General features: G+C 44.6%; 8 protein-coding genes and 1 pseudogene across 8 annotated transcripts in view; 2 read left to right on the top strand and 7 right to left on the bottom strand.

Annotated features, from left to right (window-relative positions):
- Positions 1-15,138: 15,138 nt before the first annotated feature.
- LOC120701910 lies at positions 15,139-17,512 on the bottom strand (annotated as a pseudogene).
- Positions 17,513-20,503: 2,991 nt separating this feature from the next.
- LOC120705071 (fucosyltransferase 2-like) lies at positions 20,504-22,499 on the bottom strand. The gene is made up of 2 exons (XM_039989606.1): positions 22,165-22,499; positions 20,504-21,990 (listed from the first exon to the last, which is right to left on the bottom strand). The coding sequence occupies exons 1-2, from the start codon at positions 22,497-22,499 to the stop codon at positions 20,517-20,519; spliced, it is 1,809 nt and encodes a 602-aa protein (XP_039845540.1). The 3' UTR covers positions 20,504-20,516.
- A 4,106-nt stretch (positions 22,500-26,605) lies between these two features.
- LOC120701909 (galactoside 2-alpha-L-fucosyltransferase-like) lies at positions 26,606-28,505 on the top strand. Its single transcript, XM_039985711.1, has 2 exons — positions 26,606-26,875; positions 27,051-28,505. Exons 1-2 carry the CDS (start codon positions 26,606-26,608, stop codon positions 28,503-28,505), a joined length of 1,725 nt encoding a protein of 574 aa, XP_039841645.1.
- A 112-nt stretch (positions 28,506-28,617) lies between these two features.
- On the bottom strand, positions 28,618-36,055 carry LOC120703193 (probable fucosyltransferase 7). Its single transcript, XM_039987204.1, has 7 exons — positions 35,567-36,055; positions 35,407-35,469; positions 33,626-34,970; positions 32,637-32,696; positions 32,375-32,561; positions 30,229-32,298; positions 28,618-30,136 (listed from the first exon to the last, which is right to left on the bottom strand). The coding sequence occupies exons 6-7, from the start codon at positions 30,428-30,430 to the stop codon at positions 28,665-28,667; spliced, it is 1,674 nt and encodes a 557-aa protein (XP_039843138.1). The 5' UTR covers positions 30,431-32,298; positions 32,375-32,561; positions 32,637-32,696; positions 33,626-34,970; positions 35,407-35,469; positions 35,567-36,055; the 3' UTR covers positions 28,618-28,664.
- LOC120701908 (protein TIC 22, chloroplastic-like) lies at positions 31,981-35,977 on the bottom strand. The gene is made up of 7 exons (XM_039985710.1): positions 35,567-35,977; positions 34,896-34,970; positions 33,626-33,670; positions 32,637-32,696; positions 32,375-32,410; positions 32,221-32,298; positions 31,981-31,989 (listed from the first exon to the last, which is right to left on the bottom strand). Exons 1-7 carry the CDS (start codon positions 35,975-35,977, stop codon positions 31,981-31,983), a joined length of 714 nt encoding a protein of 237 aa, XP_039841644.1.
- Positions 36,056-40,469: 4,414 nt separating the features above from the next.
- LOC120703192 (trafficking protein particle complex II-specific subunit 130 homolog) lies at positions 40,470-52,734 on the top strand. The gene is made up of 21 exons (XM_039987203.1): positions 40,470-40,735; positions 41,398-41,627; positions 41,758-41,939; positions 42,173-42,356; positions 42,485-42,575; positions 43,121-43,281; positions 43,687-43,776; positions 43,899-44,060; positions 44,569-44,630; positions 44,802-44,892; positions 45,522-45,673; positions 45,784-46,000; positions 46,138-46,683; positions 47,108-47,320; positions 47,520-47,886; positions 47,967-48,057; positions 48,131-48,215; positions 51,368-51,551; positions 51,639-51,919; positions 52,097-52,187; positions 52,311-52,734. Exons 1-21 carry the CDS (start codon positions 40,672-40,674, stop codon positions 52,487-52,489), a joined length of 3,723 nt encoding a protein of 1,240 aa, XP_039843137.1. The 5' UTR covers positions 40,470-40,671; the 3' UTR covers positions 52,490-52,734.
- A 6,150-nt stretch (positions 52,735-58,884) lies between these two features.
- Positions 58,885-59,461, bottom strand: LOC120705070 (calcium-binding protein CML38-like). The gene has a single exon (XM_039989605.1). It carries the CDS (start codon positions 59,356-59,358, stop codon positions 59,050-59,052), a length of 309 nt encoding a protein of 102 aa, XP_039845539.1. The 5' UTR covers positions 59,359-59,461; the 3' UTR covers positions 58,885-59,049.
- Positions 59,462-62,905: 3,444 nt separating this feature from the next.
- Positions 62,906-63,807, bottom strand: LOC120703191 (calcium-binding protein CML38-like). Its single transcript, XM_039987202.1, has one exon. It carries the CDS (start codon positions 63,514-63,516, stop codon positions 63,220-63,222), a length of 297 nt encoding a protein of 98 aa, XP_039843136.1. The 5' UTR covers positions 63,517-63,807; the 3' UTR covers positions 62,906-63,219.
- A 6,094-nt stretch (positions 63,808-69,901) lies between these two features.
- The window catches only part of LOC120703190, a 4,616-nt gene continuing 4,545 nt past the window's right edge, over positions 69,902-69,972 (bottom strand). The window contains exon 7 of the mRNA XM_039987201.1: positions 69,902-69,972. This exon is cut by the window's right edge and continues 763 nt beyond it. The gene's annotated coding sequence lies outside the window, so the exon portion shown is untranslated.

Here is a 69,972-nt window from a genome sequence, read left to right as displayed (position 1 = left end):
CCACTATTGATCCAGAGAAAGCTAAAACCGATGATGTTGTGCAAATCGGCAATATCAAAGTGGTTGTCAATGATGCGGGTACAAGGCCGATGTTTTTTGGTAAATCGGTCAATCCTTCTATCCAAAGGCCGAATATGGCTAATGATCATGAGGCTAACAGCAGTAACTCGACATCAAAGTACTTTCAACCAAGATGGTGTCCTTCGGGGTTGACTCGTACTCAAAGAAGGAAGTTGCATCGTCTACGTGCTCGGGAGAAGAAGGAAAAAGAGTTCAAGAGGCTGAGGGACAAACAATCCGACCACTACAGACCAATGGTCCCTCAAGGCAAGGTATGGAGGGTCAAAGCAGTTGACCAGCCAGCACGACCGATCAAACCACCTCAGGAGACCGGTCTGACCGGTACAAGCGACCGGTCTGACCGCCCAGAGCAACCGGTCAGACCGGTTGAGGTTGTAGCAGAACAGAAAGCCGAATCGACAATGTCTGTTTCGGTTCCTTGCGATGGAGAAACACTGCTAACATTCTCGGTACAAGGCAATGAGGAGCTAGTGGATCATGAGGCTACACCAAAAGAGCAGCAATATGGAGCTCGACGACATTTAAGTGCTCGGGGGGCAAAATATTGGCAAATAATAATTTACCTCATGAAGTTTCTATGCAACAGATCAGTTTGCAAGTGGCTCTCGAGACTTTGATCATGTATTTGAGGTCTTGAGTTGATTGAAAATTGCAACATCAGCGGATAAAAGCCGAATTAGAAGTTTTTCGATTCGAGCTAGAAAATTGGCAAACTATTTGTAATAAGGCATATTGATGCTCTTACTTCTATTCTTCGGTTAAAGAATGAAACCGAATTTATTTGGGGGCAGAATAGCAAGAGGTCTTTGAAAAGATCAAGGTTTATTTGTCTTCACTACCTATGCTCAAGGCGCCTAGGAGAGGGATTCCTTTCAGGCTTTATGTGGCTGCTGAAGACAAGATCATTGTGGCTGTTTTGACTCAAGGAACCGAAGACAAGGAGTATGTCATCACTTATATAAGCCGACGACTTATTGATGCAGAGACAAGGTATACTCTTACTGAGAAGTTATGTTTGTCTCAATATTATGCTTATACCAAATTGAAGTATTATCTACTATCTAGTACTTGCATAGTAGTATGTCAAACCGATGTGCTCAAGCGCATGTTACAAAAGCCGATTTTAAGTGATAGAATCGGCGAGTGGGCTTATGCTTTAGTTGAATATGATTTGGCTTGTAAATCCTTGGAACCTATGAGAGGCCAAATCATAGCGGATTTCATTGTTGAGCATCGGATTAATGATAAGCATGCTTTGGGAATCGGTTATGTTACTTGCACACCACGGAATTATATTTCGATGGATCGGTTTGTGGTGATGGTCAAAGAATTGGTGCTGTCTTGATTTCTCCAAGTGGTGGTATTCTGAGTTCTCAAACCGATCAAAGGAGGATTGCATAAATAATCAAGTTGAGTATGAAGCCCTCTTATTTGGCTTGGAATTTTTGCAATCTATGAGCGTGAAACATGTTTAAGCCTTTGGTGATTCACTTCTGACGGTGCAGCAAGTATTCAAGGGAAGAGAATGAACAGGCTATTGCTCTGGCTAAGCAAGCATCTAGCTAAGCGATTGTGAAGAAATATTTTCATATTTGAAAGCCGATGCAAGCAAAAGTCGAGTTGCAGGTTCTGGACGAACTGGTTTGACCGGTCAATGCAACCGGTCTGACCGCCCAGACCGGTCTGACTGCCCAGACTATTGGAGACACTCAATTCCGCTATGAAAGGTGATTCATCACTAAAGTCGAAGATCAGGACTGGAGGGTTCCTGTAATCTTTTTTTCTTGTCAGACCGGTTGGAAACCGAGCGGTCAGACCAGTCAGACGAAGGCGCAAAAACACTCGGGGGACAAGACAAGAAGAAAAAGGCCGACAACAAGTCGACCGGTCTGATCGCCCACAGCGGTGGTCTGACCTGTTCGACCGGTCTGACCGGTCGTGGGACCGGTCTGACCGGTGCACCCAGTAAATCTGGGAACTCCTCCAAAATCAAGACAAGGCCGAGTTTTAAGGAACTCTTGGCCAAATATGAGCAGGAAGGGAGTGCTCGGAGACAGAAGGGGCGACCAAGCAAAGTCAAGGATATGGGATCATCGTCAAGACATCAAGAGCAATCGAGTCAAGGTAATTATACTTCATCTAGTGGACTGATTGCTCCATGGTATTGCTGGTATTCTTACTTTTATACGCCTATGGATTATAGAAGGATGCATATGCAATCATATTATATTCAATATCCTCCTATGTATCCAAATCATGCATTACTACAAAGACCGATTGTTGCTAGCAATAATCCGGTCAAACAAGATGTTGATTGCAGCAAAGAGAATGAGAAGAGCAAGGAGCAAGATTCAAAGTATTTACAGTCGAGGTGGTGTCCCTCAGGCTTGTCTCATACTCAGAAGCGAAGGCTGCAATATATGCGCAAGAAGGAGGCAATGGAACAACAAGTGGAGGCCGTGCCAAAGACGTCAGCCACAATGAAGAAGGTGTGGCGGCCCAAACAAGTTGTTTCAACATCGACTTGAGAAAAACATGGCCGATAATTGTTTATCGCTTTAGTAAAAAAACGGCCGATGTAGTGTTAATTATCGCCCTTAGACAATTTTGGCTCAGAAGAATATTTTTTGGCAAGCAAGCTTTACCAAAAAACAGGGGGCATATGTTGACAGCCAAAATTGGCACCAACCGGTCTGACCGGTCTGACCGAGCGGTCTGACCGGTCGAGGCACTGTGGCCTGTCCGGTAGGGACCGACCGGTCTGACCGGTCCAGGTAGAGTCCGAGTACAACTAGGGTTTTTCATAGATTTAGATCTGTAAACAGGATTTCTTGCGGGATAAGTCCACCCCACCCTATAAATATAAAGGGTCACGGCCGATTGAGGGTAATCCCAATCGATTCACACATTTATCCTTTACTTTTTCCTCCAAACCCTAACTTTTCCAATCTCATCTGCTGTTCTTCGCTCGTCTCTATGGCGTTCGAGGATGTTCTGAGTGGCCTGCCGACCTCAGAGCAACCCTAGATCCACGAGCTCCGACGGGGTCCCTCCCGAGCTCGAGGTTTTAGGTCTTCGCGGCGTTCTCTGTAGTACCGGTCTGACCGGTCGCTACAACCGGTCTGACCGGTCTGTGCACAGGGAGCCCGTTGGTGAAGATCGTGTCGACGATCACCGCGCGTTCTAGCGCATTCGAGTGTCTTGGCGCAAATTAGTGTCAACAGGTGGCATGGAGGTATTAGTAGTAGGATAAATATGATAGGTTTTCATAGGAGCCACAAGAACAAATATAGAGGTAATTACTTTGGATGAGCCTGTAGGGAAGAATCAGTGTCACCACCTGAGGGCTGCTGGGGGAGGGGAGGCCCCTTTAATCTCTTTTCGTCTCCCCTGTTTTCCTAGAGACCATATTGTTCCTCTTCTCATTGGCAGGGCTTGGTCTCTCTACTATAATGGGTAATTACCATAGGGCATAGGCCAAATATACCTAAAACAGTAAAACACTAAATGAACAATGCAGAAACGGTAAAGTGCTTTACAAGATCATTCAACCCTTTAGGGAGCTAGTAATTATTATTATTGTAGCGAAAATGGCCTCTCATGCCATATTTCAATATAATGTTTTGGCGATTGATGACACACACAACACTTTGGACTAATGTGATTGTTAAGATGACTATTCTCAGCCTTTTAGGTTCAAGTGATGACAAAGAGAAGAGAGGCGTAGCAAGGCCCGAAGGGCCACCCCTACGGGGGTTCCGCTCTTCGGTCCAAGGGACAAGATTTGAGGCATTTTGCTATCATCGGTTAAACCGACGTAGGGCAAAATGAACTCACCGGTGCAATCACAGAGAAGATCTGCGGGCTAGGGTTTTACACCGGATGAACCGAAGCTACGGAAATTGTATACGTCGGTGCATTGGCAGATGAAGACCGAGGAAAATGCCTACACCGGTTGAACCGACGATGCATCGGTCAATTGCATCGGTTCAGTTGTCGAGAGGTGGTTTTTGGAGGAACGTGAAGAAGTTACACTCACCGGTTAAACCGACGCTAATATTACATACACCGGTTGATTACATCAGTTAAACCGGCGATACACCGGTTGATTGATAACGGCTAGTTTTTCAAGTAGCAGTTTACATACACCGGTTGAACCGATGATGGCTTTTGGGGTACGTCGGATTAACCGGCGTTACGCAGTTTTCTGGCAGCTTTTCTCCAACGGCTATATTTGCTTGTGCTGCCTATATATACCCCCAAGGCCGGATCATTTGAGTGTGCTGGAGTTCAAGGAAGTATACAAGAGCTAAAGATCATCTCCAACCACCATAGAGCTTCATTGTACATCATATAGGCTTAAGCACACTTGTGAGAGTGCTTAGTGCTTGTTTAGGCTTAGTTCTTGAGAGAACTAGCTTGAGAGAAAGCCTTGCTGCGGCAAGCAACTTGTGTACTCGTCGTGTGACCCTCCGACTTGGTGTGGAGTGGCAACGACACTTTGTGCGGGGAAGGAGGCCCCTACTTGGTGTTAAAGCTCCAAGATAGTGAAGACGGTGCCGTGGTGACACTTCGAGATAGACGGTGGCGGTGACCTCGTCTTTGTGACTTGGCGTCACTTAGCCTTTGCTTGTCGGGAGCCTTGGAGGCGTGGCAAGACGGTGATCAAGCGAAGAGACTCGGCATCACACTTGTTCGTGTTGGACAAGTGGCCGTGGACGTAGGGAGGGACTTTGGTGTCCTAACCGAACCACGTTAAATCGTGTGTCTTGGTGTCTTCACGGGAGTTTGCATATCCTCTCCCTTACCGCATTACGTTTCCGCATTTACTCTTTCTTGCTTACCTTTACTTTCCTAGTTAGTTTGATTAGGATTGGCTATAGGTTGCAAGTCTTTTGGGGTAAGTAGAGGGTAGCATAGATAAACCTTAGTCATAACTAGCATGTGTAGGACGTGTTAGGTTTATCTTATGCAATTAGAATGAGCCCTAGGTTAAAAAGCGATTAGCGACCCTATTCACCCCCTCCCCCTCTAGGGTCGGACACCCCGGTGATCCTTACAATTATGTTACAAATGCTTAGCATAGGCTAAATATACCTAAAAAGCTATTTGAACACTACCCAAATGGGAAGTTATCTCTCTAGGTTTCACTCTGATCATCAAGTTAGGGAGCTACTAAAAAGTTCTAATATTAGTATTTCTCAGAGGCTAAATAAGCCTAAACACACTACGTGAAGAATGCAAAATAAACCAGCCCTCCTAGTCCTAGCAAGCTTTTCTTTGCCCTTGAGCTGAGAGCCATGTCCCAAGTGATATCACCAACACAAATTGAGAATGCTTGGAATAACCAAAAGCTGCAATCGGCATTTTCACGTACACTGATAGAAAGCCGTTGCAGACATGCGGCACAATCTGCACCATCAGCTGCAGCACAACACAACAAATTATCTGTACGATGATTCTGGTGTCTAAAAGCAGGACCATTTTGGGAATCACAGTGCAAATTAGTGCATCTCTAAGGTGGCTAGAAAGCTATGCTCCTAGCTAGTTGTACTGTGGTGACATTCATCCTACCTTCTGAGCCAGTGTATGCATTCTGTATACCGCTGTTGTGGTAGTATTCCCCTGCCTTTACTCGCAGGAGCATAATGTTTGCAGATTCTTTCTACATCACATCGCAGATGGACAAAAGTTATCTTCATCACCTTTCTTTTTTTTCATATTTATTCAAAACGTCCTTATTAGCCTCACCTAACATTTTAATCAGTTCAACTGTAGTGACAAAGGGCAAAAAACCATCCAGCTAAGGAATTAATTAATAGAAAATTAAGCATTATTAGCCATCTCTAATCTAGGATGTAGGGAAAGAAACATTGACTCCTTTTTGTCAGAAGAGATAAGAGACTAGGTTCGCCTCACCTTCAACATATTAATACACAGCTTTCTCAAACCATGAGGGCTTATGAATCCAGTTGATCGACAAGTGATGCACAAAATCCATATCATCCCAGAAGATTTGTCTGTTCCTATTAGAGTGGCAGACAAATTGGAGGCACAGCTGATTTAGTTCCATTTTTAGAAACTATATTTCTAATATATCCAACATGGAACTGTTATGGTGCACAGGTTTTGCTTCAGATGGAATTGCTAATTGGGTGAGATGTGCCCTCAAGCTGGACAACTAGATTTGATCCAAATCTAGAACCAACAAGACCAAAAGTAAAGGGGTTTATATTGCATTGTCACATAGGACAGTTATATATAATTAATACCAATAACAATAACAAAATCTATGCGCTCAGACTGTCCAAATCTGTAAGCATTACCACCAACTTCTTGATTTACTATCAACATACCAGAATATTCTCTTTCAAAAATTAATTATGCAAAAGAGGATCATAATGCAGGCCAGCAACCAGTTTGATCTAACTTTCACATAATGGCCACCATTTATCACTGATATTTTGAAGGAATAAGCTAGAAGCAATTGGGCTAGGGCCTACAGAAACAGTAGTGAGGTGGTTCCTGATTTCTGTCTCCTTAACGACAAGAATATTGAATTTCCAAATCTTTAGATGGGGATTTCCATATGTATTCTCCTAGCCACCATTACAGTACTGCAGTTACCCATCAAGCAAAATAATATTGTAGATCAAATTCAGTACCAGGTATTCAAAACATCAAATCTGCCATTTCTTCTACACTCCTACAAAAGTCTGTTGCAAGATTAAATAAATACTTTAATCGAGAGGACACACATTACCTTACCAAAATTGTTGCTTCTATGCAACCAAGCCACCCCATGCCTTGCATTAATTGAGCTCCCTATGCCCGACATCAAGGAGTGCAAAACATCTGTATAACATGTGCTAATATCAACAAAAATACCTTCTTAGGTTTAACATAATAACAATTATTGCAGGTGGATAGTCATAGACTGGTTCAGATATGGTAATGTTCTCTGGACATATCCAAACATGCTTTAGTCATTTATTTGCTTAGACCATCCTTACATGCAACCATAATTAAGAATTTCATGATCAAGTAGATTTCATGAGAATAATTGCATGATTCGCCACAAAAATGGTGGATCCGATCTGCCTCCTAAATTCTCCTAACAATTCTGTAACCTGAACAAATTAAGTTCTAACACAATGAAATTTTACAACTCAGTACAGATATTTCCTTCAAATGAATACATGGAATAAATGTAAGAGGGGCCAAAAGAAAATTCCAGGGAACAGATAAACACGCAAATACCAAAAATGTCTGATATAATGAAATTATAAGCAAACTTGATACATATCTTGTAATTTCCAACAGCTTATTAAACTAGAGCATTGGCCCGATACAATTCTATAGGTGTCAATATTTTTTGACATAGACTAATATTTTATTATCTTGGTTTATGTTTTTTATACTAGGTTCCCTTAGTAAAATAGAAAGTATGGATTCATATTTCTTTTTTACAAAATTTAACCATCACTTTGAATAACTTAGGGGTAGAAAATATTTCCATTTTTTGCTTTTGTGGGAATTCACGGTATATTTTTATTCCCATAGTAGGTAAAATGCACATAAAAAATATATTTGACAGAGAACTTAATAGTCATGACTATGCTTGAACATGTTCCAACCATTTCTTATTTCAGTCAATAACAAAATCACCACACAAAGATACAATGATGTATATACAATGTTGTACATTAAGAGTCTAACTTTACCTTTGAAGCCTGAGCTGCATTCGATCAGTGTGAACAAGAGAACATCGTGTGTAGCTGGCATCACTGCATCAGTCTAAAAGTTTGATATTCCTTTCAAAAGATGCTTCTTGCTTTCACCACATCTCAAGTGGCTCCAACTTTAGTCTTTCCAAGTATAGAAAGATGCAGGACTGCAATTTCTGAGGTATTATGCAAAAAAAAAAGTTGTGAACATAGCCCACCGACGACCAATATAAATAAAATGTAAGAAAGAAAGAGATGATGGCCATTTAAATTGTAATATAGATTGTACCACATGGATTGGACAGTCTTTCTAACTAAAGAGAAACGACTATAGGAGATAAAACAAAACAGAAGAGCTTCGATAGCTAGAGCAAACTATAAGTCAATCCACTGGTAATTGCGTTCAGAAGTCTTGCCAATATGCTGCTTTGCTTTTCAATCATACTCTTTGTCTACGTGTCCTGTGTTGATCCTCAAACCAATATATGTTCTATAGCTAGCCACACGTTTCTAATCAAGACCATGGAACTTTCTTTAACATGTCATGGTCCCGATCCACACAGTGAACTTTGCAGAATTGGAAGCTTCTGATAATAAAGCTTTCAAACAATTAAGGAATTAGTTATAAATGACAAGTTGATCTCAAAGGTAGACTGTGCCACCTGATGGTATGGAATCCATCAGCGGCTTTATGGCTGACACATCAGAAAAAAGGCCAGATACCATGTTAATGCGAATGTCCCACGTGACACACTACAAAGTGCTTCCCATCTTGAGGTTGGAGGATTTGAATAGGTCAACATTGTTTCACAACTTGCATGGATTTTTCATCCAACTTGGAAGAGATATTTCACCATCACAGAATAAGATCCATTAGCAGGAAACTATATTCAAAATTTAAATCCATTGGCAGAATCCATTTATTTAGGCTCTCACATCCAAATCAAGCAAAGTCATGACTCATGATACTGGATTTTCCAATTTCTTTTTTATGCTGTGAGTTATCTTCTTTCTGTACAAGTTGGGCAAAGTTATAACAAACTTTGAATCTATCTATCAAAAAGGAATTTATTGTTGACCAATGAATAGAAAGATAGACAACACATCAGCCCCTAACAAAAAGATACAGTGAATACTGTTTCCCTTGTTTGAATGGTCCAAACTGAGATTGAAGTGAACCTAATTAGCAATCATACCAATCCAAGCACTAAGATGATACAGTAATTTTGTTAGAAGTTTGAAATGGAATCTATGCCCTTAAACCTGATAGGAAGTTGAAAAGGGGAGGTGTGCTGGAATCCTTTTGGGGGAGAATGGTAGATGCTGATTTTCCTAATATCCTGATGCGCTCACCTCCTCTCGATCCCTGTCCCCCATGCCCTTACCTCTTCCTCTCCCTGCCTCTTGGGTTTTGCTATCCCTTAAGCAATGTATATCATTAATAAGTACAGTGTCCTGGAATCATGATGTCATTGTGGAGAATAAAAAATCTAGCATCAAAATGTTTGGTGCCCTGTGTTGGTTGTGCGCTTGCATAAAAGTAGGGAATCCCACAGGAAAGATGACTGATTGTAAATATGTGGCTTAAGATCAAAAGCATGATGATTGGATAAGATATGATAAAAAACCACCATGACCTCACATCTGCGATGCTCCAGCATACAGAATGTGTTCCAATTTCTGAGGACATAAAATTGGCATGTAGAATGATAACAGTCCTAGTAGTAATAATGCCAGACCATGGAACATCTGTCCAGCAGATTAAATTTGTTGTTTACAAGAAGACCATGGAACATCTGTCCAGCAGATTAAATTTGTTGTTTACAAGAAGAGTACGAACCTGCTTAGATTGATTCTGTGGAATATGAAAGTTTGTGCAATAAGTTGTATGTAATACATATCAATGGAAACTGCAAATCAAGTACATAGAAAATAGAAATAGAAGAAATACTATAGAGAGTGATTATTTTTCAAAATTAATGTACAATTCATGAACATAAAGAACATTTAGAAAGAACGAAAGATATAATTTGTAAACACTGCCGCAGACAAGCTAAATAGTCAGAATATGGAACTACAAAAAAGAAAAACAAAGATGAATAGAATTTAATTCATCCACCATTCAGTCCAAGGGTAGACCCAAGATATAAAATTCTGTTAAACTATGTGTAGTATAAGTGTTGGAACTACCATACCTAATACCAAATGGTTTTTAGACAGTCAATGGGCATGATATCTGAACACCCGATAGTCATTAGTTGAAAAACAATAGTATTGAAACCTTAGCTTATTGAATTTGTTCCCCGGCTAGGCACAAAAAAGAAGATAGACTTACCTGACAATTCCTTGGATGAATCAGGCCGCGTTTAGTTCGCGAAAAGTTGGGTGAAAAGTCACTGTAGCACATTTCGTTGTTACTTGACAAATAATGTCTAATCATGAACTAATTAGGCTTAAAAGATTCATCTCGTGCTAATCAGTTAGACTGTGTAATTAGTTATTTTTTTCAACTGCATTTAACGCTTCATGCATGTGTCGAAAGATTCGATGTGACGGGTACTGTAGGAAAAATTTTGTGAACTAAACGGGGCCTCAATTCTTGATAGAAAATTGTAAGAAAAAAATCGTATTGCATCAGTGTAAGTTGATTATTGAACACATGAAACATTAGAGGGTGTAAATATATCTGGGTCTGCCTCTGGTTTATAATCTCATTTTTCTATCTATGATGCCAAAGCAATGGTATAATCAGACATGTCAAATCAGTAGTACCATGTAGACTATAGACTTGACAAAGCTATGGTAATTTGAGAATATTGATCCACAGTGCCATATATTCTGGGACGTATATCTTATTTGATAACTGAAAATGATTTGCAATATATGACAAGAAAAAGGAGATAACAATGGTTGAGGACTGTCAACCCAGAAAGATTGTCAGTTCATCAGTTGACCACAACTCATTGAGATTTAGAGCAAGGTTATCAAAACAGCAAAATGTAGAACCACAAAATCATAATAATCAGATTGCAGGTGTCTAGAAATATCACAATTGACAGAAGCAAAACTATTAGAATCACAAAATGTAAATTCTACTGACTAAAATCATAATGTTCATAGAATCAATCCAGTTAACTTAGTTCTGAAGTCATTTGAATTACTGATAGAATTGAGATTCTGACAAACATGCTCTAGATAGACTGAAAATTGATTGATAGGTATCAAGCATTCAAGGATGAATTTCACTAATCGATAAAAACTACAAGAAAACCTTCATTACAACCATATTTTTAGATATTAACTTTGATTTATTAAAAAATGCTATGAATCCAGGACTAAACTTACAGAAATACTTCGTCTTGAACTACAAGAGAATAAAACCAACAACATGAGTAGTCAAAAAGATCATACCTGTTAGAATGATTTAATTATTTATTGTAGAACCATTTGAGTCCTATGACTCCTGTTCTTACTGCTGCATAACAAGATATAATTATGAAACGGATTTCAAGATATAATGTGGCCAGCTTGTTGTATAGTTTGCTCACGGCAACAGCAGAGACAACATGGCATCTAGAGTATCCGTGCAAGCTTTGATTATTTGTATATATTTTGAAAGATAATTATCAAGTTTTCGCTATAAAAAATTAAAAAGAGTGTTGGGAACATTGTCACACTACAATTTCAGCCTCCAACTTATTGAGGCAAAAACACATAAGTTGCAATATCACAAAAGTAAGTGTTGAGCAAATTCTGAACAACCTAAACCTACACAAAATTCTCATCACAAATTATAAAGGGGAAAAAAGTTTATTACTTCCACAAATGCACAAACTGAACACACCATCCTATTTTAGTACGGCACTACTAGCGCCCGGACGTCCGATCAGAATTTTTTCATCGGACAGTCCATCGCAACATTGATAAATAATAGTTGCAACATCAGAAATCAACACTTGCAACATTAAAAAAATATGTATACAAATAACTCTGACATCCGATTCGAGAATGGAAAATTCCCACCGCAACATTAACACCATGTTTCTTTCATGCAACATCCCCTGCGCAACATAAAGAAATAATAAGTGCAACATCAGAACTTGACTCTTGATTGCAACGTGGTGGGTCGAGTGTCCGATTTTCTACGCGGCGGACATCCTAATTCTAGCATTACCGATTTGAGTAACACCTGGGGCCTCCGAGCAAGTGGTGGTGACACTAAGACGGTTTATTTAATTCGTACGGCACTAGCAGATTTTGACTGGCCGGAAGTCAATCAGAGGATGCGCGCGCTCCAGGTCGCCAACTGCTCAACTCTTTGCGGCTCAACACGTAAATTTATCCAAGGAGGCAAAAATGTACCTCAGAGCCAAGCACAACGCGGGCGAACTGACCAGCTCGTACAACCTCACCTCTTCCTCCACGACGCACCACAAACAGATGGCCTCGGCCTGGGCGCGCGCGCGAAGCCACGCCGCGCGCAACCTGCGGAGCCCGTAGCGCGCCGAAGGATCCCAGCGGCGGCGCCCCGGTTGCCTCGCCCTCACAGGTCACAGCCGCCCGACCTCCATGCGATCGGGCGTCCCCGCACCGACAAGGCAGAGGAGTCGTGGACAATTGCGTTTGCGGGCCAGACCGGGCTGTAGCCCCGGACCTCACATACTAGGCCGTTAGGTATTTTAGTGCTCAAAGAGAGAAGAGACTATGTATTTAATCAGAAGCAAATGACGAAGCAATTGTTTAGGAAAAAAACATTTGTATTGGAGTTTATTTTTTATGTTGCCAACGTTGATTTTCTATGTTATAGAAGTTTATTTTCTATATGTTGCAGACGTTATTCTTTGATGTTGCGATGCACCAATGGAGCATCAGATGGATCGGACATCCCGACTCTAGCAACGTCGTTAAAAACTTTAAGTGCTAGACTTTCAAAAGTTGTTTTTTTAAGAACGCTTTTAATGTGTTCAAATTATGTTTGTTTGGAATTACTAAAATATAATAAGTTCTATTGCAAATGTATTTTTATTTTGATTTTCAAAAATGTTATTGTTTAATTATGCTAATTGAACATTTGAAAGTCATGCAATTAAAAATTTGAATCACAAATTGTTGAGTGCATCTCACAAATAAATGTCAAATCGGCATAAAAGTAATGCAATTACATGGAATAAAAGAAAGGGAACATATCAGGTGCAAACCAACCTCTCCGTGCAAACTATGAAAACTCCAATTTGTGCCATCGGATCAACATCCAAGGGAAGGGGCGTAGGGGCTGGGAGGGGGAATTTGCAAAAGTGTGATCACCCAATTCAAGGGTGGGTCCAGATTGTAAAATTACACAATCCCCCATGTCTCTTGGATGTTTATCCAATGACCCAAATTGAAGTTTTCATAGTTTGCATAGAGAGATTCGTTTGCATCTGATACGTTCCCTAAAAGAAGGAAACATATCAGGTGCAAACCAACCTCCCCGTGCAAACTATGAAAACTCCAATCTGTGCCATCGGATCAACATCCAAGGGAAGGGGCGCAGGAGGGTGGGAGGGGGGATTTGCAAAAGTGTGAATACCCAATCCAAGGGTGGGTCCAGATTGTAAAATTACCCAATCCCCATGCCTCTTGGATGTTTATCTAATGACCCAAATTGAAGTTTTCATAGTTTGCACGGAGAGATTCGTTTGCATCTGATACGTTCCCTAAAAGAAGGGAACGTATCAGGTGCAAATCAACCTCTCTGTGCAAACTATGAAAACTCCAATCTGTGCCATCGGATCAACATCCAAGGGGAGGGGCGCGGGGGGTGGGAGGGGGCATTTGCAAAAGTGTGATCACCCAATCCAAGGGTGGGTCCAGATTGTAAAATTACACAATCCCCCATGTCTTTTGGATGTTTATCCAATGACCCAAATTGAAGTTTCCATAGTTTGCACGGAGAGGTTCATTTGCATCTGATACGTTCCCTAAAAGAAGGGAACATATCAGGTGCAAACCAACCTCGCCGGACAAACTATGAAAACTCCAATCTGTACCATCAGATTAACATCCAAGGGGAGGGGCGCAGGGGGTGGGAGGGGGATTTGCAAAAGTGTGATTACCCAATCCAAGGGTGGGTCCAGATTGTAAAATTATCCAATCCCCCAAGCCTCTTGGATGTTTATCCAATGACCCAAATCGGAAAACTACTACAATTCTTGGGCCAAACCTCCTAGCACTGCTTTTGTTTAGCCTGATTCTCCAAGTACCGAGCCAACTTAGAGATTGTAAAACACCTCATGCTTCAAACAATTCACAATGTGAGACAATAAAAATAGATTTCTACAACAGGAAGAATCAAGAATATGTTTGTTTAGATCCAATTACAAAAAATATAAATGAATGATAAGAATATTACATAAGAGAGAAATATCTAGAAGTTGATTGAGAAATGAGAGAAAAGGAATAAGGAAAGAAATAGAAACATGAAAAATACATAGAAAAGCAAAATAAAAAAATAAAAACAATAGTATATGGCCACACCCCATTGGCCCACCCATCCACACATGAAGTAATTGGGCCAAAATAGTGTTGCATAATCCACCTGCACATGCCTTGTTAGGCCAAAATCATGTGGCTGCTTGGCAGTTGGCTGCCAAGAATAATTATCTTGACGGTTTTCCTATATTTCTTGATGTTTTTGGCCGCCAACGCAATTCCGTTTTCTGGTAGTGACTGCTTAAATGAGCTTTACACGACATAATGCAAATTTTAATTTAGAATGTGCGTGATGTATAGTTTATGCAAATGCGTGACAAAGTTAAAATATAAATTTGAAGAGAAAAACACCAGAAAGTTGTCTCCTATATGATTCATATTTTAAAAAATCTAAATTTTCAAAATAGGAGGAAAGCTTTTCTATGTATACTATTAGACAATAGACATTAAACATCCCAACCCCCTGGCTCCCACCACTCAATTCAAAATACTTGCTTTTTAATTCTTCTATACAATCTTCAAAGTATTTGTTGTTCTAAAACTTCTAGGCAATTTTGTCATACTTTTTTAAGTCTCACCTCCCTTTAATTGCACCGTTAATTTTTTATGCAGTATCACTTTAGGTTATTAATTAATTGTAAGATTGTCATTTTATCTACATTCTTAATTTTCTATGCTCAACTCTGAACAACAAGTGTTGTGAATAAAATGTGTAGTACACAAGCAAGACGTTCCTTGTGGAAATCTTAATTTTATACTCCCTTCTTTTGATATTACTTGTCATTCAGTTTTGTTCTAAGTCAAATCCTTCTAACTTTGACTACATATATCAACTTCTAGAAGTATGGGTAGTTGTAATCAAACTGTAAGTACATATGTTTAATGTATCAAGTTCTACAGTTACATGATGATGATCCAACATACATCCACACTAAATTTAAGCTGTGGGCGGCTATTCAACAACTTGTACCCATGACCTAGAAACTTAGTCAAAAGTTAACTTTTACCATGTGTCAAGATAAAATACATCTTGGGTCCTTGACATGTGAGGTTCACGTTCCCACCTCGATCCCTGCATCCTATGTGTTCTGACCCACAAGCTTCAGCCCCCAGCTCGCGTCGTCGCAGTGCTGGATGTACGGCACATCCTTGGAGGGGTCGGCCCACTGCGGCTTGATCCGGCAGTCGTGGCCCGGCGGCTTGTGGAAGCACGGCTCCATGGAGACGTCCCGGCCGCACGGCGGGTCCGGCACGGCGGAGCTGTTCGCCGGCTTGTACAGCACCCACGGCCTCACGCCGGCGAGCCCCTGCGCGACGTACCCGAACGTCGACCTCCCGCTGGTCACCAGCACGTCGGTCAGGCTCAGCAGGTAAATCTCCGCCCACGCCCTGCGGTCGTGCGACCTGGCGCCAGACCGCTGGTACTCCTCGTGGCTCGGCTGGTGCACGCTCACCACCTCGCCGCCGGCGGCCGTCGCGTGCTCCCAGTACATGCTCTTGAGCTCCTCATAGTACCAGGACTTGAGGGAGGTGACGAGGACGGCCGTGGACGACCTGGCTCGCGACGCCGGCGAGATCGGCTCGCCGGCGGCGAGCACGGGGGGGAGCAGGCCCTCCCTGCGCGTGCACGCGGTGATCTGCTCCAGGAGCTCCGGCGAGTCCGGCATCCCGCCGAAGACGCGCACCTGGATGCCGACCCGCCGCCGCGCCGCCGCGAGGTAGGCGTCGTAGTAGCGCGTGACGAGGCCCCAGACGTGGTTGTTGGGGTGGAACAGGTAGCGGCCGAGGTGGTGGAACACGGCATCGCGCTCCGGGAACAGAGCGGCGTCCTCATCACCAGCCACTGGATGCGCCGGAGCAGCCGCTGGTCGCCGCCGCAGAAGAAGGAGTTGTCCTCGACGGTGGCGTCGTAGTTGAGATGGACGTACGCGAACGCGGGCAGCGGCTGCGCCGCCGCCGTGGGAGCGTCGCCGTCGCTCCTGACGACGACCTTGTTCCTCACCATGTTCCCGTAGCTCGCGGCGGTGGCGACGCTGAAGTTGGCGTAGTCCGGCAGCGGGAAGCCCGCCGGCGGCAGCAGCCACGTCGTGTTGGGGAACGGCTCGCAGAAGAGGTCGTCCATCTCGTTGCCGGGGTCGACGAGCAGGGCGCGGCCCGTGAGCACGGCGTACAGGAACGCCGACGCGGCGGCGAGGATGCGGTTCCCGATGCCGCGGTACGAGATGGAAACGACGTACGCGCACTCCGGCGGCGACGCGGCGCTCCGGCCGGACCTGAGCTGCTCCAGGGCGGCGCTGTAGGCGGCGGTGCCCGGGCCGCACCGCCGCTGGAGGGCCTCGTGCCGCCGCAGCTTGGAGATGAGGTACGGGGAGGGCCGTCGGCCGGGGTTCCGGCGGTACGTGGCGGATTGGTACCGGCTGTGGCAGGATTCCTCGTCGAAGCCGTCGACCAGCAGGCCGCCGTAGAGCCTGTCGTAGCGCGCCGCCCTCGGGTGCAAGAAGGGGAGGTCATTGGAACCTGCGAAATAATGAGGGATTTCAGAAGAACTCTCATTGTCCTATTTTCTTTCACTAAGAACTAGTACAAACTCAAATCCATTCTTTACAACCTCATTGTCGTCCACTTAATGAAATACGTGCTCAGGCACGGTCGCAAAAAAAAAAACCTTATCGTAATAAGTTCAGAATTCCATCAACCAAGAGCTATGCAACTTTTAGGTGACTAGACTAGAATGTAGGAAGCTGCTAAGAAAAGATGTGCGTGTTCTAAAACCTTGAAGAAAACTCAACCACTAGGAGGAACTTGATCTCAAAAAAAAAAGGAGGAACTAAGTGGCTTTTGGTTAACAAGAAATAGGCATCTACGTTTGTCTCGACAAGAAATTAAACTTCGATGGTCTTGGTCGACCTTCAACCACAGCCACTCCTAAATATTAAACTTAGAAGGTCTCGACGTACAACCACGCGCAAGATTGTATGGTCGTGTCATTACTCAATAGAACCTCTACATAGAACATTGCTGCTACTGACAAAATGAAGTGCAGAAACACTGAACAGAACTTCACCTTGGCGGAAGCTGGCCGCTGCAGTCTGAACCCAGGCCACCGGCGCCCCAGCGTTGCGCCCGCTGAGGACGAGCACGGCCAGCACGACGACGGCGAGCACGCCGATAACCGCCGGCCAGCTCCCTCGCTTGGCGTCGGCGAGCTCCTCTGCTACCTTCTTCGCCTCCATGGACTGCACGAGCAGCTGACGAGCAGAGCCGCCACTATCTTGAGCCTCCAGGCGCCGGTGCCCCCCTGTCGTCGGTGCGCGCCGGAGCTCACCTTTATGCTTCTTGACTGAGCGAAGAAGAAGTTCGATGCAAGTCAACTAGCACAAGCGTGCAGGCGCTGCAATCCCTGTCGGCGCTCCACGATGCACCTAGCTCTGGAGTTGGGAATGGAGACCTTGGTTTCTGAACAACAACTATAGTGCTCGGATTTCGATGTGTGCTTGCCATCGAGTCCCCTGCCATGCATGGGTTTTGTGGGGGGAACTCCCCATGCGAAATGCGGAGTAACTGTGTCTGCTTCTTTTACGAATAGGTGAATCGGTAAGGCCTTGTTTTTTTTTAATTTTTGGATTTTGGTACTGTAACGCTTTCGTTGTTATTTAATAATTAATATTTAATTATGGACTAATTATATTTAAAAGATTCGTCTTGTCATTTATATCTAAACTGTATAATGAGTTATTTTTTTAATTACATTTATTGCTCTGTGCATATGTCTAAAGATTTAATGTGACGGATACTATATTTTTTTTTAAGAACTAAACATGGCCTGCCTTTGTTAAGTGTAAACAATGATCAAAGTAAGCTCTCGTACCAACTGGCATTGTTCTTTTTGTGCTAGTGCGTTGTGCTTCGGCGTTGGTTTGAACGTTACGCAGCAATGAGCTGGAAAATATGCGGAGAAATGTTGCCAGTGAATTGAACAACGTGTCTTGTTTACAAAAGTCTGCCCCCGAAATCCGATGGTCATCGATGCTGTTAACCCATAAATCTCTGGAAAGTGGGCCTTGTTTACCCGCTCTAATTTGACCTGGGGACTAGTAGGTTGATTTATGAACCTTTTTCTTGGTAATCGTGTTTAATTTTATATAAAAAAATACATGTGTACAGTACCTGAGTACGGTCGTTCAGTTTTGTTGGTTATAAAAATAATTGATGTTGATCTTCCTCCAATGGTCAAAGAAGACCTTTGGAATGAAACGAGTGACTCCTGGATATAAAAATGAACAGCACAAGCTAAATAATTTCAATACGATAGTAGACTAGCTACGTCCATGTAGCCATCTACCATGAATCCTGATACACGCACATTATTTCAACCTTGTTTATAGTGCTCCTCCATTTCAACCTCAAGGTCAGATCGCATATAAACGTTTCCATAGCAAGTATCTCGATCCAGAAACTTCAACTCAGATTCAGACTTTCAATTTTGAAATTTTACAAATTTTGATTCAGATTAAGGAAATTTCATGTTAGACTTGAAAGCCACAAAACTTCAACTCAGATTCAGACTTTCAATTTTGAAATTTTACAAATTTTGATTCAGATTAAGGAAATTTCTTGTTAGACTTGAAAGCCACAAAATATTTATATTTTTGACTGAAGGTGTAATAGATGCAAAATATTTCCAGCGAAACTTGATCTATTGTTTAACTTAATTTGATGCTTGATCTTTTTGGTTGGATCTAGTGATTACCATTTGGTTTCTTTTGTTTCATTTTCATTGGATGGGGTTTATTTAATCGGATTTTAAAGGTGTGGCTCTCGATTGGTTCAAGAGGCTTTAGATTGCAACACATTGGAGGAGTTAACTCAAGTCCAACAATGGTCCCTAAACTTGTTCTGGTATGTCATCTAGGTCTCTAAACTCTTAAAATGCATTTTTATATCCCTGAACTTGTTTCAAAGTGTCACATAGGTCGTTAATCTCTCAAAATACTTTTCTGTATCCATAAACTTGTCCCACGGTGTCATGCATGTCCCTAAATTCTCAAGATGCTATTTTAATTTAATATAAATGTTGTTTTGCTACTTTAAGTTAATATAAAATTCTTTTTCTACTTCAAATTTAATAAAATTGCTATTTTGATTTTTATTGAGAATGGGAACAAATTATCTTAATAAATTTATACAAAGCACATTCAAAATATAAATAGTTAGTAGAAAATATTGAGGATTAGCAATGATATCTCCATGTTAAACGAGAAAGCTATAATATCCATCGTTGAAATCAAATGATCTAGATTAACCCATGATGTATGATTAATAAGCAGCTAATTCAAAACTAAAATGGTATTAGTGATAAGATTTCTAAATTAAGTGGCTAAAAATAGTTTAATAAACTATCCATTTTGAATATAATTGATTAATGGAAATTTTCTGGGATACAAAAATTCACCTTGAGAGTTTAGAGACTGAAATGACACACTGAGACAAATTTGGGGACCTGAAGATGCATCTTGAGAGTGTAGAGACCCGAATGACACCTGCGGACAAGTTTAGGGATCTAAAAATACATTTTGAGAATTTAGGGACCTAAATGATACATCGAGACAAGTTTAAGGACCGCCCATGTATTTTACTCAGTCACTAGCAAGATAGGCCAAGAAGTTTATTTGTGTTTGTGCAGTGTCCCCATAATCAAACTATTGTATGTTACAAATAATCATGAGCTTACACTATGAGAAGCTGAATATTCTGTTGTCTTCAAAATTTCAACTAGCCGCAAGCTAGGGTTTATGGTTAGACGGCCAAGTATTTATGATGACAACACCATGTTTTTATGCGGCCAAGTACTTATGATCACACCACCAAGTTAGTTTTTATGGTATACCGTTAAGGGTGTTAAAGCTTATTGTGTCCAATTTATTATTATTTCTCAATTCTCATGCATTCGTTCTTTTTTTTGTGTGTGTTTTGTTTTTAAGAGAGTTTCAAAGCGGTGTTTTTTTTCTTTTTAAGAGTTTCAAAGCATAATCATGCATAACATACGTAGATATGGTCATGCAATCCCAAACCTCGCATGCATTTCAGCTCAAAACCAACACCTGCTGTCATTTACTATCATCGAACAAGTGAACACAACATACTTTGCATTGGCTTAACAAGAAATCAGTGTTCCGAGACCTAATAATAACAAACATTCTCTGTATTTGCACTAACGCCATCACCAACGCACAAGCATCAGCCTTGATGAACAATCTTCAAGCCCCAGCTCATGTCGATGCAGTGCTGCACCTGCGGCACGATCTCGCCGGTGTCCGCCCCCCGCTTGAGCCTGCAGTCGTAGAAGGGCGGCGCGTGGAAGCAGGGCTCCATGGACACGTCCCTGCCGCACGGCGGGTCCGGCACGTGCGTCTCGTTGTCCGGCCGGTACATCACCCACGGCCTCTCGCCGGCGAGCCCCTGCGCCACGTACCCGAACGTCGACCACGCCGTCGTCACCAGCGCGTCCGTCAGGCTCAGCAGGTACACCTCCGCCCACGCCTTGGCGTCGTGCGACCTCGCCCCGGACCGCTGGAACTCCTCGTGGCTCGGCTGCTGCACGCTCACCGCCTCGCCGCCGGCCGCCGCGCGCTCCCAGTACATGCCCTTGAGCTGCTCGGAGTACCACGACTTGAGCGAGGTGACGAGCACGGCCGTGGTGGTCTTCCGCCGCCGGCTCTTCGGCGGCGCGACGGGGTCGCCGTCGTCGTCGTCCCCCGCCGCGGCGAGCAGCTCCGGGAGCAGCCGCTCCCTCTGCGCGCACCGGGTGATCTGCTCGAGGAGCGCCGGCGAATCGGGCTGGGAGCCAAAGACGCGCACCTGGATGCCCACCCGGCGCGCCGCCGCGGCGAGGTAGGCGTCGTGGTAGCGCGCGACGAGGCCCCAGACGTGGTTGCTCGGGTGGAACAGGTACCGGGCGGCATGGTGGAACGCGGTGTCGGGCTCCGGGAACATCCGGCCGAGCTCCGCCCGGAAGCCGGCCACCAGGAACAGCCCCGGCACGATGTAGTTGTCCGTCCTCATCACCAGCCACGGGATGCGCCGGAGCGCCCGCTGGTCCTCGTCGCAGAAGAAGAGCTTGTCCTGCTCGGTGGCGTCGTGGTCGAGGTGGACGTACGAGAACGCCGGCGGAGGCACGTCGCCGGCGGCGGCGGCGGCGTCGGTCCGGATAACGTTGTTCCGCAGCATGTTGCCGTAGCTCTCGGCGGTGGCGACGCTGAAGTTGGTGTAGCTCGCCAGCGGGAAGCCCGACGGCGGCAGAAGCCACGTCGTGCCGGGGAAGGGCTCGCAGAAGAGCTCGCCCATCTCGTTGCTGGGGTCGACGAGGAGCGCGCGGCCGGTGAGCACCGCGTAGAGGAACGCCGACGCGGTGGCGAGGATCCGGTTGCCGAGGCCCCGGTACGAGATGGAGACCAGGTACTTGCATTCCTGCGAGCCGGCCATGTCGCCGCCGCTCTTGCCCGACCGGAGCTGCTCCAGCGCGTGGGCGTAGGCCGCGGTGCCCGGGCCGCACTGTCGTTGCAGGGCTTCCTGCTGCCGGAGCTTGGAGACGAGGTACGCCGCCGGCCGTCTGCCGGGCCTGCGACGGTACAGGACGGACTGGTACCGGCTCCGGCAGGATCGCTCGTCGAACCCGTCTGCCAAGAGGCCGCCGAGGAGCCTGTCGTAAGATCTTTCTTCACCTGAAACTGACACAACAAAATGGAACCGTCAGCAAGTTGAAGATGATCCCGTGGTGATCCACATTTGGTACATTTTCATTGCAGGTCACGATGCAATGTGCAGCGATGATATGCGGCAGGCACAGGCGCACAGCATTGATCAGCACGGCACGACCAAGTTAAACGTGGCATGAACACCAACTATAGCTGTAGGCTTTAGCCTGCTACCTCCACGGCGGACGACGTCGTCGGCAGAGCTGATGGTCCGGACGGGCGGCGCGCTGGCGCGCGCGCCGAGGAGGATGACCATCGTCGGCACGGTAAGCACGAAGGCCGCGAGCACGACGTTGAGCACCGAGCAGTACGGCGCCCTCTTGGTCCGCGTTGCCAACCCCAGCGCCGCCGCCGCCTCGGCGTCCAGCCATCGGCCTGCAGCCGAGCGCTGCGGCGGCGGCGGCGGCGGTTCTTTCCACGGTGCCGCCGCGGCGTCGACGCCCAACTTGGCCTCACGCTGCCGCATTTGCTACGCCGGTGGCTGGTGCCAACCTAGCTACCTCTGCTGTGTCGTGCCAAGGTACGGTGCGTGTGGCGTGCCAACGCAGCAGCTAGCTCCGGTGAGTGACCGGTGTCGGTGGGCCGGAGCTCGAGAGTGAGGGGTGGGATTTTACATGATGCGGCTGCTGAATGCTAATCTTGGGAACCGGCGTTGAATCCGCATCTGAGATTCGTCATTCCCGGGAAGAACTACTATTGTTAAGTGAGCTGACGAGATCTAGTCTGCAGACAATTTTAACCTAGTGATTGACTACCTCCATTTCTCACCGCGCGCGCACGTGGCAACGTTCGGCGGTGAGCAACTACGAGAAATTCTCTGTCGGCGAAAGCACAACTAGTACTAGGAAATGGACTGAAAAATGGAAACCCAGTGTTATTACTTATTAGGGGAAAAAATGAAAGGAAAGCAATTTACCTTTCCTGTTTATGAGGCCGAGAAATTCAGAGTCCGACGCCATCAGCAGCCGCCGGTCGCCGGAGAGGAGGAGCAGCAGAAGTAGGGGGACGGAGAGCAGCAAGGCGATCCTGACAACTCCGGCGGCTCGCGCCCCGCGCTTCGGCGTCGCCATGACCGCGAGATCCTGGCGTGCTCTCTCTCCCTCCCTCCCTGACCGTAACAGCAACAGATTCATAGGGAACAGGTCAACCGCGTAGGAAGGGAAGCTCTGCTTGGATCGTGGTGCCTTCGTGCCCAGCACTCCGGAACGGCGCTCCGAGAAGCGTCCGTGCATGCCGCGACGTGCGCTGAACAATGCGCTCTACTACGTTGGTCTGAAGATGGCACGCGTACAGATCGTCAATGGGTCACTAATTAAGATTTGGGACATGTGAGCAGCCAATCAGCAATCTAGCTGCCGTCGTCAGAGGCCAGCAACAGTGCAGCACAAATCTTTGTGCGAGCCATGTGAAACTGAAAAATTTAGTTGGCTGCAACTATCAAACTAGCAGTGAGAGGGGAAGCATCAGTAAAAGTCACGCATGAGGCCATTCTCAAAGGAGATACTATGCTAGAAAAAAGAGATATCCTAGAAAAAGCATCAAACATTTGCCAAGTTTGAAGATCTAACATGTTTCTAAATTAGCGGTGTTATGATTTTGTGAAAATATTAGCCGAATTGCAATCAATACTTGTTCATCTCTCTTATTTGTTAAAAAAAAGCCTAACCCTAAATACCTTACCCACCTTTATAGCGTCACAAAAGAACTATCAAACTAGCAGTGAGAGGGACCTCAAATGCCTGCTAATAACTTGCTGGCACCAACCACTGTGCATAAGGAAATCAATCATAAGCATCCAATACATTACATGGTATTTATAAACTTGACAAATTTTAGCAAAAATAATAAGTGTTGATGTCAGTCAAATCTATTATCTTATTATTTGGCTAACAAACGGAGCCTCCACGTTCGCTCTCAAGGCCTAGAAATTCCCACGTTAATCGGAGAAAAATAGAGAAATAAAAATTACCCACCACTGCCATTAAGATAAAAATTAGCCTAAAATACTCTTGTGCCTAATTAAAAATCACCCACCAATGTCATTATAAAAAATTAAATATAAAATACCATTTAGCTATGTATCAGTTACAAATATTTACTATTAATAAAAACTAAAGCTAACAACAATCAATCAAAATGAAATAAAAATAAGAATAATTATCTGCATAATGTTATTAATGCTCAACAAATCAAATTGTTATTATAGGTAGATCATAGTTGAATTGTTTTAATCAACAATAAGACATAATTTACGATAATGAACAGGATGATGTATGGTAAAAAAAAATAGTATAATCTTTAAATAAAAATACAACGACATGCAAATTTTTGAATTTTCAATACTAGCCGCGCAAATGCGCGGGCTATACGCCTAGTTCCTTATAAAATTTCAAATTTAACGGCTACTAAATATTTGATTATAGGTGATAGCTGGACCAAAGACATTTCGCATACAACTTGTTCATATAACCAATCACATTGATTTACAAGTACAATTGTGTTTCCGAGACAAGACTCCTTTTGAAGATAACGGGAATACAATGTACATCACCAACACAGAAAGAGTAATGAAAGAAACAACTTGGGGGAATCTATCTAGAGAACAAAGAAACCTAAGACTCCACCACTACAAGTCTCACAACGGCGAGCTGATCATACTCTCTCTCTCTCTCTCTCTCTCTCTCTCTCTCTCTCTCTCTCTCTCTCTCTCTCTCTCTCTCTCTCTCTCTCTCTCTCTCTCTCCTCTCTCTCTCTCTCTCTCTCTCCTCTCTCTCTCTCTCTCTCTCTCTCTCTCTGAATGAATCTGTCTACCTGGATCAAGTGCTAGACTGAAACGAGTGGGAATGATACTATTCATTCAATGGTAGGTAACGTGCTCGTCCGCAGCGAGATGTTTTTAGTGATTTCATCAATCCCAACATACGCTGGTAGTCTCTAGTACAAATTTATAGGTGTAAGTGTGTACATGTATGTGAGCACTTGGTACTCTGTTTTTCAAAAGAAAAGTGCGTCTAAGTGCTTAAAACATGAATAAATAGGAGGACACACAATGACACAAATCACATTCTGGTTCCTCACTTCTCATCTTCACCTTTTTTTTCACTTTCCAGGCTCCTCTTCTGGCCCAGAAAGAAGTGATGAGTGAGATGCTATACTGTAGCAACTTATAAATTAATTAGGCTCGTTAAATTCGTCTTGCAAATTAGCACTCATACGTGCAAAAAGTTTATAAACAAATTTTATTTAATATTTCTAAATGGTAAGATTCTCGTTTAATGTGACAGGGCTAAACTTTAGCCGTCCGGAACCAAACGGGGCCTCGTCCGAACCACTCGATCATGCAAACAAGTTCTACATTATTGGGTCTACGACGCAGTACTAGCGATGACGTGTTTGTATCACTGAGAGCAACTCCAACAGCCTAGATAAATTGATTTGGCTAGACAAAATTGAAAGAAACTAATGTGAAACCTCGTCCAACACTCTCCTTTTTCCTCTGCTCGCCATCCAGCTCACCATCTCCTCCCCTACACTAGCCTTTTTTGCGGAGCGCCCTCCCCTCGCCATCTTCCTCCTCCCCCCTCCCCCCGGCGCACCTATTCCTACGCCCCCTCTCTTTCCCTGCTGCACTCACTCCTCGCCGCTCCTGCCCGCTCATGCCAGCGATGCTCCCGCCCACGTGCCCGCGCCGCTCCCGTATGCTAGGCTGCGGCAGACACCCACCTCGGTCCCGTTCTCACCGTCCCTCTCCACCCTCGCTATCAGGCTCACCCTCGTTGCCGACCTTACTGCGTTTCGTGCCACCAGCAATGTCGCGAGTAAGCTCCACCGAGGCCGTGCCTGGGGAGCTCTGTTGCAGGCCACGTTCCCAGGCAAGCATTGAGGCCGCGCCGGGGGAAAACACCGCCGTGCGCGAGGGAGCTGAGCCGTAGCGGTACACCGCGCGAGCGAGAGTCGCCGCCGACCACGCGCCGCAGCGAGCCACACTGCGGCGCTCCCCGCCCGCGTGAGGGAGTTCTGACGCCGCAGCCGGCCGTCGCCGCTGCACGTGGGGAGCTCCGCCGCCGGCCGCACGCCGCCACTGCCGGCGGCCTCGGTGCCTTGGAGGTGATCTGGTTATGGTCTTATGGATACTACAAAATAGCGCGCTATAGCGGCATATAGCGTTTTTCAACAACTACAGCTATAACACCGTTATACTAAATAGCGCGCTATAGCAGTCGAGAAGAACTCTCCGCTAATTATCATAGCTTGCTATTTCATACAATGGATAGTCAAGATTTGAAGAGTACCAGTTATGAAGGTTTTTATTTTTTTACCGCCCTCTAAAACTCTAAATTTAGCCAGGATTATAGTACAGACTGTTAGACTATTGGAGTTGCTCTCGTGGTGACGTGATCGAGAGTGTATCAGTCCATGAGAAAATCCGCGTGATACATTTCCTTTGTTCAGCTTATCCTTTTTTAGTTCCCTTCCAATTAAAAGAAAGAAGCCACGCCTGGAAATCTTATTTTAGAATGGGATTTCCGCCGGGCGCCGAGAAGAACGCATCGCCCGCCAGGCCAGATAACAATGTCCCTGGAGGGCGTGGTCGGCGCTGGCATAACCAAGCGGCCGCCGCAGCAATGCCCGGACGCCCGGCGCGCGGAGGCACACGAGGGTACGGTGGAGCCGGACGCAGGGCCATGGATCGCCAGGAAAAAGGTCACCGCGCTCGCCGTCTGCCTCGTCGCGCTGCCCGTCCTGATGACCACGGTTAGCCGCCGCCGCGACGCGCCGTGGACGGCCGCCTCCTTCTGGCCACTTGCGCCCACATCCACGCAAGGTACACCGCAATATTCCGCCGCCTCCGCCATGGCGTGATGTGGTGCTGAAGAAATCTTCCGAGCATCGCATGTTTAATTCGATCGCAAGGAGATCTGGAGGAGGAAGCGAATTGTTCGCCATGATCGTCGAGGAGAGTTTCTGTTCACGGGTAGGCACTGATTTTCCGCGTGCAAATGCCAATGCAGAGAAGCTTCTCGGCGGCCTGCTCGTGCCGGGGTTCGACGAGGGCTCGTGCCTCAGCCGCTACCACTCGGCGTTCTACCGCAAGGCCATGGCGCGCTCCCCGTCGCCGCACCTCGTCAAGCGGCTGCGGGAGCACGAGGCGCTGCAGCGGCGGTGCGGCCCGGGCACCGAGGCGTACAGGGCCGCGGCGGCGCGGCTCGGGTCCTCCTGGCACGGCGACGGCGACGGCTCGGACGGCGCCGCCTGCAGGTACCTCGTGCTGGTGCCGTACCGGGGCCTCGGGAACAACATCCTGGCCATGGCGTCGGCGTTCCTCTACGCCGTGCTCACGGGCCGGGCCCTGCTCCTCGACCGGACGACGTCGCCGGGCGACATTTTCTGCGAGCCGTTCCCGGGCGCGTCGTGGCTGCTGCCGCGGAGCTTCCCGGTCCGGGACCTCCAGAACCTGACCGGCGAGGTGCCGGAGAGCTACCGGTACCTGGTGCAGGGCGACGGCGACGGCGCCCCGGCCCCGGCCGCGGCGGCGTCGTCCGCCGTGCCCCGGCGCCGCCGCCGCCAATACGTCTTCGTCGACCTCGACCACTCGTGCACCTACCACGACAAGCTCTTCTTCTGCGACGACGAGCAGCGGTTCCTCCGCCGCGCGCCGTGGCTGCTGATGCGCACGGACGGCTACTTCGTGCCGGCGCTCTTCCTGAACCCGGCGTACCAGGAGGAGCTCGACGCGCTGTTCCCGCGGAAGGACGCCGTCTTCTACCTCCTGGCGCACTACCTCCTCCACCCGACCAACAAGGTGTGGGGGCTCATCACGAGGTTCCACGACGCCTACCTGCGGAATGCCGACGAGCGGCTGGGCATCCAGATCAGGGTGTTCGACGGGGACGCCCCGTTCCAGCACATCCTGGACCAGATCCTCGCCTGCACGTCGCAGGAGCGCCTGCTCCCCGACGTGGTGATGCAGGAGCCGCGCCATCCGCCGGCGGCCGGCGGTGCGCGGTCGAAGGCCGTCCTGATGACCGGGCTGAGCTCGTGGTACTACGAGAACGTCCGGTGGAAGTACTGGCAGTCGGCGACGGCCACCGGCGAGGCCGTGAGCGTGCACCAGCCGAGCCACGAGGAGCACCAGCTCTCGGGGTACACGACGCACGACATGAAGGCGCTGGCCGAGATGTACCTCCTGGGCATGACCGACAAGATCGTCACCAGCGGCTGGTCGACGTTCGGGTACGTCGGCAGCGGGCTCGGCGGGCTCACGCCGTGGGTCATGTTCAGGCCCGAGAACCACACCGCGCCCACACCGCCGTGCCGGCGAGCCCGGTCCATGGAGCCCTGCATGCACGGGCCGCCCTTCTACGACTGCCGGGCGAAGCAGGGCGCCGACACGGGGAAGCTGGTGCCCCATGTCCAGCACTGCGAGGACATGAGCTGGGGGCTCAAACTTGTTCACCCTGACCCTGAGTGAAACGGCAATGACAAAGAATAAAATTCTGTGGATTCGATTCGAATTCCTTTGGTGTGTTTCTGACTTTCTGGGGATTTTTTTCACTAGTTTTTTAACAGGTATTCTTGTTTTGCACACTAGTAATATATGGACACCATCTCCAATTCAGGGAATGACTAATTAAATCAGCTTGAGACCAGAGTACACATCTTCGCAGTGGCGCAAGAATGGAACGTGCGCCACCGGATCAAGGTCCTGCTCCGCCCGGCAGACGAGCGACGGCGGCGAGTGCAGGCACGGCTCCACCGACGCCGACCTCACGCAGGCAACTTCGGCCCTCATCGTGTTCCGGTCCGGTGGCAGCAGCAGCCATGGCCGGAGCCCAGCCAGGGCGTGCGCGGCGTAGCCGAACGTCGAGAACCCCGTGGTCACCAGCGTGTCGGAGTAGCTGAGCAGGAAGATCTCGGCCAGGGCGCGCTCGTTGTGCGCCAGCGCCTCCGTGTGCTGGTCCTGGTCGTGGCTCGGCTGGAACACCGTCACCACCTCGCCGGTCGCCGTCGCGTTGGTGTAGTACACGCCGTGCAGCTTGTCGTAGTACTCCGGCTTCAAGGAGACCACCAGCACGGCCTTCACCTTCGCCGCGCCGCCGCTCGCCGGCGGCCGGGCACCCGGATCGCCCGTCACTTGCGGCAGAAGGCCGTGCTCCCGACCGCACCGGGCGATCTGCTCGTACATGACCTCGGGAGTGATCGGGAGGAACGGCGCGGGGCGCACCTGGATGCCGAGGCGCTCGTCGGCGCTGGCGAGGTACCCGTCGTAGAACCGCTCCACGATCCCCCACGCCCGGTTCCCGGGGTGGAGGAGGTACCTGCCGAGGTGGTGGAACACCGACGCCTTCGCCGGGAACATCCGGCCCAGCTCGCCGCGGTACGCCGGCATGAGGAACAGCGCCACGGCGAAGTAGCTGTCCGACCGGAGCACCATCCAGCCGAACCTGCCGAGCGCGCGGTGGTCCTCCTCGCAGAACGTGTGGTTCTGGAGCCGGAGCGAGATCTGCTCCAGGTGGAAGTAGACGTACGCCGGCAGAGCGCCGTCGTCGCCGCCACCGCCGCCGCCGTCAGAGCGGACGATGCTGTTCTCGAGCATGTTGACGTAGCTCTCCTTTGCGTCGGCCGAGAAGCCGTCCGTGTAGGGGAAGTCCGGCGGCAGAACCCACGAGGTGCCCGGGAACGGCTCGCAGAAGAGCCCCGCCATCTCGGGGGGCTCGTGGACGAGGAGGACGCGGCCGGCGAGCAGCGCGTAGAGGAAGGTGGAGACGACGCTGAGCATCCGGTTGCCGAGGCCCTGGAGGGGCAGCCACACCACGTACTTGCACTCGGCGCGGTCCGCGTTGCGGCCGGACATGAGCTGCGCCATGGCGGCGCGGTAGTTGGCGGTGCCCGGGCCGCACCGCCGGTGGTTCGCCTCGTACTGCCTCAGCTTCTGGATGAGGTACGGGGAGACCGGGAACGGCGACGGCCTCCAGCGCTTGGACGCCTGGTACCTGCTGAGGCACGTCGCCGCGTCGAAGTCCGGCGAGAGGAGACCGCCGAGGAGCCGGTCGTGGGCGCCGCGCTCCGCTCTCCTGGACGACGACGGCACATTGCCGGAGCCTGCGATTTGGAAAAAGGGATGGACGGATGAAACAGAGGCCATTACCGTGAAAACCGAGGTGGCAAAGCTTCAAGGAGCAGAGCAAGTATACTTTGTACTTTGAAGCGCTGCCAAGCCGGGTAATCGGCGGCGATGGAGACGACAGCTCGGTCGCCGAAGGGGAAGAACAGGAGCAGCAGCGGCGACGCGAGCAACAAGACGACAGTGACGGTCCCCAGGCGGGACGGCCGGCGTTTCTCTGCATCCGGCGGCGGGAGATCTCGCTCTCCCGGGATCGCTCTGACGGAACCCATGGCACGCCGACGCCACGCGTTCGTCGAAATCTAGTACCGGTTTGTTTCGTTGTGGGTAGGTGTCGAGAGGTCAACCATGGCAAATTTGGCAACAGATCCATCTGCTAGCTGCGATTCTTGCGACCTTGCATTTAGAAATCAGAAATGGTGGTATCATCATCATGCATGCGACTCCGGCTGCTTAGTGGCGCTCCAAATGTCGGGACGGCCTAGTATAATTTGGCTGCTATTCATTCGTAAACAATTTGGCTGCTATTCGTTCCTAAACAGGTATACTTTGTCGTTTTAGCAAATTTATATACATAAATTTTATTGTGCATCTGTGCAAAAAGCACGGGCTAGTTAGTTCTCCCACCATTCGAGAAAAAAGTTAGTCCTCCCTCCACCCCAAATTAGACAATATATATGTATCGATATAAAAATTTATGTATCTAGAAAAACTCACCCTCCACCCCAAATTAGACATAATATATATGTATCAATATATCGATATAAAAAATTATGTATCTAGAAAAGGTAAAACGAGTAATAATTTGAGACAGAGGGAATACTTCCCATTTTATTTTAAAATGGAAGGAAGGAAACGGCAAATTGGATGCCGAGCTTAACCATGGATGTTTCTTCTTCGTCCACAGCGTTGAAACAAACCAGTGAGTTCCTTGCAATCTGACACTAATGCAAGCAGGAGGCGGGCCCAGCACTTGAACAATGGGTATTAAAAATTGACTACCTACCATTATACACCTGTTTTTTTAGCATTTATAGTTAATTATATATTTGAATACCATTAATTAGCAAAAATAATGGGTATTCAATGAATACCCATGAATACTCTTTGGGTCGACAAGTGTACCCAGAGCAAAATTTGACAAAGTTGATTGACGGAACTGGAAAGCTGGAATGATGGTGGAGAGATGCAAGTCTCACATTTTTTGGGTCATTGGGTCGACTCAAAACTTAATGAAATGAACTAGAATGGCATACTACGTAATTAATTTGAGAGAGAAAATGAATTAAAATGAGAAATCCAAAAACACCAATAGGTACCCACTTGCATCCCTAGTAGAGATTATAAAATTCTTGGAAGGGAACTACGTCCCCTGCAAGTATAAACTAGTAGGTATTATACACATCAGTAGTGGCCCAAGATATTCTCTTTGTTGACCATCTCTTTGATCGAAAAGTGTGGAAACAATATAGCTTTAACACCCGTCAATGGGTCATGAAATCCGTGTTCGAGTGAATTCCACGGCAATTATCCTAATTTAACCCTTCCGTAATTGTAATTTATACGTTCATAGCAACCACAGAAACAAGCATTTCACTCAACGCAGAATGAGTAACAAAATCAAGAGACGAGTTTTGTTTCAGTTTTAGATCAAGATGCCATAAGTAGCAGAGTTCAACTTCTCAGCAACTAAACAGCTAGAGGCTGTACCATGAGTACCAAGTGTCAATGTCAAATGTTTTAGTGATCGAGAACAGAAAGTTTATTTTCATAAAACAAGATATTTCAAGGTAATCTAGCCATTTACGATCCAAACCTTTTATCAGTCTTCCTGGGGAACACACATCAGTGTTTACGAATAGAAACTATTTCACAACCATATTTTTATTAGTTGATGAAAAATTTCCTCGACAAGGCTAACCAAAATAATAAATATTAAAAAAAAGAAAGCTCAGGCAGCTATTTGACTTTTTTTTTATTGGCTGGCCATCACAGCATCTCAAGTGAATGGTGTCGTGTTCAAACCCTGAGCCATCACCGTGGAACAAAATCACGCTGATACCTCATTGATATGTTGGTTGAGGCTCTTCCCTGGGGGAATGAAGATCAAATCATCCCACCCTGAATTTCTCTCATTTATCTGCAGAATCAAAAGCCAGGTGGTAAGAACAACAAAGTCAGTACAAGTGCATAAGCATTTTCTATCTCCATCCTACCTCCATTTTCTTCAGGACATCCTCCAAACTCCCAACCTGGAAAGGTATAGAAGCATTGAGTAGTTTTCATGAAACCAAAAGGAAAGTACAATTAATCAATTATACAACTACATGCCATAATTTGCTTAGACAAGGCTGATCCTCTTGAAGATTTAGACGCCTTTGTAAGCTCCCTTTCTATGTCTTCCTGAACAAGAGGAAAGTGGTGAAGACCTAAACTAGGACTGTACACTACTCAGATATGAAATGCAGCCTTGCAAACCTTTTGAAAATATATTGGACAGTAGCGCTTCTTCTGCTTTTTCACAACCAGCAGATCTGACTGTACGAAATGGAAGTTTTCAATGTTAAGGACGTTTGGACTATGACAGTCAAGATCAGCAAACACAATCTAAAGTCTAGCTGTGCAAACAGCAGAACGGTAAAAAAAACTGTAAGGAATTGCAAAAATATCTCAAAAGAAAAATGTTGAGCATCTTCAGAAAAGAGAGATTATTCTGATGAAGTGATGCTAGACCAAACCCCAATCATCTTGGGAGTTATTTATCTACAATGCTGCAAAACACCCTGCTGTAAGAAATTTTACTTTTCTGTTGGTAGTGTTCGCGTGCCATGTGGTGGTCCCTCTTTCATACCAGAAACCATTTATTTATAGAATTCCACTTAAAGAAAAAACAGGGTTATGGTCACACTTTTGGATAAAACACAAAAGTTGAGAAATATAATAAACTTCTAAAGAAAAAATAGGAAGTTTGATTGCAGACAGCACAGTATGACTACACTGCTTCACAAGATGAGACTGGAATGGGTGTGCTATTGATTTTCATAATAAATAGGGATGGGCAAGTAAATCATAGAAAAAGGTAAACAATTTCAGTATCTAACCGTTTTTTCTCCCAGAGCTTACCAAATTAGTCATTAACTCTTTTTTTTCAGAGCTGAATTATTCATTAACTTTACCAACAGTTAAATGCATTAGTAGTTTCTAAAGTCAAGGCACATATCAAAATTTTGATTAGTACATAATCTAACCCAGCAGTCACTAGAATTTAATTTTATAGTGTGACATTAATGTCATTTACTGAATCATAAATATTTTTTTACTACATACAAGAATATGTTCCCGCTCAACATGCATAACAAGGAAAACTCATCACATCCAATTAACATGACTCATGACAAACTAAATTTTAATACTGTCCAATATTACAAAGTAAACTTCTAGTAGAACAATAGAGCCAGAAATATTACCTGAAAAACAGGAACACCATCAAAACCAGTTAAGCCTGATTTCAACTGAAAAAAAAATAAAAGGGCAATATATGTCACAAGGATAAATGATTGACCATTTCATTGTATTCAGGAAGTCTTGGAGGCCATGATAATTCACATGCTTCGTATTCAAGGTTTCAAATTAGCTAGAGTCATCAACAAAAGTAAGTGTTACCTAAAATTACAGGAAGAATTGTAGAAACTATAAATGTGCACTATGGGGAATCATTGTAGGTGAACTAATCCATCAAGGAGAACCAGAAAGATTCAACGCCTTCTACTATGATACTTCACATGTTCTATGTGCATTTCTAGTAGCGAGGCATATGGTAAAGGGATACTATGCATCACAAATGTAGGCTGTCTGACAGCCTATAGGTGAGTCACTTGGCATTGCTCAAAGTTTTAAAATTTCTTCGAGTGAAAATTTGCCAGAAGCCCCTAAACTTGTCATGGAGTGTCATCCAGGTCCATGAACTTGAAACTGCAGATAGGGGTCGAAAAACTGCAGATGAAGTTTCAAAATACCCTATGATTTTTTAATAAAAAAATACCCTATGATTTTGACTTGTCAATACAAGATCTCCATATTGACATGCCACATCAACAACCGTAGAGACATTTTGGGAACTTTGGACCTAATGACACTTGACACATCTAACAATTTTAGGGACCCGAATCTTTTTTCGAAGTTCGAGGACCTGTTGACACTCCATTGCAAGTTTAAGGGCTGCTCATGCATTTCACTCTTTCTTCAAAGAAAAAGTTTATTTTTGAACTGTAGAAACATAATGAACTAATAAATATAGATGTGCCTTTTTGGGAATTCAGATCAATTATGCACAGATTCTACGTAAGCGTATGACAATTGCTAATGCACTAGTGATTTTACAATTGGTCATGGTCAATCCATTGTGTGCCAGTAATATTCAAGGAAATTGATATTAAAATCCGTTAGTTATACGTAATGCAAAGACAGGCATACATGCTCCATTCCTTTTCTACAATTTATAACAGAGAAAATAATAATAAGGGAGCAACATAAATACAAAATACTTTGTTCTAACTGTGGAGGACATAGTGGCATAATTGATGCTTTCAAGAGCTGAGGTCTATCAGATGAACTGAGTTCTACTTTCGTCATGATGGGACTACAGGGGAGAGGGGAGGATACTATAGATAGGTACGATAGTCCAAGTTCAGATAACAAAATAGAGCAATGAGCCTCAAAGTTCATAAAAAAGCAGACCTCCAGTGCATTCTTTATTTGAAGTGGGTCAGGTAAGAACCGAAATGCGATACCTTCGGCCTTCAACATATAAACCTGCATACAGAAGCAACAGTGTAAGATATATGTTTACACTGTGAAACATAGAAATGCATCAGTCTGGTTCACAATTAACATAATGCCGATGCAGACACACAAATGACTGAAAGCTTGAGTAGGATGCCCTGTAAGGCAGCTCTAAGCTAGATAAATAGGAAACAGGCAAGCAATTCCTAGACACTACTAGAATTTGTGAGAGAAGATTTTCTTCCTTGGTGTACATTTTCCAAAAAAAAAAGGATCCAGTTCTCACGTTGCTAATTACTAGGATGCCTTCCAATAATTAGGAAGTTTCTCATGCTTCAGGCAAAACCCAAGCTCCCTATAAAAATTATTGAATAAACCCTAATAACCATAGACTATAGATACATATGTGAAATTGTTCATGAAGTCTCGACATGATTGATGACAGGACAAAACGAGTGAAACACACCTGATCAAGTGTAATAGGCACGACTTTCGCTCCCCTCCCTAGCACCGGTTGCCTCGTCCTCACCTAAACCACACAAGCTCCCAAACCATTAGTGGACGGGGGGGGGGGGGATCCAAAACGAAACCGCAACGCGAACTGGGGCGAGAGAGTGGGGGAATACATGTGTGAGGAGGGCGTCGGCATCCTCGGAACGGAAGCAAAGCAGGCCGAGGGAGCGGAGGCCGGTGCCGGGGTCGGAAACGAGCACGAACTCGTTGTTGGAGTTGCAGACCGTGAAGACGGGCGTGCCGGTTAGCGCGCGCGCGACCTCGTCGGGCGCGAGCGCAAGGGAGAGCGACGCGCCCTGGGGCCCCGGCGCGCGGGTCGCCGCCGCGGCGAGGGCCGGGCGCGGGGCGGTGAGGTGGGAGGCCAGGCGGGAGAGGTGGTGGCGGAGGAAGGAGGAGGCCGCGGCGAGGGGGTTGGGAGGCGGCGTGGCGGGGGTTGGGGAGGGGGTCGGGTCCGTCATCAGGTTGGCGGCGAGCGGGAGGGAGCTCAGGGAGGAGCGCGTGGAGGCGGAGTCCGGCGGCGGCATCGGGAGGGTTAAGCGTTGAGTCGGCGAGAGGGAATTCGGTGGTGGCGTGGGGTGATACCAGACGTCGTGTTGGTCGGCGGCGTCGACGAGGAGCGGCCGGGCGCGGGGAGGATTCGGTTGAGCCGAAACCCCTTCGACGCGGGCTTCGCGGCCCGGTTGGGTGAAGCCGTGAAGGGGCTGGGAAGGTTTTCTGCCTAGGTCCAGATCAGTCGGTTCTTTTTGGAAACCAAAACATTGCAAGAAAACTAGTTGAATACTCAGCGCGCCGCGGGACTTCTAGATAAAAATGTTGAAGTTGAAATAATAGAGTTCAGAATGTGTGCAACGTTTTGATGGTTTCAATCGGGCAAAATATATAAAGTGTTGGGGCTGTATAAATCAGGAGAAGTGGAAGGGGTGGTGGTGGCATTGGTAGACAGAGAGACTTTAAAAAATAGTAATTTGGATGATTAAATTACAAACACGAGAGAAATAGTGAAGGTGGCTGAAGGAGTGCTCCTTTCATCGTTTGGTGGCAATGAGGTTTGAGAGAAATATAAATTAACGTTTCCTAGTGAGATGCATCAATATTAGAAGACAGAAAGATCATATGAGACTAATTGTTTTGTATTTTTTTAAACAAATGTGAATTTATTTATTTATTAATATTAGATAGACTAATATTTAATGGATACATGAAAATAACGTTCATGAGGTAATAATAGAAGGAAATAAAGAGAGGAGATTTTAATACGTGTATGTTACATAAAGTAATATTTAACTGATAAATAAAAAGTTTGGCTGTTGGGACCGTAGCATAGTGAAAATATATGGAAAACATGATTGAGAGAAATAGAAATTATGACACTTAGTGGATTGATGATGTGGCAACATGACACTTAGTGGGTTGATGACGTGGCAGCATGAGGATTGAGAGAAATACAATTATGACACTCTTAAACAAATGTGAATTTATTTATTTATTAATATTAAATAGACTAATATTTAATGGATACATGATAATAACGTTCATGAGGTAATAATAGAAGGAAATAAAGAGAGGAGATTTTAACACCTATATGTTACATAAAGTAATATTTAACTGATAAATAAAAAGTTTGGCTGTTGGAACCGTAGCATAGTGAAAATATATGAAAAACATGATTGAGAGAAATAGAAATTATGACACTGAGTGGATTGATGATGTGACAACATGACACTTAGTGGGTTGATGACGTGGCAGCATGAGGATTGAGAGAAATACAATTATGACACTCAATGGGGTGCATCTATATAGATTATATAGATTAGTATATTACCACTTTTTAGTTTTTTTGTTAAAAATAATATTTTTTCTAGAATGCGCAGAAGAGTTGTGGATCAATATATATTAATAATAAGAAAATGAAAGAAGAACCCCAGGATGTTACAGAGTTATATATATTAATAAGAAGAGCCTGCAACACGCCCTTTTACATATGAAAGTTTTTTTTAAGAATAATATTAGCATGTAGTACTATTAAATATACACAACTACTAAGTACTAGTCTTTTATTGGTTAGTCACAAACTTAATACTATATTACCACCTCCGATAAGATTGTAGTTAGCCATGCTTCTTTAACTCCATGCTTATATATAAGCATGAATTGTGCGTGTATGGGTTATATTATTCGATTCACCCTGAAAATAGCATGCATTATTGAAGTGTATATTAATTGAAGTTTTATTTTTTAGGCTACCAGGAAAGTCAATATGCATCTATTCTACCCTCACAAATCATCATTTCTGAAGATGTGTCTCACTTTATTCCATAACTAGTGTAATGCATGCACTAACGTGATATTGACATTTAATGATACAAATTAACCTTATAAAATTTTTGAAGATGTACAACCCACCCTAACCCAAACATATAGAGTCCTTCCAAACCAACCACATGCATGCATCAATAAACCATAGCCCTTGCATAATCTTAGTTAGTTGAAGTGTTCATTTGAATAGTAAGCATTTCTTGCAATTTGGAGATGTTGGACAAAAAAAAAGAGGCAATTTTCTAAAATCAAATCATTTTGAGGTCACATTAACATTTTTTGTGGAACAAATTATGCATATTTTATCTTAACAGTGGATTATCTCTAACATAATCTCTCTACAATTATTTTAAGACCAACCCAATAGGTTTCCGCCTTATTATCTCATAGCAACTTTTAAATGAAATGTTCCAACCAGAAGCATGCATCTATGCAAAAGTTCGTCACTTCACATGTTTTAGACAAATTAGATAGATAGTTGCACCAAATCAATCCTGACCTCTAACTAAATTAAGCTTCATTATTTTTTCACATATGTTGAACACTTTCTTAGCTAATGAAGCCATCTTTTAATCATTATATATAAATTCTGTGTGCATTTCAAACCAAAAGGAACCTTGCAAACCAGCCCTGAAATCCACCATGTGACATCTAAATCTTAACCTTGCCATTTGCAAATAAATCCTGAATGCAAAAAAACAATATATCAAATTATGTAAGTAATAAGTTAGAAAAGAACTAAACTATCATAAACAATAATGCTAAGTATATGAATGGTGAGTAATATATCTACCAAAGAAAAATGAGGGAGGACGGGAGGCGTCACAGTCCCATAGAATGCCCCCCCGGGGGGGCTCCGCCCCCACTAACCACATGCCCCCCCTTCACACACACACTTAGCCCCCGCTAAATTCACATCCTAGATCCACCACTGACTGCAAGTAATTTCAAGAATCCAAGAGGATAATGAGGACCATTGCGCATGATAGTGCAAGATTCATATTTCTCACTTAACCTCTATCAATTGAGTTGCCTGATAAGATCATCTCACCATCAACTAAATAGCCTAAAAACATACAAAATTCCTATTAGATGACCTAAGAGTATACAAAAGCAAAAACCTATGTAGTTTGTGAAGAGTTAATGCAAAAAAATATATACTTAAAAATTGAAACGTAGAGTCATAATATGACATATTCTGAAACTCAGAACATCCTCCGCATATTTAGTGCCACTAAACCATCATGTACAGAATTGTTTGGTTGGTTTTAAAGAAAAATGCATAGGCATAGTAACATATATTATACTGATAGGACTCTTTTATCCTTCTAAAAATTTTATAAAATAAACATTCATTTTGCCACATTCATGTGGAATCAAAAGGTTATTTTAACTGGTCTTAATGTTAAAACTTCTTACAAGTTATCTGAATTTTCTATTCTCGATAGATGGATGAATTCATGATGCTATCAGATTTTTTAGTGTTTGTCAATTGCCCTATCTAAAACAAGCATCAAATTAAAATAGCTTTTAACAAATAGCTTGTAAATCTAATCCATTCTTACCATAAGTTATGTAAAATTTGAAAACATTACCATCAATATAGAAAGCCATGAACAAATAGCCTATAAGTCTAATTGGTACATGTGATCATTTATGTATGCATTGTACATACATGCATTGCAGAACAACTTCAATCCTGATAACAGCGGACTAAGGGGTTGGCAATCCTAGACGCTATTTTGAGTTCCAGCGTAACAGTTGCAAGAATACGACTGTTCGATTGCAATCTTATGTTGCTGTAAATGAAAGAATTTCGCTCAAGACTCCGGTCAAGGTCTGTCGCTACTCTGACCTGGTAACATGTAAACAAGATAGCCTTCCAAAAACACTAGCTTCTACAGATATGCAGCGCAACCACTAAAGTTCGATAGCTAAATTCAGATTGCCTTGTTACATCATGGATTTATTTATTTTTTTCAAAATAATTCTGCAGGTCCTGGACATGGAACCACAATGATATTGCGTCGTGCCCTGCCGCAGTGCCACTTGCAAAGTCTTTAAGTGGCTTCGTTGATCTCAAGAAGAATGTATGATGTGTGTATAAGTTTTATGTTCATCAGGTGTATAAAGTTGTGCATCTATGTAGTACTATCTCCGTTCCCGAATTGCAGTTCATTTGACTCTTTTGATTCTAAGTTTGACCACCCGTCTTATTCAAAAATTTATGCAAACATTGTCAAATTTAAGTCATTCTTGAAGATCTTCTATTGATAAAAGCAACCCATAACAAAAAAAATGATATTTTGCGCAAATTTTTGAATAAAATGAATGGAGTGAGTACAAATGGAACATAAGTATATGTTCTTATTAGGAACGTGTTTAGTTCCAAAAAAGTTTGCACAGAACCCGTCACATCGAATATTCAGACACATGCATGGAGCATTAAATGTAGTTGAAAAAATAACTAATTACACAGTATGAATTATTCATATGAGATGATTTTTTTTATCAGAACATATCTGTATTAAAGTTAAGGATACCGTACATAGACCCGTACAAATACAAATACATTTAGAAAGGATTAATGATGGTAATTAATCTATAATTGGATTATAGCTATATCTGTAATAAAGAGTCCCGTTAAAAAAAAATGCGAGCCTCTCCTGATAGAACCATGTTACAGAATTCCGATTAAACACCCGCTTAGCCCTTTCGTTTGTCCTAAGTCCTAACTGCTTACCCCCGCCCCGCGCCCCTCTGAATCTCGCGAACCCGCGCCTCGCCGGACCCTCGTCTCCGGCGGCCTCCCCGGCGGCGGAGAGCGCTTAATGGAGCAGTAGGGACTGCGTGGAAGCTGTCTTCCCCCGAGATCTCATACTCCCCTACTCCGGCGGCGGCCATGGCGAACTACCTCGCGCAGTTCCAGACCATCAAGTCCTCCTGCGACCGCATCGTCATCGCCGGTACCGTCCCTCTCGCGTCCCCTCTGTATTCTTCTAACCCTTAATTCTAGCCCCCTCAGATCCGGACTGCGCACTGCCGCGACCTCACGAGTTGCGGCGGGGCGCGATCTGGGCAGCTCGGAACCGCGCCCTCGGGCGGCGACTCGAGCTGGATTGAGGTTTTGCGTCTGCTGTAGCTATATGATTTAGTAGGAGTCGTGGTTGGGTTTTGCTTGCTGCTGGTTGCATCTGACTGTCTAGTGAGATTTAGTGTGTTTAAGCTCGAGAACAATGTGGAGAGATCTCAAATCTTCTGTAATTTCCCATAACCTTAATTTTCCTAGACTCCAGATCATGACTCGGAATATTGCTACGAGCCAACTCATGTAACTTCATCCAAACAATGCTGTTGTTCCTGATCCTACTCAATGTAAATTCATTCAGGGGCATAGGTTCTATGGTAGGTAGGAGCATGCATAAGTCACCCTTGCTACACTGCAACCCACGCACACCTGTGTAGTGAAGGATGGCAAACACTCTGTAGGTGTAACCGTTTGTAGGATCACAATTGAAGTAGCTTACAATCACTTCAATTTTTTTGCTGTGCATCTAATGAAAAGTGAATTCAAGTTTATATATGTATATAGATTCCTTCTCATACGGCAGACTACCTTTTCTGGCAGTTGAGGATGTGAGCGACTTGTGGCTCAATGTCAAGGAGAGTTTTGAGCGTCGTGTGCCAGTGAAAAAGGCCTGTCTAAACAACAAGGCCAGGAATCCTGTTTTTGTTGATAATCTACCAGCTGAGTTTATACAAACAACTGATTCAAGGTTGCGTAGTCGATTTCCGCAAGAACAATACTTGTTCTGGTTCCGGGAACCATATGCTACTGTTGTTCTTGTCACTTGTGAGGTACTTTCCTATGGAAATTCCCCCTCCCTATTGCATGCTGCTCATTTCGATTCTTCGCTTAAAAAACAATACTTATCAAATGTACCATGTGGATGACTTTTGCTATTCCTCCATTTATAAAAATGTGCAGGATCTTGATGAATTCAAGACCATTCTTAAGCCTCGCCTCAAATTAATTGTGCAAAATGATGAACGCGAATGGTTTATTGTGTTTGTGTCCAAGGCCCATCCTAGCAATGATCAAGCAACTAAGATGGCAAATAAAGTATATGCTAGGCTTGAGGCTGAATTCAACACCAAAAAGAGAGAAAGGTATTATTAACACTTGTCCATGATAGTTCTTGGTATCATTTGTACAGAGATTGCACATGCTTTCTGTTCTCAAGTTGTTTCAAATCAAGCTTTTATTCTGTTATGTATTGCATTAAAGTTGTTTTTACGAGGATGTTTCCACTTTTGAACTCTCTAGGACTAGTGGGTTATTTATCTATATTACAAACAATGTTGAGTTATTGACAGTGTAAAAATGCTTGTTTATGATATAGGTGCTGCAAATTTGATCTCCATGGACCCGATGCGGAATTCTGGGATGATTTCGACTCTAAAATGATGGACTGCGTAAGAAACACTTTAGACAGGCGGATCCAATTTTATGAAGAGGAAATCCGGAGGTTAAGTGAGCAGCGGTTTACTCCGATATGGAACTTCTGCAACTTCTTCATTCTGAAGGTAAACCAATGCAGCCATAGTGATGTTTGCTAACTGTTACCACATTTTTCAGTGACTCTGGGTTTTATCTACCATTTTGCTCTTTGTCAGTGTGGCTTTGTTTACACTTGAATTGCTTATATGTTCAGGAAAGCTTGGCGTTCATGTTTGAGATGAGTAATCTCCATGAAGATTCACTCCGTGAATATGATGAACTTGAACTATGCTACTCAGAATCAGGTTTGTCTCTATTTTTATCTGACAATAACCCTGCATTCTGTTTTGAGTTTTATAACTAGTTGTATTTGCATCGAATTCACAAAAGACTTAGTTGGTTTAGAACTACCACTCGGGTTTGAGTATAGAATTATTTCAAGAGTGATGAAAGTTGAAGTTGGCATGACATGCATGCTTACCTGCAGCATAGAGTCCTCATTTATAGTCCATATTTGAGACTTGGCAAATTTTATGTTAACAATAGAGAAATTGAATATAGCTTCTGATCATTGATCAGTGTACTGCTTGCAACCTATGAACCTGTGTATCTATCTGTGAAATTTTTCATGTTCTTTCTGCAGATATGTTATTGGTTATTTATTATCTGTTACTTCTCTCACTTCAAAGCTTTTATGGCACGAGAGCTTAACACATTCCTGCCAAAATAACTATATATATGGAATGATACTTTAGAATTTCTAATGCAATATCACTTATATTGATTGGCATTTTCATTTTGCTTATTTAGTATAGATATAACCTTCTTTGAGTTCTTTCCATGAATGCAGTGACCTCTCCAGGGAAACATCGAGAATTTGGAGGATTAGATACTGGTGATGATCAGGCTGCACTGCTAAATCCAGGATTCAAAGCACTGACCCAAATTGTTCAGGATGATGTATTCAGAGAGTTTGAGTTTAGACAGTACATATTTGCTTGCCAGGCTAAGGTTTGTACAATGTACATAGTGGATTATTCAATTGCTATTCTTTGCAATCTAGATATAGTGGCAAACATCTTATAGCAGTGTGTTTACAAGCATTCTTTTGATTTTGTTGCTAGTTTTAGCCTATCATGTTTCTTCCTTTTCTTTTCTGTTACAAGTGGGCAAAATCTTTACAATCAGGGATTGATTACGGAATGACTGATATAATTTTTTTTTCAAATGGTCCATTACAAGCTGTCAAATTTTCATGTCAAATAGTGTCATTATGTTTAGATGTATCATGCTGTTTAGAAGTATGAATTTCATGCTAGAGTCACTTTTGCTTTAGTTTCTTATTAGTGATTGTTAGGCCAGAAGAAAATCATACATCGCCTTTACCATTTATTTTGATTTCACCTTTTTGTGCAGCTATTGTTTAAATTGTCTCGTCCAATTGAGGTTGCTGCCAGAGGACATGCTTTTGTTGTTGGCTTTTCCAAGACACTTGCCTTGCATGAAGTATGTAACTGTGGTTTACTGTTTTCCTCATGTACAAACTGTGATATGTGTTGGAAGGACTATTACCTTTGTGAAGTGCCTGTTTATATAAACCCTGATTATGCTTTCCCTTTCCCCTTCAGAATTCCCTCCCATTTTGCTTCCGTGAAGTATGGGTGATAACTGCATGTTTGGGTTTGATAAAGTCTACAACTTCACATTATGATGGTGGGGCTGTTTCTGTTGATTCAGAGAAAGAATTCTATCGTCTTCAGGGTGACCTTTATTCTCTCTGCCGTATTAAGGCAAGCTGTTCTACTTCTTATATCCGACTATTGATTTGTCTGGCATATTGCTATTCTGTCTTGACTTTGAGTGTTCTGTTTTCATGTCTGTAATTGAGGAATTCTAAATTTGTAAGTATTGTTTGATAGATTGTTTTTGGGCTTTATGCTCGGTTTAGGCATTTACAATACTCCTGTACTTAATACGGCTTATTCTTTGCCATCTTTATGTAGTAGTTTATTAGCTTGTTTGTACAATGCGTTCAAGTGTGCTACCAAATTCTTTTTGCATACCTTTTTTATTTTGTTCCCCAAATCTGTTTGTGACATACAGCACTGTTTGCTTACATGTCACTCTTCAGTCGTGCATTGGGGACATGTAAATCCCAACTGTTATTAGATTCTTTGTACAATGGAATTCTAGTGTGCGGTTGAGTTTTTCTTTCTTACCTTTTAGATCATGTTGCCCTAATTTGTTTACAACATACAAAACTTTCTGCTTATATGTCACTCTTCATGGATGTCACAGTTTATGAGGCTTGCTTACTTGATTGGTTATGGGGTTGAGATAGAAAAGAGTCCAGTCAACAGGTATAAGATCAATACCTATATTTCATTTACTGAATCCACCTTTCCATTGGACAGTTAAATTACTAGACTGCAATCCTCTTCTTTTAAAGTCTTAGGAGAGCTTGCAGATGCGGCATTTTAGTTATTCAATACAATCTTGCATTCAAACTGTCATTTTTAAAATGTTCACAGCGCATCTTTAAGCATGCTACCATGGCCAAAGCCAGCTATATGGCCTTCAATTCCACCTGACTCATCGGCAGAAGTAATGGAGAAGGAGAAGGTAATTATTTTTCAGCTTTGCTTTGCTTTGCTTTGGTTTCTAATTATGTTTCATGTTGCACGAAAAGTCAAATATGCCTCCTGTTCTATCTAGTTGCCCCATATCCTTCCCAACTGATAACATCAGCATGTTGGAAGTAGGTTACTAAACTTTGTTTTCCTCTCTGTATACAAATTATTCTCATTTGACTGTGCTATTCCATGTTAGTCATTGCCTTATCGGCACCGTTCCAGCATGTATGGCTTGGACCCCTTGTATTCATCAGTGTGTATTTTCACGCACATGGAAACTCTGTTACATCACAGCGCACAAATGAAAGAAAATATAACTGTATGTTTGATAAAGAAGGAAAAAGAATCTGGATATCTGGGATACTGGTAACAGTGATGAGCATTGAACAGTAAACCACAAAGCTGTTGCTGAAACTTTCTATATATAATAAAAATATGGGGTGCAGTAGATTTTATAATTTAAGAGGTGCAAATACTTGAATTTGATAATTCAAAGTCGTATACTGACTCATATTTCCGATTAATTTTTTGAATATAATTTTTACTATCCTCAGTGTGCCTATTATAAAACACATTGCAAACTGTATCTTAAAGTTATGGTACCTTTTCCTTATGCAGATGATTCTTCAATCAAAATCAAGGGAAAAGCTCTTCAACATTTACAGGAAACCTCTGCCACTAGAACCTTCTTTACTTCTACGTGAGGCTAATAGGCGCAGAGCTTTTCTTTCTGTTGGAAATCTGTCGGAGTTATATGATTCAGCTGATGGGTAAGAGCTAATGTTTCACCCCTTTTGTTGTGCATTTATCTTCAGAGTAAAAGACATTGGACTGTGAATATTATTTACTTATACGCTTTTGTATATTTTTGTCTGGGCAGTTCAGGTTTAGATGCCAATTCAAAACTTTCTCCCAACAGATCTGCTTCTAACTTCATGGCAAGAACACTGTCAGGTCCAGCGATGTCGGAAACTTCTCTGCCAGTTGATCGGCCCATGAGGTTGTCGGAAATTCATGTTGCAGCTGAACATGCTCTGAAACAGACGATATCAGATCCTGATTTTATGACATCACTTTCATCTGTAGAAGAATTTGAGGTAGTGTATTCATTCTCATCATGATAGATTCAGACACCCATTATATATTATATATTAAAAAGGTTCACGGTAATGCTTCCCTCTTCTTGAACTAATTGATTTAGAGGTAACGATTCAATTTTTTTTGGGTGTTACAGAAAAGATATATGGAGCTTACCAAAGGTGCAGCTGACAATTATCACCGCTCCTGGTGGAAAAGACATGGAGTTGTGCTTGATGGAGAGATTGCAGCTCTGTTCTTTAAACATGGAAATTATGATCTGGCTGTGAAATCCTATGAGAAAGTTTGTGCTCTCTATTCTGCAGAAGGCTGGGAAGAGCTGTTGGCAGATGTTCTTCCTGATCTTGCAGAATGCCAGAAGATTCTTAATGATGAAGCTGGTTACTTGGCGTCCTGTGTAAAGTTACTTTCTCTGGACAGCACCTTGTTTTCATCTAAAGAGAGGCAAGCTTTTCAGTCAGAAGTCGTTCGACTTGCTCACAGTGAAATGAAGCATCTTGTGCCACTTGATGTCTCATCACTAATTACATTTGCTGGAAATGCTGGTCCACCACTAGAATTATGTGATGGAGATCCTGGTACCCTATCTGTAGCAGTTTGGAGTGGCTTCCCGGATGACATCACACTGGAGTCTCTCAGTTTAAGATTGTCAGCTTCATCTAGTGCAGATGAAGGTATCAAGGTATTACCATCTTACTGATTGCTACCTTGTTTACTTTGTGATATACTGAGTTATCCATGTTATGGATGTGCAGTTTCCAAGTTTGTTTCATTCTTGCATGATGTCTTTCAGAAATAAAAACTATTACTACCTAAAATATAAGTCCATTTAAGTTTGTTGTTATTGACCGCAAGAAAGGATCATAAAGACTGATAAGATAAGGTTGATGTTACTTAAAACATACTTTTGTAATTTGTGAATCTTCTTTTTTAAATAATGCATTTTCATAGATATTGTTAGTCAAAAAGTGTCACATTGGAAACCATGTTGATGTTGTAATGAACTTGTAACGGGAATTGAAGAGAGCGCTATAAAGTACATGCAAACTCTAGTCCATAAACTATTTTTCAGTCACCTAATGGATTAATATTGACATGTCGTGCAGGCAATAAAGAGTTCGGACTCTCATGTTCTCAAACCAGGTAGAAATACCATCTCTTTTGACATTCCACCTCAAAAGCCTGGTTCCTATGTGTTGGGTGCTCTTACTGGACACATTGGCAAGCTGTCATTCAGATCACATGGATTTTCTCAAGATGGTCCAGTGGAAACCGATGAATTCATGAGCTTTGAGAAGCCAACAAGACCTGTTTTGAAGGTGATGCACTAAAATGAGCTGAAGTATTTTTATAAAATCTTGATCCCCCTGATTCATATCATTAAACTGCCACTAAGAACTAGTTTCAAAACAAAAGCAGGGCACCTAATATACATGGTTCTCTTGTAATCATCGAACGTATTTAGTTATATTGTCTGTAAGACAGCCTTGTTCTCATTACTCCAACTCTCCATTGCAGGTGAGAAAACCAAGGGCTTTAGTTGATATTACTCCTGCTGTCTCCTCTGCATTGCTCATGAATGAGCTCCAATGGATTGGATTAATCGTCAAGCCAATAGACTATTCTCTAAAAGGTGGCATATTGCATATAGATGCTGGTGCCGAACTGAAAATAGAGCAGTCTCAGATGATTGAGATAGAAAATTACAGAGGTGATATGGACCATGCTGGTTCTGCTAATAGCACTGCTGAAGCTGGAAAGGTTGAAAAGATCCCAATTGAAAATGGGAAGATAGAACTTCCAGATTGGGCTAGTGATGTAACTACTCTTGTTTGGTTTCCTGTTCGTGCTATTGATGATACTATTGCTAGAGGAGAATCCCCAGGTTTGTAAGTAACAAGTGTTAAATTCATTATGAGCGTTATGATGTCAGTTGACCTTTTCTTTCCATCTTTTTTTTTTCAGCATCTCCTCAGAAGCAGAACATAGTTGATGGGATGAGAATGATTGCTCTCAAGCTTGAATTTGGTGTTTTCCATAATCAAGTATTCGAAAGGTTGCTCTTCTCTTCTCAATTCTAATGCATTGCTTTTTACATATGGTAAGTCAATAAACCGTTGTGATTTCAGGACCATTGCAGTACATTTCACTAACCCATTCCATGTAAGCACACGTGTTGTAGACAAGTGCAATGATGGAACCCTACTTCTACAGGTAGAGTTTTCTCCCATCTAGCACGTGTGAGTGTGACATATGTATGCGAGTTTCTGCGTACATGTAAAATTATGCATTCTTTGATGGGCTTGGTGTTGTTGTGGGTCTTTATACGGCATTAGTTTTCATAAAACATCTTCTAATTGCCTAGGTTTTTGCCTAGGCTTTGTGTTTCCCGTGGTTCTTTAGTACCGTGGCAACTTTAGATGATACCGCGCATGTACAGGAAATCATGAGTGATTATTTGCATATACACTTACATGTTAGTTTAACGCATATAGTCATGTTAGGGCCTTAAAAAGTGTATTTTAACATCAACTTAATTCTTGGAGCATGGATCCTCTAGAAGCACAGAAACTGATGGGGTGTGTTTGATGGATCTGCTCCGAGCATCCAGACCGCTCTACAGGCCTTCAAAGATGAATTTCACTTGTGGCTAGTGGGGGGAGCTAAGGGCCTTGCTGTTCTGGGTCTAGGAAGGGTAACCTAGGTGTGTTTTAGTGTGGTCTTTTGCTCCTAGGTCAGGTCCTTCCTTTCAGTTTTTTCTGTGTAACAGTCTCTACTGGTCAAAACGTTTCCTTTCGTCATATCCAAGGTGATGAGATGGATTTTGTAATTGGATCATTCTCTTCTTTATACAATGATACACATCTCTCCTGCATATTCGAGAAAAAAAACTTCAACTTAGCTTGCCACTTGCATAGATATCAGGGACACATTCTTCTTCAAAGTATATATCTTCAGCTTTCAAATTCATGAGAGCGATCGCTAGAAATTTCTTGCTCAATGACTTGATCAAAACTTCCCCGTTTGTCAATGTTTTACAGTCGTCTAGTCGGACCTAGTCGCCTATGCAGCACGGATACGGATACGTGTATCGGTATCGGAAGGATACGGATACGCGGATACGGCAATTTCTCAAACAACCCGATACGCGGATACGTTTTTAACTATTTTATTAATAAATAGATAACAATGCATATTAAATTGCAAAATAGTTGTTCAAATTCAACATAGAGACATTTAAGGTCTATTACACTCAGAATAACATGATAGCAGGTTCTAATTTAGGAAATTAATAAAAGGCAGTAGCAAACTAGCAATATAGCATCAAGCCATCAACATCAAGCTAATTCCTCGGTTTACTCATTCTCCTCCACACTTTCAACCTCAAGATCACCTAATCCAAATGTACAATGAACATTTTACTCAAATTGGACAAATTTGGAGATGCCATACTACCACTAGCAGTACCACTTCTAGCACTACTCAAATTTGGAGATGACATACTGGACAATGAACATTGGACAAAATCAATAAGGCAGGGTGCACTGGCTCATATCTAAATTGGATTGGGGAGGGAGAGGAACTCACCTAAGCAGGGGGCACGAGGCAGGGTGCAGTCACGGACTCGCCATCGTAGGGGATCGTTGGCGTTGCAGCTGGCCGGGCGCAGCTCTTCGTCGCCGTCGCGGGGGCTCCTCGTCGCCGGCGAGGGCGGAGGCTAGTCCCCGGCGGGCGGCGGATCTGGATGCCGCGTGGGGGAGTCGGGATCTGGACGCCGCGTGCGGGCGGCGGTTGCGTGACGCGGACTGCACGTGGGAGGGGTCGGCGGGGCTCGTCGCCGGCGAGGACGGAGGCTGGTCGCCGGCGGGTGGTGGACACGGGCGCTGCATGGGGGGGTGGGGGGGGAGTCGCGCAGTCTGGAGGCGGCGGCCGCGGCTGCTGCGTCTGCGTGTGCGCGTGGGAGGGGGAGGGGTCGGGAGTAGGGTAAAGGCAGAAGGTTGGGCCGGGCCGTAACGATTGCTAAGGATACGTATCCATTCCTCAGTTTCCGGCCCATTTAATCAGGGATACGCGGACACGTGACAGATACGTATCCGTGCCGTATCCGTATCGGATACGTATCCGACACGGGATACGCGTCTACACTGGCGTATCCGTGTTTCTGAGCTAGTCGCCATGGCACCGATAAGGTGATTAGTCGACATTAGTCGTCGATCAGGCCGATTAGTCGAGCCTAGTCGTCTGTATAGTCGTCCTATCATGCTAGGACCAATATGATATGTATACTATAAATTACATAGTGTATATCAAGCATGAACACCGCAATGATGGTCAGTTGGTCACTCGTGAGATTTGGGCGACAACGGGTCTGAGGCACATGCATTTGTGCATATATACCTAAAACCTAATGGGCCTAATGCCAACCCAGCAGCCCAACAACACAGTTGATGTGGCCCATTACTGCAAATCTGATCGTTTTCCTACCTAGTCGAACGATTAATCACGACTAATCGATGACTAATCGGACGACTAGAATTCTAGTCGCTCATACCTAGTCGTTGCTCCTTATCGGTGCCAAGAGAACGATAAGCCCGACTAATCGCGACTAATCGCGATTAGTCGGACGACTGTAAAACATTGCCGTTTGTTCTATTGCCAAAAAGATATATTCCTGTCAAAGATATTATGCATTTTTGAAAAATTCTTGAAGCTTATTACAATAATTTCTTACTGTGGTAGCATCATAAGTTGGCTCGTTAGACGACGACAACAACAACAACAACATAGCCTTTTGTCCCAAGCGAGTTGGGGTAGGCTAGAGATGAAACTCAAGAGACACAAAGGTCATGGTTCAGGCACACCGATAGCTAGTCTCCAAACGCTCCTATCCAAAGCTATCTCTTCAGAGATATTCCAATCCTTAAGGTCTCTCTTAACCGACTCATCCCAAGTCAGTTTAGGTCTACCTCTACCCCTCTTTACCTTATCGACACGCTTTAGAACCCCACTACGCACCGGCGCCTCAGGAGGCCTCCGTTGGATATGTCCAATCCATCTCAATCAACCGATGTTGGGTAAGTTTCTCCTCAATTGGTGCCACCCTTACCCTTTTCCGAATAACTTCGTTCCGGACTCTATCCCTTCTTGTGTGCCCACAAAACCACCGCAGCATCCGCATCTCTGCTACACTCAGTTGCTGGACATGTCGCCTTTTTGTGGGTCAACATTCAGCACCATATAACGTCTCATTTTGTTAGCAGCAGAAATCCTGGCAATGATAAATATTGTATATTCATGCAAGTTCAAGTGCTAATTATCAATATTTGTGTGGGCTTTTTTATCTAAGTGTTTTTATGCCTTTTTAGGTGATACTGCGCTCTGAAGTGAAGGCCACTCTGCATGTAAAGGATGTACAGTTAGATCTTCAATCTGGATTTGAGCACTTGGGCAAGGGAGATGGCCGACCAGCATCAAGTTTATTCCCTCTCGTTGTTGCTCCTTCTTCCAGAGCTGGAATTCTATTCATAATACGGTTAAGTGGCACAAAAGGTAAGTCTTATAAACTTGCAGGAAAGATGAAGTCCCTTAGGAGAACAATTTTCTGTCTACTAACTTTTTGGACTTCATGTTTTTCAGATCTGGATGAGGTTGAAAATGCAGACAGCATGCTGAATATCAAGTATGGAATATCTGGTGAAAGAACAACTGGAGCACATTCTCCAGTTCCTGTCCAACCTGGTGATTCTGAAGAGCTCTTGTTCAAGATTGCATTGAGACTGAAGCGACCTGTCCTGGATCCATGTCTAGCAGTTGGATTCCTTCCATTTTCTACCGATTGCCTCAGGGTTGGGCAGTTAGTTAATATGAGATGGAGAGTTGAAAGGCTGAAAAGCCTGGAGGATGCATCCGTATCTGGCGTAAGTCTGCAGAACATTATTTGCTCAACTTTGCACCTCTGTTGTGCTACCTGTCCTATAATGTCAAATATCCTGCAGCAGCGCGCCGTAGTGTTTATGCAGTTGATAAGTAAGCTTTAAGGATATAAATCATATACCCAGCTTTCTTTACAACTAAACTCGGACTTTGTGTGGCAGGATGAAGTACTTTATCAGGTTGACGCAAACCCCCAGAACTGGATGGTGGCCGGGAGGAAATGTGGTCATGTATCATTGTCAAACGAGCAAGGTATGAACCATGGTACCAGATGTCTCAATCCATGTCCAGCACTTTGTTGCATGAAGAATGCCGACTTTCAATTCGATTTTCTAAATAAGAACACCATTCTTCACACCGCACTCTTGTTCACAGGTTCAAGGATGGAAATCACGGTGACATGCATCCCGCTGGTGTCCGGGTACGTCCACCCGCCACAGCTGGGCCTGCCGGAGGTGGGCGAGGTGAACATCAGCTGCAACCCGGCGGGGCCCCACCTGGTGTGCGTCCTCCCTCCGGCCCTCAGCACCTCCTACTGTATACCGGCGGCGTGACTGCCAATTTTCGCTTACATGAGCTGTAGAGTGCCCGTTTTAGGCGAGATGTCTTTTGTGCAGACGTGACGTTTCGCTGGAACGAGTTTCTTGTAAATTTTCTTGTGCCGTGATCACACGTACGATTGTACATTATCCAGTGATTAGTCGGATTGGGTTCTCATGGATCCTGCGAAATTCGCGAGGCTGATTTATTCTGCAGACTGGGTGGCTGCGGATAGATAATATGTTCCTATACTGGCATAGATGGAAAGGTACTCCATTAAACAGGTCCACGAGGCAAATCGTCAGTGTGATAATAAAGACTGAACTTAGCACCGGCAGAACGCGTGTAGAACTCACATCTCTTGCCAACGCGGTTGTTCTGCCTGGGGAGGGATATCCTTCTAATTCAGGAGTCTCTGCGTTATGCCCGATGGAATCCGCCGTATATGCTTCATCACCAAACCAATCAGGAAGAGTCCAACATCTGTACTAAACTTACCATTACCATGTTTTTTTTTCCACGACCGTGCTCAGGCACGTATTTCATTAAGAAGAAAACCATTACCATGTTTGGGTATGCAGTCTGTACGGAAGGTGCTAAACGTGACGGTCACTATGATCATCTAGGCATTATACTCGAACATTGCCCTTTACTCACGAGTAGTGGTGCCCCAAAGCATAACCCAACTGTCTACCGTATCTAAACGTTCTTCACCAAGTCTGAATGAGGGCAGTGGCGTCCAGCCACAGGAGGGATGGGAGTTCCTCTTGCTTCGTCATACTGCGCACCGTAGAGATCTTAATTCTTATCATGTCTTTATTCAGATTTGCCGAGATGTTGTATTAAATATTTACGTTATAAAATACTCCAAAAGCACAAGCAGTAACAAAACACAAACTCATTCTGTTATGGTGGCTGCTGTTGGGCTTCAGATCGCGAGAGAGGGAGAGGGGGCGGTGCTAGGGTTTTAGGCGCTGAGGGAGGCCGGCCGCGGGGCTTTGCCCACGGCTGGCAAGAGAGAAGGGACTTCCTTCTAATCTCTTGCTTGATTTGATTGATACATCTCCTCTCTTTATATAGAGAGATTTACTTGACCCTTAAGCAAGCAACTAATTAACCCTAATGGGCTAAGGCCCAATAGGCCCTTGACTCCTCTAACACTACACCCCACATGGACATGCAGCTCGTCCTCGAGTTGCAACCTAACGATAACGCTAACAATGGCTCCACTAGACGCAAACCGAACACCTAAGAACAAGCCTTTTACATCTCGGCTTATTTTAAATAAACCGCGATTCTTTATTTTTGACTCCTGAAGATACGGCGGACACCCTCCGCGTGCTGCACCTACACATATGTAGCCGCCTGGATCCCATGGACACCATCGGAACGAGAGGGGTGCGCGGGTACGGCCACCTGGAATTAATCGGGACCACAACCAATGGAGACGTCCTCGCGGCAGCCGGTAGCGGAAAGTGGTGACACTAAACAGTGCGTCCTCGCTGGTGACAAAGAGGAAACCGCCGCTGCCGCAGAGTTGGAGTTCGCCGACCGCGAAAACAACACCCTGCTCACGCATGTAGACAGCAGCAGACCGGTGCGATTGCTGGTGGACGTCCGGCGGGGCGAGGACGCGCCCCCTTTGCTGAGGTCGACTGCCGTCAAGGCCGCCTCGTGCATCTGTCGACACATCTCATGCAGCCGACGCCGCGCTAGGAGGCCGCGTGCTGCAGCCTGCAGCTGCACCGCCGTAGACACATGGCAGACATCCTCTTGCGCAAACGCCTTCTTCTTCCCGAGCGGCGGCAAGGCTACTGCTGCAGGGATGATTGGACGCCAGCAGCTCGCCGCTGCTTGCAGCTGCGCCGCCGCTACCTGCCATCCACGCCCAAGTAGAAGAGGCCCTCGCAGTGTTGCTGTGGTGGCACGGGGCTGGGGGCAGTGAACGACGGGAAGGAGACGGGCGCCGAACTCACAGGAAGGACCCGTGGCGCGGAGAAACTCTCCAGCACGACCGGAACTGCCGCCGGAAAGGCCGGGATGCCCCGGACCCATGGCTGCGCGGAGGGCGATGGCCTGCCTGCGAGCGCCGCCAGATGCGCTAAGAGGTCGTCCATCAGGCGCTGCATGCTGTAGACGGCCGCCGTCAACCCGTTGAGAGCGCCCGTGGGAGGCGTAGACTGCTGCGCAGGCAGCGGCGGGGTGGTGGCTGTGGCGGTGTTGAAAACTGGCGGCGCGACGGGTGAACCAAGGCCAGCCATGGCCGCCTGTAACACCCCGGGTGTTAATCTTTTGCATTAATTGCTAATCATGTGCAGAAACTCGGTCATTAGCATTAATCCGTATGCTAAGTACATTTCAATCGTAGCTGAGCTTAATCATAGTTTTCTCCCAAATCCAAAGCCCGAATCAACTTTCGCCCAACATCAAAGTTGTAGATCTCGAAGTTTTAAGCAAGTTTGGTATTCAAAAGTTTTTCATTTAAGGCCATGAAGATGGAGAAAAGCTGAGTTTACAAATGGGACTTTGGAACTTTGAGTTAATTACAAAATTGCCATCACCACCATCTCTCCTCTTTCCTCTCTGTTTCTCGCCGTGACGGCGTCTACACGCCGGCGAAAATCAGGGACGGCGTCACGTCCTCTGGCCAGACACGCGCCGCATCCCCGTCCAAACCCGCCTTCGCGCCCCCGGTATTCGCCCAAAACCGCCCCCTGGCACCCCGTGCATCTGCCACGCGCCCCTGCTCGCCACACCGCCGCACGCTGTCGCCGTGCTCAGCCGCTGCGCCGTTGCCTCATCACTGCTCAAGCCGTCCTCATCCTCTCCCAAGCCAATTCGAGTTTCTCCTCTTCCCCTCCTCGCGCAAGTGCCAAGGGCCGAGCTCCTCTCCTCCTATGCCCAGAGCGGGAGTCGCCGGCGCCATGGCCGCCTCCCTTCGAGCTCGCCGCGGAGCCCACTGCTCCGGTTGTTCCCAAACCTCACTGACTCCCAAAATCGCTAGCCCACCTCTCCTTGAACCTCCACGGTCCGCTACCCGTCACCCAGACCCACCGGAGCGCTGCCGCCATCACCTCCATGGTCGGCCGTCGGTCCTGCGCTGTGGAGCCCCTAGCTCCGGTCTCCCTCCGCCCGATCCAACTCCCTAGTGAGCTTCACCGACCTCCACTGATCCTCCTAAGCCTGGCCACCGCCGCCCAGGGCCTCCGGTGCGCCGCCGCCGCCGCTTGCCACCACCGCCGGCTGCCGGAGCCCGCGGCCCCGCCTCCTACGGCCATCCCGACCCCAACCGCGACCACTGGAAGGTAGCCCTCGAGTCCCTCTAGCTTTCCCCCAACTTCCCCCACGTCGCCGGCGAGCCCTGCCACCGGAATCGGGCCAGGAACTGCCGCCCCTACTCTATTTTCCAGCCAAGGGCCTATCTGTGATTTGAAAACTTGATTCCAGGGACCGGCTTGCAATAGATAAAGAACTTCTTTAGATCTAAAAGCTGCAAATTTGTAAAATGCATAATAAATCATAGAAAAATCAGAAAAATACAAGTTTATTTTCAGTTATAGGTTGATCTAAGATCTACAACTTTCATTACAGGTTGATCTTCAGTTTCTAAATAATTTTTGCTCTAGTTTAAATTTTAGTTTAAGTGGTTGCAAGCTTTGAAAATACATAGTAAATAGTAGAAAAATGAGAAAAATATAAAACCAGTTTAATGTTTCTGTGATGTAATCATGGTTAATGCTTGTTTCAGCTTATTTATTTAATATCTACAGTTTTGGATGTTCAAAAGTTATGAAATTTATGCAGTAGCTTACTATTTGCATGCTTAGTTCACTGTAAAAATTTCATATCCAGAAGCTAGGTGCATGTTTGTAAATCTGTTTATGTTCTATTTATCTTGTTGAGGCTAAAATAAATGCTTTCTATTATCAATAATTATTGGTAAATTTTTGTTGCATGCTTTATCAAAACCTTGTCATGTTGGTAAATTTTGGTTATAAGTTTTAGGCTACAAGTCATGTTTCAGCTTTTGTTTAGTTCCTAACCATAGCTTTCCTGTTATAATGGTTGCTATGCAATTCGTTTCTGCAGGATTAATTTGAGTAACTCATTTCGATCTGGTATAAGTTTTGTTAACTCTTTTAAGGACTAGAATGTGGGTTACTTTTATATCACTTAGTTCCATGTATCTTGTTAGTTAAATAAATTCTCCTAATTGCTCCTGATTGCCTTATATCTTTGCTTAGTTTTTTTCTAAATAAGTTAAGTAACGCTTTTGTTGGAAACACTTCAGGCTAAATTTAAGTTGAATGATCTATCATATTGTAACGCTGACCTGTTTCCCTTTTGAACTTGTTGTGTTGTTCAGTAAATGGTTGCTAGTTCTGTCTTTCTTTTTAGTTGTGTTGCATTGCATCATCAGAGCCCACGCAATTGTGGCCTTATGCTTGCTTTGTATGCCTTTTAAATGCATCATGTGGTGTTTTTCTTAAGTTCATGCACTTGCATCGTTGCATCTCATCTAGGTACGCTAGATGCGCGACGCGTGGAACTAAAGAATAAAGGTGGAGCCGAACCACAAGATGGTGCACTAGTGGACATATCCAGAAGATAGATGGATGGATCCCGATGTGCATGACAGAAGGCAGATGCTCGCCAAGCGAGTATCATCTAACTAACACTGACTTAGTGTTATTCCAGGCAAGCCCCGGAGCATAACCCTAATTTAAGTATTCAATGTTTATTTAAGTAATTGTACATTTACGTTCTAAGAGTTGTATGAAACCCTAGTATGCATGTTCTCCCTAGGTACCTGTGAGTCTATACTAGATTACAGATGTCGTTAGAAATGCTTTGCTAAGTAGGATCTCGGTAGAAGTCGAGTGATTCCTGTCACTCGCGAGATATAAGATCTTGATACTTATGGCAAAGTGGTTTGAGAATGGATCTGTGAGAAAAGAAAAATTGAGACCGGGCGGAGAGGGATTGGATTATGGATATGGAATGTATGGAAAGTGGACATCCGCCTGTGTCGATTGAGGACCGTACCGTTGTTGGCCCTAATGACCGAGAATGGAACAGTACTAACCACATACCGGAAGTAGGAGGTAGTCGAAACCGGTAAACTATGTACCGCTTTACGACGATATTTTGAATTCCGTCCTGCTACGCTGGGTGTTGGATTGGATGTCGCCTCCGGGTTCTCCGAGAGTTCACCGTGAGGGGCCCTTCACCTGGGTTTTAGCAGGCGTGGTTCAGATGTCGTGGTAATGATGGGAACAGATGACGCGTGTGACCCGGCGTGGTTTGCATGTGTCGTGTGAGTTAGGTCTACCTTGCAAGGTTAAATCGGATCGATTTGCCGTGACTCGCGGATGTGAGAGCCTTGGTCACTACGTCACATCGTAGTAAAGAAGTGGAATAAGAGTTGAAAGGCGAAGATGGAATACATGTTTATTGTACTCTTGAAAAATTAATATGACATATCATGTTTGCTCTACCTATTTATGCAAACCTAGCAGTTATTTGTACTTAAAATTGGAGCTAAAATATTAAAAGTGAGGACCCACTACTAGTAGTTTTCTCGCAAAATAAACTCCAGAGTCAAAGGCCTTGCATGTCTAGATAGTGGGCTAAGTATACCCATAGTCGGGTAAGCCTTGCTGAGTATTAGTATACTCAGAGTTTGTTGTTATCCCGATTTCAGGTATTTGTTGCTGGTTGGAGCTAAGCAGGATTCACACTGGTGGGCTCGATGTGACATCCTCACGCCTTCGTAGTTATCGTTGTTTTCAAACTAAACTTCTATTTAAATTCTATTGTATGTTGAACTATGATAATTTGTTTAACACTCATTTTGTAAAGCTCTGCTGTAAATTTAATTTGAGAATTTTTGTCTGTTTGTAATCATCTATGCTCGTCTTCGTACGAGACTTCTAGTGTTTTTCGATCCTTAACCCGACAGACGACCGGATTATACCGTTTTAAGTGCGCGATAACTTGATTAATCATTAAGATGATAGTTAGCGCACTTAAGCCGATTTAATTTGGACGGTTCTGTTACACCGCCGTGGTGGGGAACATGGCTGGCGCAGCAGGGCCAGCAGAGTGGGCAGATCGGGGCCTGATCTCTGATACCAAATTGTTATGGTGGCTGTTGGGCGGAGAGGATCGAGGAGGTAGTAAGAGAGATAGCTAGGGTTGTTGGGGCGCTGGGAACGCCGGCCACGAGGCTTTGCCCACGGCCGGCAAGAGAGAAGGGATTTCCTTCTAATCTCTTGTTTGATTAGATTGATACATCTCCTCTCCTTATATAAAGAGGTATACTTGATCCCTAAGCAAGCGACTAATTAATTTTAATGGGCTAAGCCCCAATGGGGAGAGAGATCAAGACAATGCAGCAAGTTAGTTATCTAATTGGCTAGTCAAACATGAGGTGGTTCATAGATCTTTAGGCTTCGATCACCGAGGAATAGAGACTTTACAAATAAAAGCAGGGGATTGGGTCACAAGTCACAAGAAAGTGCAGACTCGATCGCATCGATGACACGACGATCGTCTCGTGGATCATCGGTGTTCAGTAGTATCCGAGCTGGGCGATCTTGGCGTGGAGGTGCCTCTGCGCGAAGGCGAAGAGCCGGGCGACCTCGTCGTCCCCGGCCACGGCCACGGCGCCGTCGCCGTCGCCATCGCCGTCGGTGGCGCGCACCCCGCCCCGCGCCTTCCACCACGCGAACCACACGTTGAGGCTCCGGAGCGCGTGCTGGAGCTCCTCCCGGCTGATCCGGCCATCGCGGTCGGCGTCGAACTGCGCCAGCCACGCCCGGAACTCCTCCACCGTCGGCTCCCCGCGCTGCGGCAGCGCGCGGTACCTCACGAACGCCATGGATGATCCTCGGCGGCGGCCGCGCTCAGCTTCACGATTGGCTACTGAAGCTTAGCTGCTTCGCTTGGCTTTGGTTGGTCGAGTGAAGTGATGAGCAGCAAGCAGACGTGCACGGCTACTATTTATACCGTACCGGCAGTCCAGGAGATGCACCTGGGTTTCTTACTTTTTTTTTTTTTACTACGGCTAGCTCGGTTAGTTGTTACTGCAGTAGTGCACGTTTTTCACGGAGTTCGGCTGGCCGTGTTGAACATCGCGTGGATCGTTAGGTGAAAATGGCAAAACAGGGGATCGATCGCTAGTGGCTGCTGGGTAGAGTGCTTTTAATTAGATTTTACTAGCTTGTTACCTTTCGGCTTTTCTCATGGGGAATAATCGGTAGTGTACCGGCATTCTGCATTCTTTTAGAGTATACTAATGCGATTACCACAGATATGACATGTAGGAGAGTGTGTAGAATCTAGAAATGAAGCAGCAAAGCGGTTGAACGACCAAATTCCAAGAATCCACTGAGTTTGATAAGATTGCAACAAGTACACACCAATGTCATTGGTTCAGATCCAGCTTCTCAAAGCAGGGGAACAACTTTTCGGCAAAAGGGCGTCTGTGTTGAGTATGACAGAATTTGTTTTGCTATAGGTTTCTTGTAGTGAAATCGGCTCACTTTGGTTCAACTCTCCAGCTAAGTATATCTCATCATATTGTGCTAATTATTGTTTAGCGTGATAGGTGGCATATGTCTGTCGATAACTAGGAACAATGAACTTGTGGTGACTTTTTTTTTAGATTACACAGTACAACTCAGACGTTCACAACCCATGCACACTCACACCCTTATAAGCATCTTTGGCGACTTTATTAATCTCAATATCTAATGATCTTATTTTTCTGGCATATTTGTGGAATTGTGCCTTCATATGGGAGAATGTGAGTACATGTATGCAAGGATTAACATCTATAATCTTTCGTTGAAAAAATGGCAACCAATTAATGATAAGTACAAAGGTTAGTTGTATTTTATAACAAAGGACATGGTGGTGTGTTGTGCCGAGGTGATGTGTTCTTGTTCTGAGCTAAGCGCCTAAGCCACAAAGGCCTTACTTAATAAGAGCCTCCACAAATTGGGTACATTCATTCTTATATACCTTAGCCAAATAATTGAGACGTTGTTTTCCCCCCTCTACTTCAGTTAAGGTTTGATGAATTTGGTGAAATTGTGCATTTTATGTCTGAAGTCATATTTGGCAATGCGATTGATATTCCTTGTGCCCTAGGCTAACTACATAACCTTTGATTTCGAAGTAGTCTTTTAATTATAATTGCATAATGCTGAGTACCAGGTTCCTTTGTATAGTAGAGAGTTCCTCTACAAGTAGCAGCTCTTTTGTTTGATGATTTTGATCATTGTTATAAGCGCTTCTACTTGATTAGGAACCCTTTGCATATATTCAACATGGGAATCAACTTGATGAACCACTACTACAGAACCCTTGATTTGTCCCGGTTGGGAAACTCTTGTTCTTCTGTTTTCCCAACCGGCATGGCCAATCTAGGACTAAAGGGAGGGTCCTTTATTCCCAGGTCAGGCAACCGGGAGTCCGGGATAAAAGACCACCTTTGGTCTCGGTTGATAACACCAATCTGGACCAAAGGTCCTTTTTTCTTTTCCCTCTTTTCCTTATACCGCACTGTGTAGCAGATATCATGTTGGCCCCAAATGGCAGTGTCATGACCGCAGGTTTTAACGCACATACATGTTCCGAAACAAATATTTTTTTAACTTCTAGATGATTTTAATGTGAGCCTGAATAAATACATCATTAGAGTATCAAAATAACACATTCATAATACAAAATAAATACCAAGAATACATATTTTTTCACTTTCAATAATTATTCAATTTTACATTTTACATTCAAATCCACATATGGTCATATATACATAATCTTGTTCTAAAAAAAATCTACTATACTCATTGTCATATCCATATTTGATCAACTAATAAAAAATAATTCATTCGTAATACAAAATAAATACCAGGTATACATATTTTTTCATTTTTAGTAATTATTGAATTGAACATTTCACGTTTAAATCCATATTTGGTCATATATGCATACTCTCATTCAAAAAATAAAAAATTTCTACTGTACTCATTTGTCATATGGTCACATATTCAAGTAAATCACATCTACTATATATCCTCATTTAGATCAGCTAATACAAGTAAATCACATCTACATACGCAAAACTTAAGTATCATATTTGAGCTCAAATGGTGTATAAATAAAAACTCTAATATTTTCCCAATCGTAAAAACCCCCTCAATTTTTCTATTTCTAAACCATGAAATGAGCTACACAAGCAATGTAAGATGAGATGATCAGATTTCTAACCTTTAGAGCTGTTGGATGGACAGCGGAATCAAGAGCTTTCACAAATCGTGGAGGAGATGGGCATGAACTCCCCTACTCGAGTCAAAGAACAGCAAGAACAAGTGAGTCAAGAACAATTACCCCTTATTTTGTCCAAGTTGGAACCACCAACTGGGAGCAAATGCCCCTTATTTGTCCCGACCGGGACAAATAAGGGGCATTTGGTTCCGGTTTGCTGCTCCTTCCGGGACCAAAAGACCCTCCTCCTGCCCGCTCGGCTGGGACCAAATCTTTCATTGATCTCGGGCCCAACTTTGGCCAGGACAAATAAGCAGGACCAAAGACCTGTTCTATAGTAGTGAACCGTGTCATAAACCATTTCTAGCTTGTATAGTTGAACCAACTTGTGAATGATAGATTTTAGTGCAATGAGGAAATGATGTAACGGTATACACTTGAGATGACTTGTGAATATGAAGTGAATTGTAGTGTGAATTTCTGTATTTTTTGTCTGGTGGAAATAATTATTATGCAATCCTTAAGAATTGGCACCATAGGGATATATTGATATTTCTAACGGCCGGCAATTAGCACTATAGTAGGGATATATAGTGTTCATGCCATGCCAGCAATCAAGTGATCAGCACCATCACGATTTTATACTTGTTACCGTACCTGTGCCGCTTTCATAGTACCGGTTCAAAAACCAGCATGGATGAGAGTTAGGAGCTACTCTGATCCCTCCGTCCCAAATTATCATTCGTTTTAGCTTTTCTAGATACATAGATTTTGCTATGCACCTAAACATAACATATATCTAGATGCATAGCAAAAATTATGCACATAGAAATGCCAAAACGACTAATAATTGGAACGGATCGGAGGGAGTGGTACAGATGAGGTTTCTATCGATTACTTACACCTGTGAAGCTTATTGGAGACCAAAGGCGAATATATGGTCCCTCCTTTAAAACTTTCTACAATTATCCTCAACTATTTAAATGTAAAAATCATGTTAGCAGATGTATGCTCAATGTTTCTTCAGTCTGTGCTTTCCAGATGTTGATTAATTGCTTAACCCCGTGCGCATATATCGTTATCGAATCTATAAACAGTGATCTTTTATCATGACACCAATCGTCCCCACAGCTGGGACACTTAGGATAAACATATGAACACGGCATGGCATGGCATGGCATCCATGCATGTTTGCATTGTAACCATTCCTCAACAAAGTTCCGATGCTGGAAAACATATGAGTACGAGTGTACAATCGTGTCAACACAGTTACCACACAAAACATTGCCAAAACGCAAAAAGAGAAAAAAAAGCGTACACCATTTATAACAATTGAACAAGGCATCCACCAGGGTCCAAAAGAAAAAAAAAAGGAAACGAAGCAGAAGTAACAGCATGCACATCCATCCATACAAGTACACTCACGCCGCCGACGATCGCCGTCGCCGTCGCCTGAGGTCGTCAGCGCTCAGTAGTACCCGAGCTGGTTGATCTTGACGTGGAGGTGCCTCTGCGCGAAGGCGAAGAGGCGGGCGACCTCGTCGTCCCCGGCCACGCCGCCGTCGCCGTCGCCGTCGGCGGCGCGCACCCCGTCCCGCGCCTTCCACCACGCGAACCACACGTTGAGGCTCCGCAGCGCCTGCTGCAGCTCCTCCCGGCTGATCCGGCCGTCGCGGTCGGCGTCGAACTGCGCCAGCCACGCCCGGAACTCCTCCACCGTCGGCTCCCCCTGCTGCGGCAGCGCGCGGTACCGCATGAACGCCATGGATCCGATGATCGATCTCTCCTCCCGCCGGCCGCCGGTCTCGCTTGCCTAGCTACCAACGCTGCTCAATTCGCTAGGCTGGGTTTGGCGAGCGAGGAAGAAGGCGACTGAGTGAAGTGGTGAGGACAGCAAGAAGCGTTGCAGGTTCCTATATATACCCGGGTCAGGAGGCCTTGCACGATCGACGCGCCAGGGTTTTTACGGCTCGGTTACCGCACGTTTTCCACGGACGCGCGCGTTTGGCTGACCGTACGTGTTGAACATTAATTGGGCAGCTTGGTTTTTTTTAGGTGAAACTGAGAAAATAATGGAGAGACCGGTGTAGTGGCTAGCTATAGACTACTGGTTGATGCTTGCTGCTAGCTTGCTTTCAATTTGGGCTTTATTTCAAGGGGGATAATCAGTGGAGCAGCTTAAAAGTTGCTGCCTAGCTTCTTCTGCACCATTACATTATCGAACATATATATAATCTAGAAATGGAAGCGGCAAAGAGGTTGGACGCGATCAAACTTCGAGAATCCAAAATATACTTGATAAATTTATAGCAATTAGTATTTATTTATTAGACGCTACTTTATTGTTTGAGGTTGTTTGGTTCACTCCAGCTATTAATTAGCAACAAGCAGGAGCATCTTTTTGGCAAAGTGCAGGCACACGGTTTTCGGATCGGATGGCCAAAATCAGCTAGGTACAAAGCATGCAGTAGCTGTACATCCGGTAGCCATGAGCTGATATGATGGTGGGCCAAAGGTCTTCAAAAGGTGGTAGACCATGCAAACATGTATGCTCTCAGGGATTGTCACCTGTGCTGGGAGGCGAATTCTGTCGTCGCGGCCACCTAACATTGATAGTAGGGTGGTAAACGAGCTTAAAATTTAGCCTGTATAACGAAGTGCTGGACTCTTATTTTATACAATTTTAAATAACACATATATAAATACCAGATTGAATTGTGAAGAGAGCATTATGGTCGTGATCCATTACCAACCCCTAGACATAGACAACGACATCTAAAAAACGGACTAAACAGCTAGCACATTGAGCCGGATGAAATCTAAAATAGATATCATTGTGCACGTATTAAAACTTTCAGCATGTTAACAGACACGTTAAGTCTTTGACTAAGCAAAGGGACGGTGTTTGTATTTTTGAATAATCATTCTTTGACTATGAGTCTATAACACCCTATGGTGACTTCATGAATCTTAAGATCTACTCCTTTGGTTCCAAATTATAGGTCGTTTGACTTTTTCAGCCTCAAGTTTGACCACTCGTCATATTCAAAAAATTGTGCAAAATATTAGTTCTTTGGTTGTGGCTTGCTTTATCAATACAAGTTCTTCAAGAATGGCTTAAATTTGACTATGTTTGTCCAAATTTTTTGAATAACACGAGTAGTTAAACTTGATGTCAAAAAAGTCAAACGACCTATAATTTGGAACGGAGGAAGTACCAGTCAATGACGTACAGTTCGTAAAAATAGTGGTGGGTATGCCTACATGTATGTGATCATCTCCATTTGCATTGTTCATTAGAGAAATATTATTATATGAGACTGTTACGGTTGTCATATGAAAATTGAAAATGGTATTAATATATTCCTTTCAATTTTATATATTTCAAAAAAAAAAAACCGTAAGCAACAGTTTGGGTTGACTGACTAAGATATCATTTCAGTGCCGCCCGTTTGGCCATCAGATTTCCCCCGAGCAATGATAATGCTTATCATGATATACACCTTGCTCTCTCTGATGGGCCTCTGCTTTTCCTTTCCGTGCTTCTACAAAATATTCACTGGTGTACCGTGTACGTGCACCCATGACAAAGATTTTACTGTATTTTTGGAAAGGGATGGAGGTTGTTTAAGAAAAGCTCCAGAATTGATCCTACAAAAGTGTAACAATCCAATTTTCAAATTCAAATAGACAAATTTTTCTTACACGTGGCCCCCACATGTCAGTCTCTCTCCCCCTCTCCCATACTTCTCCCTGTGCGCAACGGCCGCAGTAATGGAGGCGAGGCCTCCCGAACCTCCCCGCTGTGTCGTGGCCGTCGTGGAGGGCGATCCCGATTTTCCGGCCGTCGAGCGTCGCCAAGTCGACCACGCTCCTCTCCCCGAGCTCGCCACCTGCCTCACTGTCTTCCACGCCTCGGTTCTTCCCTTCCTTCTCCCGTGGTCGCCATGGACAGGGAGTGAGCAAGCTCACTGTCTCCAGCCGATTCGCGAGCTCCTCTCCGTAGATTCCAAATCCATCACACCCGAAGCTTCTTCACCTTCCTAGCTTCCTTCCGAACCCCACCAAACCTATCCCCAGGTCCCCTCTCGCTGGGAATCAGAGGTTCCTCGCCCGCCGGTCACCAGTGAGCTCGAGCTCCGCCTCAACGCCGACAACCCACCTCCGACCACCATTTTCTTCACTTGACGGCTCAAATCGTCCCTAGGTGAGCCACTGGTGCTCATGCTCTCCACGTTCCTTCGCGTTCGCGAGGTTTCCACGCTCGTTCTCGACCACGCCGCTGCCGGCCGAACTGTGTCGCTGCCACCGCACGCTGAGCGCCCCGCTCACGCCGCCCCCCTCCACGTTATTGCGAGCACCAGGGCCACCCTACCCCACTGATGCTCGAGCCGCCTCACTCCGCCGCCGCTTGGCCCCGCTGCCGCCGGCGCAAGCGCGCCGCCGCCTCCCCTGCCCTAGCGCCGCCGCCGGCGCGACTGCGCGCCGCCGCCACCGCCTCTGCGCCACCCCCGCGCCGCACCGCCACCGCGGGTCTAAGCGCGCGAGCCAACGGCCCCGCGGCCGCCCTGCTCGCCATCGGCCGGCGCCGCCGCCGCAGGCCCTCGCCCCAGCGCCGCCGCGAGCCGCGTGCCTGGCCTGGCCACCCCCCTTCTCTGTTTTGTGTTACTGACCGCTGGGGCCCACGGTTCAGGGGTTAAGGGGTTTATTTATTTTGTTGATTTATTTCGGCTGTAGATTGTAAATTCCATATAAATTCAAGGAAAAATGCAAAAAATATGAAATAAATTTTGTTGGATTTGTTAGAGTAAGATCTATGGAGGAAAAATATCCACAGTGGCAAAATGACCTTGTTTACCCCTGCAATAATTTAGATTGTGTTTAGTCTTGCTTAATTCATTTCTATAGATCTGTTAATCTAAAAATTATGAAATTTTTGCAGTAGCTTACTTTAAACATGAGTGATCCACCATAAAATTTTAATACTCATAGAACCTAGTTTAGTATATGAATATAATATGTAACCAAACTTAAATATGTGTATAGGTATAATAATATTTATTTTACATGTAAATTTTTATACAAATTATAAGAGGCAAATAATAATGTCTTTGCTAGTCATATTTTATTTTATAGTAAATCATGCTCTAATTGATAATTTGGCCTCTAGTTGTTCCTAGCACTTAGGGTTAACGTTAATTATCACCATACCTGCGTCATTTTATGTAAATTGTTAAATTGTTTAATGTTTATCATCTAATGGCGAAGTCATGTTAGCATTTACTCATTGTCTCATATGCATGATATTTACTCATTATCTCATATGCATACATATAGAATCCGCGACCGAGGAAGTCGTGTATGAGGTGATTGCGGAGCTGCAGGAGCAGACGGAGCCAGCCCCGCAGGCGTTTCATGACGACCTGGCCCAAGGCCCAGTTGACACCAGCACTGAGCAGCAGCCCGCAGGCAAGTCCCGGAGCATAACCTACTATTTTAAACTTATGAAATGTTATAGATATTTACTTGATTATGCATTAAGTTTCTAGGCGTTGGATGAAACCCTAGTTGCATGATTCCTAGGTTCCATTGGTCGGAATACTAGTATGTGTATGTCGTTATCCTTGCCATGCTAAAAATAGGATTCGGTAAAAGTCGAGTAATTCCCTGTTACTCGCGAGATATAGGATGTCTTTGTGATTTGATTATGGAATATTGGGATATGGAGGAAAGGAAATGAATTGTAGACCGGGCGGGAATTGTCTAGCCGTCTGTGTCGGTTAAGGACCGTACTGTTGTCGGCCCTGCTGATCATGTTTGAATTGTACTAACCGCATACCGGGAGTAGGAGGTAGTCGAAACCGGTAAGCCGAGTACTGCCTCATCTCGAAAGTACAGGACTCCAACTCACCTCCTGGGGTAGTCGAGTAGTCGCGGAGAAATGGGGTTGCATATGTTTACTTTTGGTGGTCTCACGTTGAGCTTGGCTGACCATATGATGGTGGGGCGGTCCTGTAGTTCGAGGCGGGGAGGGGAATGGTTGGTTTGTATTGTCCGACGGGGCAAATACGTGCCGTGTTGGTTAGGTCCACCTTGCAAGGTTAAATCGGATCGATTCGCCGTCAGTCGCTCTCATACATGAGCACCTTGATCCCCAAGTCACATCGTAGTAAGAATATGGAAGGAAATGAGATGATCAGTATAGTTGTACCTAATCAATTGTTTTTCCACACTGATTGGTATAGAAATGCAAACCATAGAAAATAGGTATCATTCCTAATCTTGAGCTAAAATATTGAAAGTAAGGACTCACTCTTATCTGCTTTTCCGCAAAACAACCCACAGCCAGAAAGCCGTGCATGTCTAGATAATGGGCTATGTATACCCATAGCCGGGTAAGTCTTGCGGAGTATTAGTATACTCAGGGTTGTGGCTCAAACTATTTCAGGTCAGGATGGGATCGACTTCTGCCCTTGTTGTGCTATGTTTATACAGCTTGGCGCGGATGGTTGGGAGGTGGCCGGACCAGATGCTTAGTCATTGCTAGCTTCCAAATCACACACCCGTGGGCTGAGTGTGTGATTCGATACGGCACTTCGTGTATTATAGACGTCAGGTTTCTATATTGGACTTTGTTTTAAAATAAAGTTGCTCTTGTATATTACATATGTAATTAAACCAGGTCAGTAGAACTTAATGTACTCTACTCAGTATTGTAATCGTATTTATATGTACTCGTCATGTTTGTACTGCCTGCGCTCACCTTCGCGTGGGACTACTGGTGTTTGTTTCGATCGGAATGTCGGTTTCGAAAGGACGGTCAAATTAAACCGTTAAGCCAAATGTGCCTGATGTGTTCAAATGATGGCCATTTAGCTTAATTTGAGTTTTAATTTGGCGGTTCTGTCAAAAAAGCCTCTGAACTCCAAGGTTCTTTGTTCCAAAGATGCGGCCAAAATCATTGATTAATGGGGAATCAGATTCTTCTGGTGGGCTTTCGCGGGACTAAGAACAATCTGTTCCGCAAGTGTCAGTTGTTTATGCTTGTAGAGCACATCAACAGGTTCTCTACCTGGGTAGCGGCACAATGTTAAACACATGCAGTAAACAGTAGTACATGTTACTGTCGCCGTAGAAATATGGACGCGTCATGAGTTCACTTTGTGACTGTCTGACTTGAGTACAGAAACGCGTCTGGACACGTCTAATGTTCAGATTTCAGAAAGAGGCAAAGAGCACCCATGCCAATGTGCCGCCAACGCTGGCCAGCCCATGAGTTCGTATTCCATCTGTCTAGGAAATTGGAACATGCTGAAAATAAAGCGAAACTATTTTCGCATTTTCTTCGGGGAGCATCCAATAGAAAAGCTAGAAATCACCGAAGTCCAAAAGTTTAGATCCAGCTTCCCCGTCCCCGCAAGGCCGGATCAAATGAATGCTCCTGGAGAATTTTACATTTTCAAAAGTAGATATGATTCTCGATATCGTCTTACGGCTTCACAATATCGGTTGAACAAAATCTTGTCAAAAGGATATGGAAGAAAAAGGAGCAGACTACAGAGATGCATTGATTGATGCGTCTGCAACTCTGCCAGCCATTTCTAGAAATTCCTTGGGGATCGACGACTGCCGTCCCTCATTTGGATGCTTCAGATCTTCAGCTACCATTACTTAGCGAGCATCGCAATAAAACTTCACTGGAAGGTCGTTCTATGGACATGGCACGGTCTATAAACTCTAAAGAGTAATAGGTGTGAATTGTTAAGGAATAACCATGCACACTTTTTTGGAAGGAAAAAAAAATGTAACAGATCCAGCTTGTAAGACAATGCGGATGCTCGGGTTCGAGTTCAAGGTGGGCACGCGTGCTAGAGGACCCATCTCTATCAATTGAACAAGCATTTAGTCCCATGCAAATCCAATAATTTCAGGAAAGGGATGAGGAGGGAGCACTTCAGAAAGTATCCAAACACTGTACTTTGAACAGCAAAAAACGACTGCAGACATTACAAACGTCTTGATAGAAAGCAATATCTATGAGGCGAAACAGAAATAGAGTCAGTAACAGCACTAGATAGAAAGCAGTGGTCAAAGAAACAATCCAAAGGCACAAAGTGAAAAAAAAAGTAAGAAGCTAACAGCAACTACGGTTGGTAAAATGAAGGAGAAAAATATTTTCAGATAATTAGATTCGATGAACACGAAAACTAAAGAGGAAACT

This window comes from Panicum virgatum, chromosome 4K (assembly GCF_016808335.1).
Source record: "Panicum virgatum strain AP13 chromosome 4K, P.virgatum_v5, whole genome shotgun sequence".
Classification (NCBI taxonomy): Eukaryota; Viridiplantae; Streptophyta; class Magnoliopsida; order Poales; family Poaceae; genus Panicum; species Panicum virgatum.
The sequence above is the reverse complement of the archived record's forward strand: the minus strand, read 5'-3'. Positions and strand labels throughout refer to the sequence as shown.

Bases quoted from the DNA above. Each gene is read 5' to 3' on its own strand.
- LOC120705071 (XM_039989606.1), bottom strand. From the start codon at position 22,499: ATGCGGCAGCGTGAGGCCAAGTTGGGCGTCGACGCCGCGGCGGCACCG. The intron at 21,991-22,164 runs GTTTAACTTGGT...AGGTGAAGAAAG, and splicing joins ATAGTTGGTGTTCATGCCAC to ATCTTACGACAGGCTCCTCG.
- LOC120701909 (XM_039985711.1), top strand. From the start codon at position 26,606: ATGTCCCTGGAGGGCGTGGTCGGCGCTGGCATAACCAAGCGGCCGCCG. The intron at 26,876-27,050 runs GCCGCCTCCGCC...AATGCAGAGAAG, and splicing joins AAGGTACACCGCAATATTCC to CTTCTCGGCGGCCTGCTCGT.
- LOC120703193 (XM_039987204.1), bottom strand. From the start codon at position 30,430: ATGGGTTCCGTCAGAGCGATCCCGGGAGAGCGAGATCTCCCGCCGCCG. The intron at 30,137-30,228 runs GTATACTTGCTC...TCCAAATCGCAG, and splicing joins GCAGCGCTTCAAAGTACAAA to GCTCCGGCAATGTGCCGTCG.
- LOC120701908 (XM_039985710.1), bottom strand. From the start codon at position 35,977: ATGCCGCCGCCGGACTCCGCCTCCACGCGCTCCTCCCTGAGCTCCCTC. The intron at 33,671-34,895 runs GTCTGCTTTTTT...TTTTTTTTTCAG, and splicing joins AAATAAAGAATGCACTGGAG to TTGAAATCAGGCTTAACTGG. The intron at 32,411-32,636 runs GTTTGCAAGGCT...ATACCTTTCCAG, and splicing joins GTCCAATATATTTTCAAAAG to GTTGGGAGTTTGGAGGATGT.
- LOC120703192 (XM_039987203.1), top strand. From the start codon at position 40,672: ATGGCGAACTACCTCGCGCAGTTCCAGACCATCAAGTCCTCCTGCGAC. The intron at 48,216-51,367 runs GTAGAGTTTTCT...ATGCCTTTTTAG, and splicing joins ATGGAACCCTACTTCTACAG to GTGATACTGCGCTCTGAAGT. The intron at 51,920-52,096 runs GTAAGTCTGCAG...TTTGTGTGGCAG, and splicing joins AGGATGCATCCGTATCTGGC to GATGAAGTACTTTATCAGGT.
- LOC120705070 (XM_039989605.1), bottom strand. From the start codon at position 59,358: ATGGCGTTCGTGAGGTACCGCGCGCTGCCGCAGCGCGGGGAGCCGACG.
- LOC120703191 (XM_039987202.1), bottom strand. From the start codon at position 63,516: ATGGCGTTCATGCGGTACCGCGCGCTGCCGCAGCAGGGGGAGCCGACG.